The sequence below is a fragment of the Sphaerodactylus townsendi genome, linkage group LG06 (genome assembly GCF_021028975.2).
Source record: "Sphaerodactylus townsendi isolate TG3544 linkage group LG06, MPM_Stown_v2.3, whole genome shotgun sequence".
Classification (NCBI taxonomy): Eukaryota; Metazoa; Chordata; class Lepidosauria; order Squamata; family Sphaerodactylidae; genus Sphaerodactylus; species Sphaerodactylus townsendi.
In genome coordinates, this window is record NC_059430.1 from 122,053,182 (window position 1) to 122,125,046 (window position 71,865).

At 44.0% G+C, this 71,865-nt stretch overlaps 2 protein-coding genes and 1 long non-coding RNA gene across 3 annotated transcripts in view; all 3 read right to left on the minus strand.

Annotated features, from left to right (window-relative positions):
* Positions 1 to 14,529: 14,529 nt before the first annotated feature.
* On the minus strand, positions 14,530 to 33,713 carry LOC125435889 (phospholipase A2 inhibitor gamma subunit B-like). The gene is made up of 6 exons (XM_048502353.1): positions 33,569 to 33,713; positions 28,671 to 28,754; positions 23,362 to 23,478; positions 20,427 to 20,579; positions 18,933 to 19,073; positions 14,530 to 15,325 (listed from the first exon to the last, which is right to left on the minus strand). Exons 2-6 carry the CDS (start codon positions 28,717 to 28,719, stop codon positions 15,183 to 15,185), a joined length of 603 nt encoding a protein of 200 aa, XP_048358310.1. The 5' UTR covers positions 28,720 to 28,754; positions 33,569 to 33,713; the 3' UTR covers positions 14,530 to 15,182.
* Positions 33,714 to 44,425: 10,712 nt separating this feature from the next.
* LOC125435888 (phospholipase A2 inhibitor and Ly6/PLAUR domain-containing protein-like) lies at positions 44,426 to 53,746 on the minus strand. Its single transcript, XM_048502352.1, has 6 exons — positions 53,650 to 53,746; positions 53,056 to 53,191; positions 52,167 to 52,283; positions 51,076 to 51,225; positions 49,213 to 49,350; positions 44,426 to 44,663 (listed from the first exon to the last, which is right to left on the minus strand). Exons 2-6 carry the CDS (start codon positions 53,102 to 53,104, stop codon positions 44,473 to 44,475), a joined length of 645 nt encoding a protein of 214 aa, XP_048358309.1. The 5' UTR covers positions 53,105 to 53,191; positions 53,650 to 53,746; the 3' UTR covers positions 44,426 to 44,472.
* Positions 53,747 to 71,538: 17,792 nt separating this feature from the next.
* Positions 71,539 to 71,865, minus strand: part of LOC125435113 — a 14,143-nt gene continuing 13,816 nt past the window's right edge. Inside the window, exon 3 of the long non-coding RNA XR_007244855.1 lies at positions 71,539 to 71,568. This is a non-coding gene — a long non-coding RNA (uncharacterized LOC125435113). The remainder of the gene's footprint in view (positions 71,569 to 71,865) is intronic.

Here is a 71,865-nt window from a genome sequence, read left to right on the forward strand (position 1 = left end):
AATCAAAAGGGGAAGAAACTTTTCCAGCCAGTCCAATGGGGACTGAATGTTCTCCAGAAGGTGTGGAATGTTGAAAGCAGATAACAACTGAAGGGCGCATTTGGTGGGCTGAGAAACCAGCTCTGTTGCTATGTGTGACACCTGCTGGTGAAGGGGGACTCTTAAGGGGGAAAGCAAAAGAATTGGCCAAGGTCAGCTAACACCCGTAAGCCTTCTTGACTCATCATGAGTCTTCATCTCTGAGTCCTCACCTTTGTTCTCTCATGTGGGCTTTTCAATTTTGGCAGCCCAAAAGTCAACATGGTCTTGCATGAGGTATGGAGCCTCCAGTGGGAGCCAAGTGATTGATCTGAGAAATGGAACCAATGGGTTGTTGATGGATTTGGGAGCTGGAGACCTGTGCAAAAATCACTTAAAGTGGGTGTGATGTTCATCCCCCTGTATTATAATACCTGGAATGCCACCTTTCTGCACTGTTCTGAGATGATGCATATTATGCTGCCGCCTTGCCTTTCTAAACATTTCCTACTTGTTTTTGCTGCCACCAAAAGCTCTCACTGAAGACGACTTAGTTGAACACAAAGAACAGGATGGTTTGGTTACATTTGGTAAAATGATAGACAGCACATGGGCATGGCTATAAAATAAGGAAATCCTTCACAATAAATGAAATGGTTATTTTTCATTTAAACAGAAATAGAATTTATTTGGAAGTAGGGTGTGCAATTCAGCAAAGCTAGGGGTTAACAGGATTTTTTTACATTCGGTTTAATAAACCTACGAATTTTCAGCAAATGTCACCAAACCAATTTCGGGAATATTTTCTGCATAATTTTATTGAAGTTGAAAATGCCTTGTGCTTGATAAGGGAAGAGCAGTATAAAAATCACACAATAAGTAAATGTAGGGAATCAGATTTTTTTTGTGTGTTTTTTGAGAATGTTCTGGTCTATTAAAACCAAACTTGAAAAATTAAAAATAACAGTTGTGCACATCCCTATCTAGAAGTAGAATAGCATAATGGTATCAGCGGCCCTTTCCGCACGGAGGCGGAAGGGCTTGGGTCGGCGTTACTGACGCCGACCCGATGACGCCGGGACCGTTTGCATGGACGGTCCCAGAAAGAACCGGGAAGACGGCGCCGCTGGGCGCCGTCGCCTGCTGGACTTACCTGCTCTCCGGCCGGCTGGTGCATCGCCGGGGCTTGGGGGCACGCCTCCCCTGCCCTGCGCACCTGCTGCAGCGTCGCAGAGCAGGGGGGCGTGTCCCCAGGCCCCGGCGACGCACTGGAGGGCCGGAGAGCAGGTAAGTGGAGGGAGGGAGTGGGGGAGTGCCTGGAAGCCGGCATTTCCAAGAAAGTGCGCTTCCCAGCGCACTCTGGAAACGCCGGCTTGGCGCTGGTTGGGCGGCGCGAGGGTGGCACGGCTGCGATGCAGCTGTGCCCCCTGTGCGGGCGGCCTGGGGACGGCGTTTTTGCCGTCCCCAGGCTGCCATATTCCGCCCATGCGGAAGGGGCCAGCATGTTTTATAAGCATAATGGTTTCAAGATAAGTACAATTCTTCTTTCTCTGAAGTTCTTTAAATAGCATGTTTAACTCACTTGACACTGTGGCCAATAGCTTCCACCCAAAGAACAGATCTTTCTTACAGCCCTTCCAAGCAGTAGGGTCGGCTGCAGTAGCATCATGACCCCTCTACCCCATAACTCCTAAAGAGGCTTTCCAGTGATGCAGGGAGGTTTCCAAAATAAAACAGCCTCCCTGTTGCTGAGAAGACTCAATGGGGCTGAAGAGGCTTACATGATCCAAAAGAACAGCGGCTGCACACTGGCGGTTTCACCCTTCTGGTGGTATAAGTGCCCCTAGAAGGCATTTCCACCAACATTTCCACCAACATTTCCACCAACACTGCTTCCCACAATTTATTCAACCCCCCTTCTCTGGATGGGACTCTCAGGTCCCTTCTGCACTGCAGAATAATGCTCTTTCAATCCACTTTTACTGTGCAGAATAACAAAATCCATATGCAAACAATTGTGAAAGTGGATTGAAAGCGTGTTATTCTGCACGTGCAGAAGAGGCCTTTCTTTCTTTCATCTCACATGCAAACAAACTCAGTTAACACTAACCTTTAGGCTGCAGTTACCATCCAATCCTAATGCAGTTCATTCACTCATCCAGCCCTTCCCTTTTTCTTGCCTTAGAGACCTGCATTTCAAACGACAGCGACATACATATAACATCCCACACTAAATCACAGAAGCAAAACACACCAAATATTTACATAACAAAACATCCTAGTGGAGAATTGAAACGTTCCTGTTGGGTGGGGACTCCTTTCCTACTTCAAAATCTTCTCTACAAACTGTTCCTTGGGACAGGGAGGCATTTACAACATCTTCAGGTCCACATTTACAACTGGACACAAACCTAGAAGGCACCTCTAATTAACATCAACTCAAACCCATAGGTTGACAAGGAGTGGTGGGTGCAGTGAGATCTGACAGAGATTCTTTTTGGCCCCTTCTGCACTTGCAAAATAATGCATTTTCAAACCACTTTCACAACTGTTTGCAAGTGGATTTTGCCATTCTGCACAGCTTCAAAGAGCACTGGAAGCAGTTTGAAAGTGCATTATTCTGCATGTGCGGAATGAGCCTTTGTTTCTAAGGCTGATTCCGCATGGGTCAAAAACAGCGGTGTGAAAACGGTGTGAAAACAGTATCAACCCTTTTACACCATTTTCACACTGCTGTTTTTGGCCCATGCGGAATCAGCCTAAGAGTTTCTCAGACAGCTCACACCTCTCATGGCTGCACTGAAAAGATGAATTGAAACTACTTTGCCCAGGTTATTTTGCCCACGTTATTTATTTAATTTGATTAAAAGTATTTATACCTCACCTTTCTATAGCCAACTGTGCTATTCACGGGGAATAGTTCACAAGAGAAACACACGCAGCTAGACAATGACCTCTATCTTTTACAGATACAAAGAATACATACCTCACAATTCAAATCCCTCCTCTTTACATACATACATACCCACTATAATCGTATTTCTCCAAGGTCCAGCCTTCATGAGGTAAGCTAAAATCAAAATGACTGGTCTGCCTTTCCGAACAAAGACAGCATGATGCCCCTCCCTTCGGAGTGAGCTACAGGGCGTGACTTTTCTCAAGACAGATCTCTGAAATCTTGAGAGATGAGCATATCAAGAGGGAGGCTTCTCCAGTGCAAAAACAATCATATACCTTATTCATTTAAATGGTTTAAAAATGATTATAATATCTATAATATGTGATTCTATCTATGCATACCTTTCATTTATCTCATCATCATTTCAGCGTTCATTAAAATATAGAAAAATACAATTTCGCTGTTCCTACAAGTTTTATGTCTACTTTGACTTCTGACCTCTGAACCATTTACCATGCCGTACCACACATTATTTAGTGATGAGCTTTTCCCAACATCTAACTGCTTAGCACTTGACTTAGAAAGAAAACCTTCCTGAATCTTTTGTTACACTGGTTATATAGATCCATTATATATATCTTAACATCAAATACAATTTTTAGGCATATTCATTCATTCAGTCAGTCAGTCAGTCAGTCAGTCAGTCAGTTAATTAATTGATTGATTGATTGATTGATTATTTAATTGATTGATTGATTGATTAATTAATTGGACTTCATGGACAGCCTCATCCCCGGAGGGCTCTAGGCAGTTCACAACACAGACAACATAACAACCAATAAATTACTTAAAATACCTCTAAAAACATTAAGATCAATATGCAGCATAACAACCCATCTTAGCAGCACCCAGTCTTAACGTTGGGAGGGACTGGCAGTGCCAACAGCAAACAATAGCAAACAATACGCCTGTCTGGCTCTAATACAGGATTAAAAACTCCATTTTAATGAAAATATTTAAAACATATGTATCCTTAAACATGCGAACCATACATGTGGTGGACAACAACTTTGAGTCTAGAACACAAACACACACATATGCACAAGAAGGGAGATCCCTAAACCAATTCACAGGCACCAAGTCTCTTTTGTGAGATCATCATATCCTGTGATGGGATCATCATATTCTTTAGAGTGTGCACAGTTCTGAGAAGAAATAATTGGCTGATGGTCAATTTGAGATGGAATTGGGAGTACTGACCTGGAATGAATCCAGTACTTTCGACTTGATAGTCTTCTTCAGCCACTCAAATCACTCTGGGCACAGTTTGTTCTATTACAATAATGAGAATATTAACGCACAGTCACGCAACCACCAGCAGATCCACATTATATACCAAGATCACAACATCACCAACAGTGATCCACGTTGTATCACAGAATGGCCAATAATCATTAAACATTACAACCTGAATTCAACACAAGATAATGTGCAATATACTCACAGCCCGATACAATTCCGGCTCATACACATTTCGCTCTGGCCTCAAGCTCAACACCATAGGTCTGCCCATTATCCTGCCAGTATGTGAAAAAGTAGAATATCCAAGACCTTTTCAGAAGGCCCAATAAACAAAACTCAATGGGTTATTGAAGAAGAAGAAGAAGAAGAAGAAGAAGAGGAGGAGGAGGAGGAGGAGGAGGAGGAGGAGGAGGAGGAGGAGGAGTTTGGATTTATATCCCCCCTTTCTCTCCTGCAGGAGACTCAGAGGGGCTTACAATCTCCTTGCTCTTCCCCCTTCACAACAAACACCTTGTGAGGTAGGTGAGGCTGAGAGAGCTCCGAGAAGCTGTGACTAGCCCAAGGTCACCCAGCTGGCATGTGTGGGAGTGCCCAGGCTAATCTGAATTCCCCAGATAAGCCTCCACAGCTCAGGCGGCAGAACTGGGAATCAAACTCGGTTCCTCCAGATTAGATACACGAGCTCTTAACCTCCTACGCCACTGCTGCTCCTTTTAAGGTCTATCTCGTTAAATCAGACTGAGGATTGTCTCCCTGCACTTTTGCATTGTGGCCCAGCTGTAGGCAATTTGAGTGTTGTTTATTGGACCTATGGTGTTGGATCTATGGTTCGCATGTTTAAGGATACATATGTTTTAAATATTTACATTGAAATGGAGTTTTTAATCCTGTATTTATCATCCCATAGATTTGGAGGGCTATAGGGCCTTCTGCTCCCCAGCAATTAAATGCAATGGGCCCGGCCGTCCTTCTGGTGGTCTCTGCATTTTAATTTCTGTCTCTCTGCCAGCAAAAATTCTATCAACCCCCTCCCACTTAATTCAAGCATTGCTGATTAATTGGGGCAAATCATCACTGATATTCATTAATACGTATATCCGCCCTGGTGCGAATAATAACGTTCGTGAGGACCCGTGGCAGAATTTATCCTCGTTTGTTGAGGAGCTAGAACTAAAATATCCTTCAACTGGAAATTACTATATTGGGGGATTTCAATGCGAGAGTGGAGTAATAATCTAACCTCATATTTGGAGCGTAAGAGGTTATGATGATAGCGATTATGTCTATTCACTATTACTTCCATCAGAGCGTCGATGCATTCTGAGGATACCCAGACCAATTACACTGCTAGGATACAGATCGAATTTGCTATCAAACATAACATGTTATGGCTCAATGGTCTAAAATGCTCTGGGCTGTTTCTAATGAATTTCACATTTGTTAGTAAACGAAGGGAACAGTGTTATAGATTATTTGTTTTTTATGTCACCAAAATTAAGAATTTCGGTCCAATCTTTTAAGATAGGGAGACCTTCTACTAGGAGATCACCTCTCACTGAACCTTGTTCTCCATCAGGAAGATTGGATGTTCCTGGGAGATGCATCCAAAGAGTATTTACCTACGCTTTTCTGGACATCCCCGTTTGTATACCACCAATGAGCTAATTAATTCTCGGCATCTAGGTAATCTCTGTAGTGCTTTTTATAAAGGCCAGATTAAGCCTTATGTGGCGGTCAGCAATTTTTTGAGCGTTAATCAAGCATATCACAGACTAATAAGTAAAGTCCGTTAAACTGAAACCTCCACACACACACACAGCACTAGAGGTGCCCCCTGGTTTGACAAAGGGTAGCATGAATTAAACAAAACTGACCGTGCATCTTACCAACAATTCAAGAGATTTAGAAATCCTGTGTGGCGCAATCAGCTAGTTCAATATAAAACTACTCTTCATTCTTTAATGAAAGAGAAACAGGTCCAGTATGCGCAGAATCAGTGGGATCGCTTATATCAAGCTGTAATCTCCAATGACTTAAGACAGTTTTGGGCCTTGACAAACAGACCTGACTCCAATAAAATGAGGGCGTTTTCTTCTATTCTCCCTGAGGTTTGGATAGATCATTTTGCGAAGCTGTTCCAAAAGGAAGAGACCAGTAACATTTATCATCCATCTCCATCATTAGACGACTCCAAATGGCCTCCTGTTACAACTCAGGAAATCATGGATCTAATAACTGAATTGAAACCCCGTAAAGCCTCTGGCCCAGATATAATTTCCCCAGAGATACTGAAGTCGCATATAGAGTGGTGGGCACCCCTTTTGGCCAATCTATTCACCCAAATCAATGACTCAGGCCTCATTCCTAAGCCTTGGCTATCTGCAGTCATTGTACCTATTTATAAAAAAGGTGACCCATCGGATCCTGCCAACTTCCGCCCAATTAGTTTGACATCAGTTATTGGGAAAATATATGCTAAGACACTTCTACCCAAACTACAGGCCTGGACAATTCATCAGAACATCATTGGCCCAGAGCAAATAGGCTTCACGAGGGGGAAATCCACGTTAGACCATGCTATGCTCCTTACGCATTTGGTTAATAAATACTCCAAAAGTCCAAGAAGCAAACTTTATGCTGCCTTCATTGATTTGAAGGCAGCTTTTGACACAGTCTCTAGAGAACGTCTTTGGAATAAATTGGCTATACAAGGAATAGACAATAAACTTCTTTTTCTAATCAGGCAACTTTATACCGACACAAACTGCAGAGTTAAGTGCTCACGTGAAGGTCTCATGACTGATTCTATTTCTACCTTTAAAGGTGTGAGGCAAGGCTGTGTGTTAGCACCAACCCTTTTCAATTTATTTTTGAGTGACCTTCCGTCAGCCTTATTGGAAATTAACAACCATGCCCCTAAATTAGGCTCAAGGCATATTCCAATACTTCTATATGCTGATGATACCATCCTTCTATCTCGCTCAAAAGTTGGACTTAGTCGACTGCTGAATAGATGTGGGCAGTACTGTACAGATAACGGACTAGTCATCAATTATCAAAAGACCAAGATTTTGATCTTTTCCAAACAATACAAAAAACATAACTGGGCGATTAATAAAGTGCCAGTGGAGCAGGTTAACCAATATAAATATCTTGGAATAACATTTTCTTATAACCTCTCCTGGTTACCCCATAAAAAAGCTGCTATTGCAGCTGCTACCATCAGTTATTCTGCCATTGCACGCTTCTTTTATGGAAAGGGCCACTCCCTTGTCCCTGCAGCACTAAAAATCTTTAACTCTAAGATAGAAGCGCAGTTACTTTATGGAGTACCTATCTGGCTCCAAGCAGTTGATGACTCCTTGAATACTGTCCAATCCAAATTTTTCCGTAAAATTATGGGCCTGCCAAATTGTGTACCGTATGCGGCCCTCTGTTTAGAACTGGGCCAAAATTCATTAGTTTATAGGGCTTGGTTGAGAGCCTTTAAATTTTGGCTTCGCCTGCATTTTTCGCATGATGAGCACTCGCTGATTCACCTACTTTTGGCTGATACTCAGGCTAATCCATGGTTCTCTCTGATCGAAAGAAAGATTGAATCACTTGGTATATCTCTCGACTCGCTTTTCCCACTATCTAGTTCAGAATCCTACAACTTGTTAAAACAAAAATTGTTGGAAAGCGAATGGATTAATTTATTTAAGGCTGCTATGAAAACTTGTTCACCCTTACATCTTTCAATACCCCTATATCAAAACAGGATGGCTCCCTATTTGTATTTTTTGACTAATCCAATACAGAGAAGAGCCCTCACACTTGCTCGCTTCAATGTTTTCCCCTCTGCTTTATTGCGTGGTAGATTTAACAACTTGGAAATGAGCAAAAGGGTATGCTCTTGTGGTGAACAACAAATTGAAACATTGGCACATCAACTGCTTTGCTGCCCTAAATCTGCTAATATCAGATCAAAATATTCCAATATTCTTTCTAGGATACCTAGTGAAATGGGAGAATCAGGTAGACTTCCTTTCCTTCTGGACAATTCTGACAATGAAACTTGTGAATTGGTAGCACAATTTTTACTGGAGGTGATGCACAATCAATAATTTATATTCTATCTTAAACCTTTGTATTTGTATACCTTTTATCTCAGGTTTTTTATTGTGTTATGATTATTGTTATGCCAAATAAAGGCTTATTATTATTATTATTATTATTATTATTATTATTATTCTGTCTGCTTCTTTTAAGTTTCGGGCATCTTGGTGGTGGTTGAGTAGATCATTTCAAGCCCTGACATGCTAGTCTAGGCTGCCCTTGACTCATCAGATCTCTGAAACTAAGCGGGGGGTAAGGTCTGATTAATTGCGGAGACCTGCAGTATATATTATTTTATTAAATTTATATCCCATCACCCTGACTGAAATGAGGGCTCAGTAAGGTGAACAAGCAATTAAAACAATCTTCACGAACATTAAAAAAACTGCATAAACAGCAAAATAACCTTAAAACTACTTGATTCCAGCCCCAAACTCATTGCTAGGGTATCTTTAATATTGTATTTACCATTAATATCTATCTAGATTAGCATTTTTAAAAGATAAAAAGCTATTTAATTACTATTCCATTTCATATAGTATTGCAGATATCGTGCAACCTTATCTCTCTAATATTTCTCAGATTTAAAGGCAATTTACATAAAACTCTCTCAGTCTTATCCTTCTAACCTAACAATTAAGTGCTTAAGACTGGTATCTGACAATCCCACTTTTAACATCTTGCATTCTAATCGGTTTTACTGACTTTATCTTAATTTCAGCTGTTTCACTAAAATGTTTTTTTAAAGTAAATAATGTTTTCTTATAGAATTCTTTGGCGCTGCAGGAAATTATTCCCTGTAGCTGTCCTACTAGTCCAAGCACTCTGAACCACTGTGACATACTTTGGTTCACAATTCTGATAGTTTCAGTAAAGAAGACTTGAATTTCTTTTACTACTTTGCATGACCAACCACATGAATATTAGGGTGTGTGTATGTGTGTGCGTGTGTGAAATGTTGTCAAGTCACTTCTCATAACAACCCTATGAATCAATCTCCTTCAGAATGTCCTACCGGTACAAAGAGCGGCTCAGAATCGCACAAACTGAAGAGGGGCAAGGACTGCTATACAGTCAGTCCATCTCCCGTTGAGTAGATCTCTTTTGGGATCCCTTCATTTTGCTATCTTGCAATACAAGGGAGGAATGGTTTTGTCGATGTGTCTAGAAGTTGCAGCTGAATCAGATAACATCTGTACAGCTGTTTCAGAGGAAGCTTTTCTTTGAATCAGCCAGAAAGAGCTCAAAAGGATGTTCAGATGGCATCACTCTTCCACATGAAAGAGCAATACTGATTTCTCAAAAATAGTAAAATTGATTAAAACCTGGCCTCTGTAATCTATATGATGCTTGTGAAGCGTTGAAATTATGAATGTTCAGTTATCTTGCTAGAACAGATTTCATCCATAAGGCAGCAAACTGTAGATTATTTGACACATTTAAATAGTTTTATCACTGTATGGGGCATGAACCAGAAGGTCATACACTGCATGCCGGCGTTATACTCAGAAGAACGGCAGCGGCTCGAAGGTGCCCTCCCTCCCCCCTTGTTACTGTCGACCTACCTTATTTCGCGACCGTTAGCGCATCGCGAACGCAAGGGACCATGCCCTGCGGCGGCGAATTAGTCGCGCCCAGGGCAGGGGGGGCATATCCCCAGGCCTCGGCGGCCAGCGGGCGAGCGCGGTGACGGTAGGTCGACCGAGGCGGCGGTGCTCTCGCGGCCGTCTTCCTGGTTGTTTCTGGGACCCGTTCTGCGAGCGGTCAGAGAACCAGATTGAAATTAGATTGTATGCCCGACCAGCTATCGTAAACATCTTGAGGAAGCGACCGTGGTGATTTATACATGGGATATTCTGGGAAGAATGAGCAGATGAGTGCGGAGTCCGGAAGTATCTAGGAAAATGTAGCCCAGTGCAAAATCCCCAGGTTTTAGCGCCACCCCCACCCGGTATGGGATGCCACCCTCACCATGGTGAAACTTTTTTGCACCAAAGATCTTGAAGTCAGTGTATGGACCTGGGGAGGAAAGGGGTGTGACTAAATGGCTGCTTAGGGACATTTAACCTATATGTCCCCCTGGACAGAGTTAGCCACGGCCTTCTTCCAAATACCAACCCTAATCTTCCTTAGTTTGTCTCCCCATCCAAAGTACTAACCAGGACTGAACCCTGCTTTAGCTTGCAATACCGGTATCCTGACAAGCTTGGGTTAGAGTGGGGTATTCGGGCTGCTGGTTATAGAGTCATCTCTACAGAGGTGGCACTGTTGCACATGTGAGTGTTGGTTGGTTCTCTGTGTCTTCTAGTGTTCTGAATTCTGGGAGGGTTGACTCACAAGGCTCATTCAGCACATGCAGAATAATGCACTTTCAAACTGCTTTCAGTGCTCTTTGAAGCGCAATGTGAACAAATCACTTACCAAACAGTTGTGAAAGTGGTTTGAAAACTCATTATTTTGTGTGTCGCGGAAGGGGCTAACTTTAACGGATAAGTGTTTTCAGATCTGTTCTGGAGACCATTTGGAAAACTTTTATTTAAAGGGGTCAAATGGCATTAGCATGGCCGGGTTTCCTAGGCAAGAGGCATTCAGGAGGTAGTTTGCCGCGGCCTGTCTCTGCATAACAACCCTGGACTTGTTGGTAGTCTCCCATCTAAGTCCTAAAGCCAGGTCAGCCACCAGGGTCCCATGAGATGGGCTAGGCTGGAGCGTATCAGATTAGAGCTCTTTCCTTTTCGAGGAGGAGCCACACAGACAATGAGAGCTGGTTCTTACAGTGGTTTGAGCCCTTCTGGATAATGAGACAGACCGCCTGCTCCGTGTCGACTCACCTGACCATTCTGGTCACCTTCAAGAACTCTGCTTTGGATGCCCTCCACCACCTGATCGACACCAGACCTGGAGCTATGCCCATGAGGCCACATCTGGCCGCCCGGATGACCCTGACTGGCCCTGCCGTGCTGGGGGCGGTACTGGCCATGAGAAGCCGGTTGCCTTGGCTGCCGGCTTCTGTGGGGCACCATCCTTCTGCTGGCGGGGGGGGGGCGCCCACCCGCCTGTCCCGGTTGGCGAAGGTGACCATCTGGTCACCTTACCTCTGATATTTGAGCAAAAATTCGATTGTAGAAACTGTGTTTACCATATAGTTTTGTCCATATACCACAGCACTTCTCCTATCCTCACCTGTGTGATGACATCACCTCCAGATGTGACTTCATCACACTGGAGAAGTTGAGCCCTAGACCTCATTTGAAGCCTGGTAAGCAAAACAACATAAGCAATTTGTCCCTTCTTTTGGGATAGGTAAAGGTACAAGAGTGCATATTTTCTTATTGATGACTTATTGTGATGTGAAGTTTCTGTGAACTATAGCTCACTTCATTAGATATAAGAACTGTGCTCTATATTTGTACACACATGAATATGTGTACAAATAAAAACTTACAAACTTAGACACGTGGTTTGAATCAGGGTCGAATGGCAGGTGAACAGGTACGAGTCTTTGTCTTAGGTCCCATGATGAATCTTGGTAGTCTTGAACTGTTTTTTTGAAACTACAATGGAGTGATTAAGAAGGATCTTGGGTCCCTATGGGGGAGGGGGGAATGGGGTGTGAATATCTGAGTTCAGCAAATATTCTGAGGGAGGTCAAACTAAGAAATACATGCCTTATACGTAAGTGACAACCTTCATGGATTACAACTGATTTCCAGTCTAAAGAGATGGATCTCCAGGAAGAAACAGCAGCTTTGGAGGGTGGAATCTATGGTATCACATCCCCCTGGAGCTCTCTTCCCTCCCCAAACTCTGCCTTGTCAGCCCCCCCCCCCCCCGCAATCTCCAGGAATTCCTTAGGCCAGAGTTGGCAACCTCCTCCCAGGTAGTTTTTAAAAGAAAAGTTGGGATTTGGTTTTAGTTTAAAATGCTAACCACGATCCCACTTTGATTGTCCGTAAGTCACCATACATTGCTATTGGGCAAGATCCACTGATGCTTAACAGTGATTCCAAAACACGACAGCCACATATTCTATTACAGCATGCAGTGTGTCTTCAATGTGGCTGTAGACTCAGGTGCCGTTGTTTTTGCCTGAATCGCACACAGTGGGAGTTGTGTGGTGACTGTGGTTTCCTCATAAACATAATTAGAACATTCTGAATCATATTGAATCATACCATTGGGCCATCAAGATCAGTATTATCTACTCATAGTGGAACCAGTTCTCCAGGTCTTTCACATCAGGTACTACCTGGTCATTTTAGATGGAGATACCTGGGGTTGAATCTGGGACATTTTCCCAATGAGCCGCACCCCTCCCCCCAATAACCCTTCTTTTTTCTGCATAGCCTTTCTTTGCATAGCAACCCCTGTCTTCCTTGGTGGTCTCCCATCCAGCTACTAACCAGCAGTTTCTGAGATCGGCTTAGTTTCTGAGATCTGATGAGCTCAGCCTAGCCAGGACTATTCAGGTTACCTGCATACTTACCTGGAAGGAAAAAACTATTATGCACTAAGCATCCCTTTGATAAAGAAGATTGCCTTTTTCTTTGTGTTTTAAGGTCCACATTTGTTCTTGAGTAAGAAAAACCGTTCTACTTTTGAGTTCTAAGTTCCTTGTGTACACCAAGTGTTGTCAAGTGACAGCTGACTTACAGCCCCTCCAGCAGGGCAAGTGAGAAGCAGAGGCAGTTTGCCATTGCCAGGGACGTAGGTAAGGGGGGGTTTCTCGGGTCAACCCCCCCATTCATGTCCGAAGCTCCGCCCCCCAGTTTGTGGGTTTTAAAAACATTTTAGTGTTTTAATTTGGCCTGCAGGGGGTGCATTGTTTAGGCTAGCAGCACCAAACTTTCAGGAATTGTTTGGGGGACTCTTCTGATGATAGTACCCAGGTTTGGTGAGGTTTGGTTCAGGGGGTCCAAAGTTATGGACTCCCAAAAGGGGTGCCCCCATCCTCCATTGTTTCCAATGGGAGCTAATAGAAGATGGGGGCTACACCTTTGTGGGTCCATAACTTTGTGGGTCCATAAAATCTATACCTACGTCCCTGGCCATTGCCCATGTTGGAGACCCAGCCTGGCATAGTGGTTGAGAGTGGTGGACTCTAATCTGGAAACTGGGTTTGATTTTCTACTCCTCCACATGAGTGGTGGGCTGTTATCTGGTGAACTGGATTTGTTCCCCCACTCCTCCACCTGCAAACTTCTGGATGACCTTCACTGCAAACCCTCTCAGCCCCGCCTGCCTCTCAAGGTGTCTTGTGAAGAGGGGAAAGGAAGATGATTGTAAGCCATTTTGAAATTCCTTAGGCATAAAAGCCAACTCTTCTTCTTCTCCTCTGCAGAATCTTCCTTGAAGTCTCCCTTCCAGGAAGCTACCGACCCTGCTTGACTTCCAAGATCCGACAAGATCAGGCTGTACTATGCTGCCTTCCCTCCCAGACTCCTTCTTAGCAAGATATATTCCCATTTTTCCTTAGTGTCAGGCACAATGATACTTGAAACAGGAACCTTGCATGATAGACCCTAAATCTGTGCTCTTTTTGCCCCCCACTTTGAAAAGAGATTTTCAGACAAGTATTGCATACAATTACAGGGGAATGTGTAATGCCTGCAAATCAGGTGATTCTAGACAGCCAATCAAATGCCAGGGAGCTCTGATCTGGGCAAGTTTTGCCTGAAACCCAACTTTGAGAATCTTTCAGAACCATCTCAATGTTTTTCTATTCTGTATGGCTTTAGTGATGCCGGAGGACTGCAGAAAATATGGAGTGGTGGTGTCAGGACTCCGTTTCCCAGAACCCCCTGGTTCTCACCGAGCCTACAACAGCGGGGGGGAAAGGGCCAATCGCAGCCACGAACCGCCCCTTCGAAATTCCCACATATACTGGGACTGAGGGCACGAACCCTCAGTTCCAGCACCCTGTAGCTAGGGTGACACAAATCAATAAAGTTGGTTTCTTTTTTTAAAGTCGACTTCGTCTGACTGTGTTCAGCCTTACAGGTGGCAGAAAAACACTGTATTTTGAATTTCCGGTATATGTTTAATGGAAAACTTGCTAATTTCTTAATCCACTGCAAACCCTGGCCTGGCTGAGGCAAGCTGGCTATTTCAGTTCTTAATACGCACACTCAAATTTCCATTAGGGCCATTCCTGGTGATATCAGAACTCCCTGTCATGTCTATTAAGATCAGTCAAATAGCACAAAAGAACATTTTTAATTTCCTTTTACTTTATTGAGCTTGGTTGTCGTTTTATTCAAAGAAAGCCTCTAGGAAGCAGAAATGGTTTTAGAGGGGTGAGCGAATAATCAATGCAGGCGCCCTACCATTCACAGCGCTTACAAGTTTACACCAGTGGATCAAGACCATTTTGACATGGATGCTGAGCTCTCCTCGTTTCTCAGGCTCATTCCGCACATGCAGAATAATGCACTTTCAAACTGCTTTCAGTGCTCTTTGCAGCTGTGCAGAATAGCAAAATCCACTTGCAAACAGTTGTGAAAGTGGTTTGAAAACGCATTATTTTGTGTGTGCGGAAGGGGTCTCAGCCTTGTCATTTTAACTTGAAGGTCTCCATTTCTATCTTGTGTCTCCCCCATGTGATTTGAACTCATGTATCTTCATTTCCTTTTTCCTCATGTCATGTTGTTTTTCATTGAACTTTTAAAATACATTTAAAATTAGTAGTGATCATTTCAGCAGTATAAGAAGAAGCGAATGCAACAGGAACACCCTCAGCAAGTGCAAGATGACTGGCAATACTAGGAAACAAAATGAAATGAAAGAGCATGCATTCCTAATGGATCCCTAACTTTCACCTGCAGAAGCATAGCAAAGCTTGGGAGATCGTGGATTAAGCTCCCGTTCAGGCTTTGATGGTGGCAGGTCTGCATTCAGCCTTTAAGACGGTAGCACTACCCCCAAAATAGTTGGTTTCTCCTCTTCTCACATCGTCACAAACAGACTTGCTGACGCAGCCCTTCTGGACAGAGGTGGCAAGGACCTTTCCTAGGTAAGGAAGACAAGAAGGGTGCTTAGCAGGGCCATGGTTTCCAGCAACAACCACTCTCCATCCAAGTCTTGTTGGGCTCCAGAACATTCTTTACCCCTTCTATCATTGAACAACCATTTCCGTTGTCACGGTTCACTAGGGTTGGCGGCCCTAACTGGCATCCTTGCAGGAGACCTAGAGGGGTGGGGACAAGTGATCTGGTGTTGTGATGACACATGATGTCATTTCCATTGTGAAACCAGAAGTGATATCATTGTCTCATGGGAATGGTCTAGGGTAGACCATAGAGTTTTGAGTGAATGCTATAGCATTCTGCCAACACAATGAAGCCACTTCTGGTTTTGTGATGGAAGGGAAGTTATACATCAGTACATCTCTGACCTGACCCCAATTTTCTCCCCGCCATCTTGCTGAGTGGTGGCAAGAAAAGAAGGTCCAGGATGAGACTTGACCTTCCTACAGTTCACATTTATCAGCTGTCTTTTTGAAGGATCAGCGCAGCCACCTATGTAGGCAAAGATTACATCTGAGGTCATTAAGGAAATGTGTCCTGATAAAAATGATCCCATGATTCCTCCAACTGGTGGAAAGGGGCTATGGTTTCTCTTCCACCCATGAACAGACTCCCAGAGAATGGCTCAGGAGCTCTCCCACTCAGCATGTTGCATCAGTGAAGGTCCCTGCTGTTGAAGTTATCTGCCTAGTGGTGGGATCCAAAAAATTTAGTAACAGGTTCCCATGGTAGTGGGATTCAAACAGTGGCGTAGTGCCAATGGGGCTGGGTGGGGCACGACGGGGGCGTGGCCGGGCATTTCAGGGGCGGGGCATTCCTGGGCGGGGCTGTGGCAAGGGGACTTGAGCTGCTGCTACCGGGTCCTTAGGCAAGGGAAAGCTTACTGCACAGCATGAGGCGCAGGCTGCCACGCACGCAGGTGCACCTCCTGCCAGACTGCTTCAAGTTCTGCACGCTACTGCTGAGAGGAGGGGTGTAACTAAGGCAAAAATCACATGGCAAAATCACCAATTAGTAACCCCCTCTTGGCACACACAAATAATTAGTAACCTACTCTCAGGAACCTGTGAGAACCTGCTGGATCCCACCTCTGTATGTGCCTCCATAGAATCTGACCTTAGTAAAACAATTAAATTAGCTGGGTGCACATTGGAAACTCAGATAGGAATTTTAAGTGAATGTGCTGAGTAGGAAAAGGAATGGCTGTAGGGAGAGATGGAAACAGGAGATCGGGCATCTAGAGGACTCACACTGGGAAAGTATGTGAAACTCTGCTCCCCTCTCCTGTATTTCATGCTGTCCTCAGAAAATACTTTACACTGGCCATTTCCACATAGATCCCCGAAAATGTTTGCAAAACATTTTCAAAACATTTTGTACCCCCTCCCCCCCCTCTGGTTCTCCTGTACTCCCCCCGCCTCAAAATGATTCCTGGTCACCATTTTGTGACCGTTCCATTTTTTTTTTTTACAGATTTGTAGAACGGATGCTATGAAGCTTTAAATCCTCATTCTGCAATTTTCTAGGGGTCGAAACGCGAGAAGCATAAGAATAAACTAATTGCAGAGTGCTGTCCTCCTTGATTATAAGCACTATTGTACTTTTGAGAAACCTTGACCTGCCTTTAACAGCCTTGAAGTATAACGAGACCAGTTACTTATCTAGAATCTGGCTAGCTGTTATCTTTGTGTTATGATTATACTGCTGTGCCGTTCCAAACTGTATACAAAAAGTTTTTTCCATTACTCCAGTGGGAGAGATGTAATAATTTTTTCCAAAACGTCTTGTTATTGTGTTGTAAAATTATTTTGGTTACTTATAATTAAATTGCTCTGCGCAGTTTAATATACACAGCGCGCCCAGACCTATTTGCCTCTGAATGGTATCAACTTCTCAAATCAAAAATTTACTCAATAGGTTTATTACTGGAAGATCTCTGTACGCTAACACCCAGATAAATTTTCCAAACCTTGAAAAGTAAACTTCTAGAGCAGGAATATCATATCTTGTTGGTGCAAGCAAATAAATCATGCTCACCCCTCTCTGTCGGAATAATACCGGAACAGGGGCACATAGCCAAATATCTTGAATTATTAACTGAACCCCAACAGAGATGGATTATCACAAGGGCCAGATCCAATACCTTCCCATCGGCCATTACAAAGGGTCGCAACTTATCCATCCCTCTCCAGGATCGGGTTTGTCCACACTGTAAAAATCAAGTGGAGACTCTTGCTCACATTATTCTTGACTGTCCGAGATATGTGGGCATTAGGAATTTCTCTCCCAGGCTGGCCCTAGACAAATCTGAAAGTGACTCTGACTGTTCTGTTGTGGAGCTTCTGTTAAACAACACAGATGTCATCCTCCTGGAAAAACTAGCTAAAGTTCTTTTACAAGTGACAGAACTTTCTAAGTAATGTATACTGCTATATAGCCTTCCTGTCTGCGCTTTGAATGTACTCTTGATTTGTATTCCAAAAATGTCTGGCAATGCTCTAGAACCTATTTTTAAATGCCAAATAAAGGTTGTTGTTGTTTGTTGTTTATAATTAAATTGCTACTCCAGTGGGAGACTAAATTTTTGAAGTAATTATTGTAGCCTGGTTGGTACAAGTTTTCTTCTTTTCTCTTTGAAACTACATAGACACAATCCCCCAAAATAAAAAAAATGGATGAAAATGCAGCATGAAATGACTGGCATGAGCTCAGGAAATGTCACCGATAAGGGAGTCTAGGGACTGCAGAGCAGCATGGGAAACTTTTTAAAGAGATCTGCACTGCAAGCGAAAATGGTTCCACAAAAGAGTCACTAAAATGAAAATGATTTTAGAAAAGAATCACTAGGGAACTGGATGCGAATAATATGTTTTGAGGCTGGAAATAAAACGTTTTGGCCTAAAAACTATGCAGAATTTTTCATAAATTTTTTCAGAAATTTTTCAGAAATTTTTATTTCCTACCTCATAACAGAGGTGGGATCCAGCAGGTTTTCACCAGTTCCCAAGAGTGCGTTACTAATTATTTGTGTGTGCCGAGAGGGGGTCCGCTTTTCCATCTCCACGCCCTCGCCTCCCCAAGAGGCATACTGCCTTTGAACGTGAAGGTTCCATATAGCAATTGCGACTAATAATGTAACTCCCTGAACTGGGTTAATCCCTTTTAGGTACTGCAATTCAGTGATTCTCAGCCTTTCGTACCTTTTATCTCACCAGTCTCTATCAAAGAACCTGTGTGTTTCACCATTGCTGTGTTCAGATTTGTGAGTTGGGGCATTTTCTATAATGTGATGATGATTTAGAAATGACCTGGTGCCAAAAAAATTTGGGGGGGTCGTGGTGGGGTGGCTGCCCATGGGGGGGGGCATCCAACTCAGGTTTTGCCCAGGGCTCAGGTTTGCCTAGGTATGCCTCTGCCCCCTTTGCTGAGGGGGGGGGTGCTGGCGAGGGAACCTGTTACTAAAATTTTTGGATCCCACCACTGCCTCAAAATGTTTTATTTTGGTTAAGTGGAAAAGGGCCACTAAGCTTCCTTCCCCTTTTCCAACTCATATGGAAGGTAATGGGACATAATTATGAGTTCAGAATTACCACCATAAGTGACTCTCACTGCCAAATCAAGACAGTAGTCCTCAGGTCCATGACAGTCCACCGTCTCATCAGGGCAAACAGATGTCAATGAATAGCAGGCTGGGCACCTCTTTCCGTTGGGCTCAGTGATGGCTGGAGGCACTGGAACCAAAATAGAAAAACACTCACGTGGCATCAGAGGAAGAAGCCCATGCAGACTTCAAAGAGTACAGTGTCAACCTTCATCTAAGGCACACAAAGGGAAAACTTCACTCAGGTTTTGCCCAGGGCTCAGGTTTGCCTAGGTATGCCTCTGCCCCCTTTGCTGAGGGCGGGCTGGCGAGGGAACCTGTTACTAAAATTTTTGGATCCCACCACTGGATATGACATGTCGGGAACCCTTAACTTTTAGACACAGACTAGAAGTCTCATTGCTATCCTTTAGAAGAAATCTCAGCAGCTTTGACAGTGGACACATCAAATTTCAGCTTCCTGGCTTGCATGCTTCTTCACTCACCCTCTTGAGGAGACACTTTTGAGTCTGACAGCTTGGGAGAAAACATTCAACTGTTTCCTGTTCAGATTACCTTCTAACATTTTGCTGATCAAGAAAAGAACCCAAACCTGATTTTAGGGTTCCATTTTCCTGGAGATGGGCCCAACAAATTTCAATTCCCACCTTAGGATGATTTCAAACTTCCCATCTCTGTTGCATCAGCTTGAAAATCCCCATGTCAACTTTGTTTGCAAACAGAGTGATGGATTGGTACCGCTGTGCCATTTTTTAATCTCTTGATGCATATTTATTAAACACAACGTAGGTCATTTTGGATAGGATGTGTGTGTACACAGCACAAAAAACAAACATCAGAAACAATAAAAATGGGCAAATTGGGGGAACATATCCCAACAAAAATCCCTGAAAATAACAGAAAATGAAAAAAGTGCCTTTGCATGTTTTAATAGTCCTCTGAATGAGTGAGTTGGGAAGGCAAAAACATTTAAAAACTCCATTAAAAAACTCATCAAAGAAAAAAAGCTTAGGCAATGAAATTTGACAGACAGAAAACAAGCAAAGATTTGAGTCCAAACATGTCACTGAAAATGCAATGGGAGGATAAAATGGGGGTGAATGGTAGTGTGATCAGACGTCCTGCTTTTGGCGGGACAGTCCCGCTTTTAATCAATTTGTCCCGCGTCCTGTGGGGTTTTTTAAATGTCCCGATTTTTGGAAGGCTACTGCACTGCCTTCTGGGGCACTCCCCTTTTCCCACCCTGTGACAGGGCGGGAAACAGGGGAGCGCCCCAGAAGGCAGTGCGGCAGCCTCCCGCGCTGCCGCGCTGCCTTCTGGGGCACTCCCAGTTCCCGCCCTGTCACAGGGAGCGCCCCGGAAGGCAGTGCGCACCTGTGGCCACGTAGCCATGCGTCCCGCCTTAAAAAGGTGAAAATCTGGTCATTTTAGTGAATGGTAAATAGGATGGAAGGGCGAAGTCACAGAGGTGAAGCACCCTTACCTTGAGCAGTTGATGTTTGGCAGGCATCCCCCACACAACAAGTGGTGCTCGTACGGATCGTTTTCCCTGATCCAAAATTCATATATGCGGGAGTCAGTCTACAGATATCTGAGGATGCACAGCCCTTAACTACTGCCCGCATGGGAACTCCAACTAGAAAGGAAAGGAATGAAATTGAAATAAAGTAAAAAGTGGAAATATAAATATTTTAATAAATAAAGTAAGCACCCATGGCTCAAGAGAGTAGTAAGATAAGATACAGATCCAACCATGATCTATATATTCTGCAGGAAATACAAAAAAAAGTATTCATTTGGGGTTTTCCTCAGCCCACTTTTCCATCTTTGGACTGATGCCATCATCAAATCATGCCCTACCCTCCCTGTCCCAACCTGAAAACAAGTAATTTCCATTTTTATTTTTTATTTTTTTAAAATTGCCTTTATGTCGTGTTGTAATGATAGTATAAGCAGGTTCTCTGAATTCCCAGCTTTCATTCTTGGGCAGCGTTGCCCAGATGGTAGTGGGCTGAATGTCCATAGGGAATAGCGGAGGGCCATGGTGGCACATTTGCCCCCCCCCACTGCCATGTAAGGGGCAGCCCCACCAGCACAGGGAGCAAACGTGCCAGCAGTTGGCTGCCCCTCAGCTCTGCAGCAATGAAACCTAGACATTTTATTTGTTTGTTTGTTTGTTTGATTTCTTGCCAGTCTGAACTGGAAGGGCTTTTCAGGCATTTTTAAAAAGCTCTCTAAACTACTGTTATAATCATAACCATTTTTAAAAAGATTCTCAAAGGTATGAGCGTTACAGGGGAAGGTAGATTGCTGGATTATCTTGGGTTTGTTGGAGAGACCAGCCGCTGAGTGTGCCCCCCCCCCACTGTTCCATATGGGTCTTGTTCCATGTGAGCCCTAATATCTTCGGGTTTTATCATCTCCCCTCTCTCCTCTTTTTCTGGGAGAGATTTAGTTATGGTAAGCACTGACTTTTGTGGGATGCCTAGGTTAGGAAGTATTCGCTGTTTTTCATTGATATTTATGATAATTATATTTTAATGATTTTATGTACACTGTTTGTGTTGTTCACCGCCCAGAGCCCTTTGGGGATGGAGCGGTATATCAAGTCGAATAAATAAATAAATAAATAAATAAATAAATAAATAAATAAATAAATGAATGAATGAATGAATGAATGAATGAATGAATGAATGAATGAATGAATGAATGAATGAATGAATAAAAATAAACCGCCCTCCCCCAAGGGGCTCAGGGCGGTGAACAACAATGATAAAAGAACTTAAAAAACATACCATAAAAACTGATTTGCAATAATAAGAATAAAAAACGAAACCATATCTCATCAGATGGCGTCATCCTCCCCCCTCCCTACCTTTATGCCCACGGGAGGCCAGATGAAACAGCAGTGATGTTTTTAACCAGGCTGGCCAAATGCCTGGCGGAACAGGTCCGTTTTACAGGCCCTGCAGAAATTCTGCAGGCCCCGCAGGGCCCTGATCTCTCTTGGAAGCCTGTTCCACCAGGTAGGGGCTCATTATGTAACTGCACTGCACTGAAGTCTGGATCAGATGCCAGAGATGTAGGGGGCATTCCTGGGGGTGGAGCTGATGTTAATTGGCTTCCACTGGCATTCTAGTCTGGCATTCTGCCCTGGGAGCCTGTAGACTTATGCCCCATTTTTGTGCAGTGTATGTTTTGGCTTTGGGGCTTTCCAGGAGGCAGGACAGTTTGCTTTTTTCCCTCCCTGCTATGCTGCCGGAAGTCCTGCAGTGTTGCCTCCAATCATCTTCCCCAGAGATCTGGGCTGCACTGTTAAAAAGGAAGCCTCTATCTCCTTCCCTCAAAGATAGATAGATATTTTAGATAGATATTTATTACGGCCTTTTGGCCAGCCAATAGTTTAAAATCAGAGTACATGTGAATACATAGCACTCCACTTATACAAAAATATAATATAAATTAAAATCCATTATAAAATCTATTAATAAATAACATTAGCTTCAGGCATTATTACAGTCCTCATCACACAGTGCAGCTCTTTGTCTTAATAAGGAACTACGCTTGTTGTGTACCAATATACAAAATTTAGCTACCTTCTGTGAAATGGCAGAAACACGATCTTCTAATAATATTCTTACAGAATTTGTATCTGAGTTATCTATGAATGGATATACATGACGCGTTAACACTGGTTGGATCAACAGCTTCCTTTCACCTTCATGTAACTTGCAATGCAGTAAGATATGTGACATTGAGTCTACTTCCCCTGAGCCGCACACACAGGTTCTCCTGTGCCTTGGAATATTTTGGAATCGTCCCATCAGATTAGCTGACGGGAAGGCATCGAAGAGATGTAAAGGAAAAGGGGAAAGAATCATTTAAACATTTTTTTAAAAAAACTCTGTGTGCGTGCGTGCGTGCGTGCGTGCGTACGTATGTACGTACGTGCTGGGACACCACTGTTAATATCCTGATGGTTCACAGCATGTATGGAAGAAAGTAAACTGACTCCACAACCATGAAGGGGAAAAAAGGGAGGACAAATATGTGGAACCACTATGCCCCGACCAATTCTAAGGATTGGGGATCGAATGCAAAGAAAATCAGAAGTAAATCCAAATGTGGAAAATGTCTTATGCTATGCAGAAGAGCCTCATGAATTTGACTACATGCCGGCTTAGTGGTTCTTCTTTTGCCTCCATTTACAACCCACTAGCCCAACACAGTCGAAGACATTGGAATGCCCTGAAAATCTGGATCCTGCCCACCCACCCACCAGAATGAAACACTGAATTTGGCAATTTGCTGTCATTTAATGGTACCTTCCACCAAGACTGTCAGCTAAGGTGGGCTATAAGTGTATAAGGCTGACTATAAGTACATGTTCAGAATTATCGGTGGTTCTTCTCACCTACCAAGGGTTTGTTCAGTCATGCTGATGATGCAGGTATCTTTCCCTGCTTCACAGGGCATCGTAGGGCCACTGCAGCTATTGCCGAAACCAGAGCAAATTTCACACTCCAAAGAACAACCTGGAGAAGGGAATAAGATATAAGTTGCACCATTTTTTTCTGGAAACAGGCTTTTCCTTGAGGGCAGTATTGTTGTCAAGTTACGGTTGATTTGCCCTGCCCTCGATGGCCCAAGCTGAGCCCATCTTGGCTGCTAAGATTTGGGGGAGAGGCCACCAAGGAACAACATGGCTGTTACATAGAGGCAGACAACGGTGAATCACCTCTGAGCATCTGTTACCTGGGAAACACTATGACCCTGTGGGCACTTTTGGAATTCTGACACAGAGTGATGGACAAAGTCACAAAATGGCTGCCATAAGAGGAAGAGTCAGTCACAAAATGGCTGCCACCAGAAGCGGAAACAGACATGTCACACAGTGAAGACCTTTGTGCTGCGGTGGCCAAAGCAACAGATCCATCAAAGCTCCAATAGCCAATCAGAAGCTTTGCTGGGCAAAAGTCGCACCTGGCTCCTCCCCCTTTTAAAAAAACACTTGTCACTGAGCCATTGGCTAATTTTGCATGGGCCAAAAACAGTGGTGTGAAAACAGTGTGAAACCATTTTAAATCCTTTTACACCGTTTTCACACCGTTTTCACACTGCTGTTTTTGGCCCATGCGGAATCAGCCTTTGAGTCTGTTTATTGCAGTTATATACCAGTACAAAAACATTCAATCAGGAAGTTTCAAGAAAGTCATCAAGAGATAAATTTAGAAACAATTTCCCTCCGCAAAACATATAGTTTAACTAGGAAAAAAACCCAAGATTTTGAAGTGCGCCTTTGCCTCCTTTAGCCTTAAATACTTTGTGTGCTTTATATACAGGGGCACTTTATAAACTATTTAAAAGAGATCATATTAGAGCTACATATCTGACCACTACACTAACAAGAAACCTAAGAATAGCTTATACTTCTATTAGATTTCAATCTATGCCTTCAGCAGTGCTTAGTGGCAGATACACAGGAGTACCATTTTCTCAGCGCTTTTGTATCTGTGGAAAACAAGAGCCTGAGGATCTCTTCCATTACATACTCTCCTGTCCTTTATATTCTGAAATAAGGAAAAGGTTTTTGGAGCCAATACTACCTAGGACAGCTTTTTTGTCCGATGATGAGAAACTGATTTTCTTATTATCTGATATTGATTCCTATGTTTCTTATAAGATGGCTCTCTTTGCCCCTGGAGGCTAGGAAACTACGAGCAAAGTATTTAAAGCGCTGTTTGAACTAATGTTGTAAAGTACTGGAGATTAATTTAGACTAGCTGAAGAAGCTGCAAAAACATCTGACGTATTGATGATGCATTTTAATTTAGAGATTGCGAACACTAATAATTTATATTTTAATGTAAAACTAAATTATTGTTTTAATTTAAATTATTGTTTTAACTAAGTTACTGTTTTAACTGCATGCATTTCTGTATTGTTATAGCCAATGGCTCAAACAATAAAGACTTGACTTGACTACAGAGGCACTTAACTTGGCCAACTGCCTTGAAGTAATAGAAAACTCTTTTCAGGCACTATAAAAGATGTTGGCAAGGGTCACGGTACTCACCGGTAGTAACCTGGGAACTCCTGCCCTATGAGATCACATAGAAGTCAATAGGGGCTAGGTGGCATTTTCCACCACCATAATCTATTTAATTACAGCTAAAGGAAAGAGAGCTCTGGGACCTTTCTGAGATGTGTAGGAAGAGGTATACAGATTTTTTCCTGGAAACCTCATAAACACATTACTGAAGTATCAGGAGCATGGATGATTTTCCAGGGTGACCACGAATCACTTCTAGGGTTCAAATACAATTACAACCATGATAACCTTGGTCACAATTAAGTTGTAGTCAAAAAGACCTCAATAGCAAGTTTAATGTAACATAACAATTGCCTCACTGGGTGTTGTGTTGGAAGATCCAAGGGACATGACACTGGGCTTCAATTATCAAACCTAACATACAGAAACACAATTTGCGGCTAATTGTAGCTTTTGAAAACTGTTGGTATTTGCAAGTGTCTGACACAATTCAGACATGAAGGGGTTAACTGTGTGCATGCTAATTAGCTACTGAGGTCAGAGTTTTATGGCTAGTTTAGATTAAGCTATTGGTCAGCTAGCCCTGGCATCGACTATGTGAGACTAGTCATGTAGGCAGACGTTATAAAGTACGTTTCTTTGTTTGAGCATTGCTACATATTGCTTTGCTAGATAGGCACCATGTGGGACCACGTGGTGCAGAGCTATGTAACCAAGTTAGTGCTAGAATAGAAAGGTGTTCTTTATTTTCTTCCATGTAAACCCTCCCAAATAGATAGTAAACATATGTATAAAACTAGCAACTGTCTATTGGTCTCTCTTCTGCTACTCTGGTAAATATATTAAGTTAAACAGTCCCACAAAACCCCACACAGGGTTAGGAGGCAGGGAACTTAACAATATGGCCAATTTTGGCATTACCCCATATGTCCTTACTCAGCCTCTGTGTTCAGCAGAGGCCAATCTGCTGGTGGTTCTCAGCCCCTCAATGATACAGCTGGCCTCCACTCGGGCCAGGGCCTTTACGGCCCTGGCCCCTGCCTCATTGAACATTCTTCCTCCAAGCTGTCCTGGCCCTGTGGGATCTTGGCGAGTTCTGCATTGCCTCCAAGACGGAGTTGTTCCACCGGGCTTTTGGAGTGTCCAGCTGCTGATAAGTGCCCCCTTTATTCTCCTGTGCTCGGGGTCCCTTTACCATTTAAGGGGACCACTTTTCCTTCCCCCCCCTCTTTGGGAGGGTTTTTAATAAGGGTTTTATTGCTGACACTGTTTTATTATATCAACCGCTATGTTTTAATTTAATGGGTTTTTTAGCTGTATATGTTGTAAAGTTAATTTGTGCACCGCCCAGAGCCCTCCGGGGGTAGGGCAGTATACAAAACCCAGTAATAAATAAATAAATTTTTTATCATCTGCGGCCTTTTCCATCTTGGGCCTTTCCTCAGAGGGACTTTTAGATTGCCGGATGCGATGTTTTCTGCGCTGTTTTAAATGGGTTTAATGTGAAATTTAGAGCCCTAATTTTATTATATTGTATGAATTTATTGAATGCGCTCTTCTTGTTATTTCTGATTAGACAAACAAACAAACAAACAAACAAACAAACAAACAAACAAAAATATAAATATAAATATAAATATAAATATAAATATAAATATAAATAAATAACCCACTGGCGCTCTGGCATGCTGTGGTACTGAAAGTGTGTTGAACCAAGAAATCTTGTCCTGACACATTTCCTCTCTGCAGTGCACCAAGAGAGGAGACATGTTGGGGCAAGATTTCTTGTCCCGATGTACTTCCTCTTGCCCCACCTGTGCATCTGGTTGTTTGGGGAGAAAGTGAAAGCACTTCTGGTGTGACTTTTCACACCAGTGCAGGGCAAGGGCGGGGAACAGCTGGCGGGTGGTAATTGGCCTAAGTGTATGCAATTTCTTAGCTTCCCTGCAATGTACTTTTTACAACTGAGATGAAACCTCTGGCAGTTTTATAGTACAAATTACAGAGCACTTACAATTGAGATGATACTCGCCTAGCAATTTAAAGGTACTCACTTGGAAATGAGCGAAAGGGTATGCTCTTGTGGTGAACAACAAATTGAAACATTGGCACATCAACTGCTTTGCTGCCCTAAATCTGCTAATATCCGATCAAAATATTCCAATATTCTTTCTAGGATACCTAGTGAAATGGGAGAACCAGGTAGACTTCCTTTCCTTCTGGACAATTCTGACAATGAAACTTGTGAATTGGTAGCACAATTTTTACTGGGAGGTGATGCACAATCAATAATTTATATTCTATCTTAAACCTTTGTATTTGTGTACCTTGTATCTCAGGTTTTTTATTGTGTTATGATTATTGTTATGCCAAATAAAGGCTTATTATTATTATTTTTATTTAAAGGTACAAACTGCAGTGCAATTCTTATCAGACTTTAACACTGCCTGGTAACATGTTTTTCAAACAGCAATAATAGGGGGGTCAGCTCTAGATTGGGAATATCTAGAAAACTTGGGCAGTGCCAGGGGAAACTGGAGTTTGGGGAGGGTATGATGCTATGGAGTCCACCTTCTCAAGAATTCTGTGTCCTCCAAGGGAACTGACCTCTGACCTCTGAAGAACAGTTGAAATTCTGGGAGAACTTCTGCCCCAATCTGGGGGTTGGTACACACCAAAGTGAAAATGAAGAAAACATGTACCCAACAGGCTACAATAATGACTTCAAAAATTAGTTCTCCCACTGGAGTAGCAATTTACTTATAAGTAACCAAAATAATTTTATAATTTTACAAACAGTAACGAAATGTTTTGGAAAAAATTGTTTTGCAATTAGTTTGTTCTTAGGGAGGACATTTCGAGAGGCATAAGAACAAACTAATTGCAGAGCGTTGCCCTCCCTGATTATACATTGAAAATACATTGTAGATTGTACATTGAAAAGCCATGGCACCTTGGGTTATTTTAAAATGCATATGTATAGGCTCATTGTTATTTATTTACTTATTTTAATATTAGGAAAATTTAATTGTCCTGTTGTTTTAATTAGTAATCTCCAGAGCCTGAGGAGTGGATATATCCTTTTAGCAAATAGAACTAAATCGGGAAGTGCCAGATATTTCCTGGTGTTGGATCTTAAATAAAGTCAAATGGTATCTGTTTTACAAATTTGTTTTTGAATTGAATGGCTAAACCCTTTTAATCCATTTTATATTTCTACTAATGAACTATCAAGTTGGAAAGCAAAATCCATAAATGTAACATATGATTTTAAATTTAATAATTTAATAATAGTGTATAACCACTGTCTCATACCTAATGCCAATAAAGGTTATTGTGATTGTGTGAAAAGCCCTGACCTGCCTTTCCGTGAAGTTTAACGAGGCCAGTTAATTATCTGGATTCTGGCTAGCTGTTATAATTGTATTTAGATTATATTGCCGTGCCGTTCGACTTGTGTGTATATATATATTGCTCCAATGGGAGAATGTAAACAATTTTTTCCAAAACATTTTGGTACTGTTTGTAAAATTATAAAATTATTTTGGTTACTTATAAGTAAATTGCTACTCCAGTGGGAGAACTAATTTTTGAAGTCATTATTGTAGCCTGTTGGGTACAAGTTTTCTTCATTTTCACCAATCTGGGGGTTAGCAACCTTCTGCACTTCCTTACCTATAGTGGCAAGACCGAAACAGATGAAAAGTCCCAAGATGGCCTTCATGGTGATAATCAATGAGAAGTGAAATCAAACAGGATCTGAAACGGGAGATAGCAATAGGTGAGCAGAGACGATGGAGAAAGGACAGATTTCTCGGTACACAAATATGAAACCTTTTTTTAAAAAAGTATATATTATTTATTTTACTTATTTTATCACATTTCTATAACACCCTTCCTGGTTTGGGCTCAGGGTGGTTTGTAAAAGGTTTAACGAGTTGTATAGTTAGAACTAAGTACTGGCATTAGAAGTCTACTGCCACCTGCTGGGGAGGCCTAGGATTTACCTGCATTTATCTTTTTTTTTGTAGTTCCTAGCTTTTTGCTATTGCTTTTGCAAATTTGTTTCTGTGCATCAACTGTACAGATACACACAGCAGGGCTCAACCCATTTATATCTGAGACACTTACAATGCTGATTTCTTGGCATAGAAACAATGCATCTATTGAATAGTGGTGGTGGTGGGGGATCTCATTAGAAGGAAACAGGATGTGTTAAAAAAAATAAATTGCAAGTTTTGTTTACACAAGGATGAGACGAAACCAGAATGGAGACTTGGGAGCTGAAGTGAGAGATTCAAAATCACACTTACCAGGCATATGGATTGGGGAAGATGGGGTTAACGCATGCCCCCCTTCCATTTTCCTGATAAAAACACCCCTTCCCACCAGCAGCCTTAAGCTGCACCCAGGAAAAAAAAAGGCTCCACCGGTTTGCCCATCTTCTTAACGTGTTGAGAACTTAATATGTTGGGGAGAGGATACTTTTGATCTAAGGCCCCTTCCGCACATGCAAAATAATGCGTTTTCAAACCACCTTCACAACTGTTTGCAAGGGGATTTTGCTATTCCGCACAGCTTCAAAGAGCACTGAAAGCAGTTTGAAAGTGCATTATTCTGCATGTGCGGAATGAGCCTAAGAAACAATGGGGGAAGGAGCTAAGCCCCAATTTCTCCTACAACTACTTTTCAGAACACAACAGAACTTCCATTCATAGACCTCCAGTGCCACATGCTATTTGGCCCTTAGAGCAGTGGAAAAATAGGCATTGCAAAATGTCCTTCAGAGAAGCAGAGATCTTGGGAGGACATAAAGGTTGCAGAAGAAACCCCAGTCATGGGAAGCCAGAGTGTTACAATTCCGTAACAGTAAATACAGGATGTGGTTTTATTCACAGCAAAGGTAATCTCAGCAATCAGCTGACAAAGAATGGGGTGTTGTTGTTTTTTTAAAAAGCTTGGCAGCGTATTTGCAATGCACACAATGCTATCTGTTTGCTGCAATTTACGTCCATTTTATTCACCAAGCATAAGAGATAGGACAGGGGTTCTTAGTGAACACTACTATTTTTAAACTTATCATCTCAGTATAGGCTAGACCCCAGTGGTGGGATCCAAAAATTTTAGTAACAGGTTCCCATGGTGGTGGGATTCAAACTGTGGCGTAGTGCCAATGGGGATGGGCGGGGCACGACGGGGGCGTGGTCAGATGTTCCAGGGGGGCATTCCTGGGCGGGGCTGTGGCAAGGACGCAGCCGCTGCGCGCCGGTGCACCTCCTGCTAGACTGCTTCAAGTTCTGCACGCTACTGCTGAGAGGAGGGGCGTAACTAAGGCAAAAATCACGTGGCAAAATCACCAATTAGTAACCCCCTCTCGGCACACACAAATAGTTAGTAACCTACTCTCGGGAACCTGTGAGAACCTGCTGGATCCCACCTCTGCTAGATTCCCCCCCCACCCTTGTCGCAAAAATCTCCAAATGCTTTCAACTGATGACACACTCTGATTGAGCAGCAAGTGAACAACAAAGTAAACAGACAAATAGAGCACAAATAGAATAAAATTATAAATAAATAATAGGCTCCATGAGTCCTAAAATCACTACAACCCCAATAAATACAACATTACATACAACTTCCCGGCGTCCGACATTAAAATTTCAATAAAAACCCTCCCGAGAGATGGGGGGAGAACGGTGGGTTGCATAGATGATAAAAGTCCCAAGATGTAGGCAGGACAACCAAGAGGGTTACCATGTAAATGCTCTGTTCCTAATCCAACTACTGCACACCCTGGCTCTCATGAAGTGCTGAAGGTGACAAGTCTCTGTGTGGAACAGTGTAGGACAGGGGTCTGCAACCTGCGGCTCTCCAGATGTTCATGGACTACAAATCCCATCAGCCTCTGCCAGCATGGCCGGCAGAGGCTGATGGGATTTGTAGTCCATGAACATCTGGAGAGCCGCAGGTTGCAGACCCCTGGTGTAGGATGTGTGTGCCTCATTCTGGAAAGAGTGATAGGGTCTAAAGTAGGGGTGTCAACCAGGCGGCCCAGGAGGCAAATCTGGCCCCTTGAGAAAGTTTATCAAGCCTGTGAGCCAGCTGAGACCCCTCTCCCTCGCTCCCAATCTGGACTGATTGGGAGTGTGGGGAGCAGATTGGGAATGGGGGGGGGGGTTTGCCTCATCTGACTTGCAGACCTGATAAACCTTCTCAAGCTGAAGTGGTCACCTCCCAGTTCAAATCTGGGCTGGAAAGCTGGGGACTCACCTGCTGAGGTAAGCCCGCTCCCCCCACCCAGGGTCCAGCCAACCAAGTCACATTTATGTTATATTCGGCCCTCCTAACAATTGAGTTCAACACGCCAATCTAAAGAGGAGATGGTCACTCAAACACAACAAGAACACTGCTTGGCAGTAGGGGCTTTGGCAGCATCTATATTATTAGATGCCCTGAGCTGGATGGCCTGGGCTAGCTTGACCCTATTGGATCTCAAGCTAAGCAGGATCAGCCCTGGTTAGTATTTCAATGGGAGACCAGAGGGTTGCCACACAGCGGCAAGCAATTGCAAACCACCTGTGTTAATCTCTTGTCTGGAAAACCCTTTGAGGTCATCGTGAGTCATCTGTGACTTCCACTACGACAATATTACTAGGGAAAGCTCAAAAACAGGCTCTGTGATGTAGCCTGAAGATTCTACAGCTATTTCCACATTCTATCCATTTGTGGGCCAAGATTCACTCTCTACTGTGTTCAACCTTTCCTGAATTGTGTTCTGGGAGAATTTGTAAAATCAGTTCCAGAACAGAAGCATGTGCAGTATGCATATTCTGCTTGAATGTCAGCTGCCGACACACACACACACACACACACACACACACACTATAGTGCATTGATATAACTCTAAAAAGACAACCTTGCCTTGAATATGCATAAGACTGCAACAATTTTGGGGGGTGGGGAGGGGGGTTTCAGAGATGTAGGGTTTTATCAGTGCACGCAGAAGACGGCACCAGAAGAATATCAGTGTAGACAGATGTATGACCACACACATTTCTTTTTACAGGGCTTATGTGCATGGAAAACCTTGGGGTGTAAAAACATAAACCTCTGACCTTGATGGTCCTGGCTAGTCTGGTCTTGTCAGAGCTCAGAAGCTAAGCAGGGTCAACCAGGGTTAGTACTTGGATGGGAGACCATAGTTGCTAAGCAGAGACAGGAAATGGCAAACCATATCTGTTAGTCTCTTGCCTTGAAAACCCTACTGGGTAGTCATAAGTCACCTGTGACTTGACAACATTTGTACAAACACACAACAACTTAAAGGAACGGAAAGGTAGGAAGACCACACATACACAGTCTGCTGCCCAAACCACAATGGGGGTGGAGTGGGGAATTCCCTAATACACCAGCTGTATTTCAGAAAAAAACAAGTAATTTGGAACTCCAGATTCCATAGAGAAATTTAGAGAATTTCAGAAACTTTCCTAACTTCAGTGGATGACAATAGACTTACCAGGAAACTGTTGTCAAGAGCTGTCAAATCACCTCTGCTGCCATTGAAAGGTTTTTCTTTACTAAAGGTGGCAGATTTATTCCGGCTGCTCTAAGGGTATTTAATGCCAAGGTGTCCCAACAACTTCTCTATGGGGTTTCCCTATGGATCGAAGCCTGGCATATATCCTTGGAGTGAATACAATCTAAATTTTTATATAAGCTTTTTGGGGTCCCCCATTGCGTACCCTACGCCGCCCTCTGCCTCGAGGCAGGATTACACCTCTTGGAAACAAAAGCATGGTGGGCCACCTTTAAATTTTGGATTCGGTTATGTTTCCTTAACAACCCTAACAGTCTCATTTATTGCACCCTCCACGAACTTCAATCTTCTACCTGGTGGGCTCATATCAAATCAAAGATTTCCTCCCTGGTTCTTTCTTGGGACCAGCTCCTTATGCTTTCTCCTAGCGAGATACAATGTTGTATCAAGGTACGGCTATTCGATCAGGAACACCAACATCTAGTTAGTAAAGCAAGGAGCTTGTTCTCTCCCCTCCATTTAACATCATGCCACACAGAATGCAAGAGACAGCTGCATGCTTAAACATCTTGTGTCTGACCCTAAGCTGAGGTGGCTATTGACCAAGAAGGCGAGAACCAACACATTTCCACTAACCTTTTCCCCAGAGAGATTCACGGTACCTTCACAGCAAAAGCGTACCTGTGAATACTGTCAAACCTCTGAGGAGTCATTGGAGCACATTTTATTAGTTTGTCCAAAATTTAACTTGATTTTTTAGACCAAACCTGTTTTTAGGGGATCCCTTACTGGTCCATCCAAGCCTTTTTATCTTAAATTGAACTATCTTCTGAATACAGAGAATCCCAAGCAACTGGACATAGTGGCCAAATTCTTGCTCACTATTACGAAATGATTTCCTGGTCTCCTCTTTCGCTCTGATGTATGCATTTTTGAAACAGGAGTACCTGTTTTATCTTGTAAAACTGTATTTGGATTACTTAGTTCTGCTATGTTTTAATGCCTAATAAAGGTCTTTGAACTTGACTTGACTTACCAGGAATCCTCAAGCACTGCTACGTTGGTATGTGGAGAACCCGGCTGCTTGGACAGATTTGCTGGAATGTTCTGAACTGCTCAGCCCCTGTTCCTCCTTTATAGAGAAGAAACACGATCACATATTTGTCAACCACCTTCCCACAGCACAGATTTGCACACCGGCTTGTGTTTGCTTCCCTTTTGTGGTAGGTGCTGTTGGAAGATCTGGGTGCCAATATAAACAACTTTTCAACAGTTGGTCTCAGTCTCCACAAAAGGTAAAGGTGAAAGCACTGGGTCATTATTGATTCCGGATTCATGAGTCACATCACAATGTTAAGGATTTTTTTGTTTTGTTTTAAAATTATATTCGTCTTTATCTTTTGTAACAAGATCTTTATATATTGGCCAAGTATTGCAGAGAATCTGAAGGGATCAACAGACTGTGAGCTTGGTTGTACGTACAGCTGAAACGTGTCATTTTCCCTTTTCAGACCACATTTATAATCTTTGTATCATTGATTGATTGGGGGGGGGGGGTGGTTAGTATTGCTCAAGGAAAGCTCTCGTGAAGAATCCTGATTTTTCTAAAGCCACTTCCTGCAGCTGATCGTGCTATACAAATTGTCCTCACCGAGAAAGTACGCCATGCAACATATTTGTTCTCTATTGCTTAAGGAACTCTTGGCAACACCTTCCTTCCTCCTTTCTAAAATTGCCCAAGGGCAAGTACTTTGAATGGGGGAAGGCCCCTAAATACAACAGCCTCCCTCCCTAACCAATTGCTGAATTTACATGGCTACAAACCAAGGTCGGTGGCTTATAGAACAGCAGAGGCCTTTGATTGGTCCTTCAGAATCATCTGATTGTGGTCTGCAGATTTAATAGCTGACCAGCACCTGTATAGCAAGTAATTATCTGCAATTACCTTTTGGAAGCAAGGTGACAAAGTGACAAAGCAGGTAAACAATGAAATACTATTATCCAAGGCTCCCAGTTCAAATTTCATGACGCTCGACACTTGGAAAGTTATGAATGAATTCTTTATTACAGTCAAGGACCAAAATTTGCTACTAAAAGAATACAACTTAGTATATATAACATCAGAAATACATTACCCTAGACCATGTTTACAATCAATGACATTATAAAATTATAAAAATAATATTCATTAAATTAGCTGGCTATTATGAGTTTGACTGTCCCATTGGGATCCCTTCTTCTCTGGCAGAGCAGCTAAATCACTTTTTTGCCCGCTTTGAAACAGGTCTATCAGAAGGAGATGACACACAGCCACTAGGTGATTGCAGCTCACACCTCACTGTGGAGGAACATGAGGTGAGGCAAGTTTTGAGGGCTGTGAATCCAAGGAAGGCTACTGGACCGGATGGTATTCCCGGTCGGGTGTTAAAGGAATGCGCTAACCAACTGGCTGGTGTTTTTACTGGGATCTTTAATCGATCTTTATCCCAGTCCACCATTCCATCGTGTTTGAAAGCTTCCACTATAGTTACACTACCCAAGAGCTTTCCTGCTGACACTCTTCAGGATTATAGACCAGTTGCACTCCACCCCATCATCATGAAGTGTTTTGAAAAAACTGGTCCATAGGCATATTAGTTCTTGCCTTCCAGATACATTTGATAAACAGCAGTTCGCATATCAGGACTAATAGATCTGGGAGGATGCCATTGCCATCAGCCTCCACACACAGCTTTGGCGCATCTGGAACAGCAGGGGGGAATTATGTGCGAATGCTCTTTAGGACTTTAGTTCTGCATTTAATACAATCTAGCCACAAAGACTGGTGACAAAACTTGTGGATCTTGGACTCTCACATTCAATCTGTTTGTGGATTAGGGACTTCTTGTCTGGGCGTTCCCAGAGGGTTAGACTGGGAAATCGGGTTTCCTCAGTTCTTACTCTAAATATGGGAACGCCACAGGGCTGTGTGTTAGAGCCCTTTACTGTTCACCCTTTTATACATATGATTGTACTCCTGTCTATCATAGTAACACCATTATCAAATTTGCTGATGACACAACGATTGGTGGGGCTCATCTCTGGAGGGATGAGTCTGCCTATCGGAATGAAGTGGACAGACTGCTCTCATGGTTGCAGGAAAATAACCTGGTTCTTAACACTAACAAGACAAAGGAGCTCATGAGTGGACTATAGAAGGAATAGCTCAGAAATTCAGCCCTTGACTATAAAATGGAGATCAAAATTAGGCCCGGGTGGCTAGTTTAAATTTCTGGTTATGATTAAAGAGGATTTGACCTGGGAGTACAGACTGCCATGATTGGTTAAGAAAGCCCAGCAAAGACTGTACTATCTGGAGACTTTAAGGAAGCAGCAACTGGATGGAAAACTCCTGGTGTCCCTTTTACCGCTGTGCTATAGAGAGTGTCCTAACCTACTGCATCTGTGTATGGTTCTCCAGTTGCACAGTGGCGAATAGGAAGGCGCTCCAAAGGGTGATCACCACTGCACAAAGGATTATCGGCTGCCCTCTCCCCTCCTTGGAAGAAATCTACTGCAATGCCGAAGCCTAAATAAAGCCCAAAATATTCTAAAGGGACCAGTCTCATCCAGCACACTCTCTTTTTAAACTGCTACCATCTGGCAGGCGATACAGGGAGCCCTCAGAACTAGGGACAAAGAGGCTTAGAGACAGCTTCTACTCTAGAGCTGTGGCTATGCTAAACTCACCACTTCATATTGATGTATTTGGGGCTGTGTAGGGATGGGTGGAGGATGATGATGTATGAGTCTGAAATTGTGTGCATCGAGGAATGCTGCTGTAAATTTCGTTGTGCGTGCACAATGACAATAAATGCTTATGCTTATGCTTATGCTTATGTCTTAGTTTCAGTCCAGTTTTTTTACATTTTGCTATAGTAAATGGTAGATTTTCCATTACCAAAATACACAACATTTTACAGTGCCACAAGAAAGCAAGTCCCTGCCCCACAGAGCTTACAATTGAAACTGTGAGACTTGGAAAATGACAAAGAGAAGGAAGAGCAGATGCTAAGAAGAAGAAGAGTTTGGATTTATATCCCCCCATTTCTCTCCTGCAGGAGACTCAAAGGGGCTTACAATCTCCTTGCCCTTCCCCCTGCACAACAAACACGCTGTGAGGTGGGTGGGGCTCAGAGAGCTCCAAAGAGCTGTGACTAGCCCAAGGTCACCCAGCTGCCGTGTGTTGGAATGTACAGGCTAATCTGAATTCCCCAGAAAAGCCTCCACAGCTCAGGCGGCAGAACAGGGAATCAAACCCGGTTCCTCCAGATTAGAGTGCACCTGCTCTTAACCACTACGCCACTGCTGCTGGGGAGGAATATGTGTTCTTTCCACTGACATGTCCATGGTTTTAGCTCCTGTAGGCGAGGGAAACGAAAGGATTGTGTGAAAGTTTTCAGGTTTCTCCTGAGCCGCGTGGTTTAGGAAAACATAGGCCTTTCCCACACAGGCAGGAAATGAAATGTGTCCTCCATGGAATTCTGCAGCATTTGTCCCCCTTTGCTTACGAAACCATTTCCAAGAAGCTTTTTCTGTATCTTTTTTAAAACCCCTTTTACAGTTCTTTAGACTGAAAAGTTTCCAAGTTGTCTTTCCACTCAGTACAGTCATATTTACAATGTTTTATTGCTGGCATTTGCAATGGTCTGTTGCAACCAGTCACGAAAGCATCAACTTTCTGTTTGTGTATAAACAGGATGTTGAGGTCACATTCTAATGAGGCGGCCTATTGATTGGCAATTGGCCAGCTTGATAGCCATTGCTTACACGTTTGTAAGCATGTAAGCCTGCCGTTATAAAGTTCAATTGCATTCTTTGTTCTCATATTCTCTCAGTTCCTGCCATGTGCTAAGGCAGGAATATGTAACAGTACAGTATAGTATTTGGGTTTTTTTCCCATGTTACCCTACTCTTTTAGCTGGTAAACCTTTATACTGAGCAACTGACTTGTATCTGGGTCTTTCTTGGTGTCTGCTAAACTCTCCTAACAATGTATATCCACCAACGTTTATGTTTCCCACTGCCATTTTTTACACCCTTATGCCATCACCCAACTTTTCTAATTTCAATCCTTTCCCCTTCTTCCATCATTTCTGTGGGGATTTTTGTTGTTGTTGTTTGGTTGAATATGTGAAGTGTCAATTATATGGACCTACAGAGAGCCAAAGCAAAGAATCGATGAAACCTTGTTTTTATGAATAACATGCTCACACTCACATACCCCCAAGGACATAGGTAAGGGGGGGGGGGTTCTCGGGTTAAACCCCCCCATTGCATGTCCGAAGCTCCGCCCCCTGTTTGTGGATTTTTTTGTAATTTTTATTTTCAGTTTTCAGCCGCAGTTTTTAAGCTAGCAGCACCAACATTTCAGGGATCTTTTGGGAGACTCTCCTGATGATTTTACCCATGTTTGGTGAAGTTTGGTTCAGGGGGTCCAAAGTTATGGATTCCCAAAAGGGGTGCCCCCATTCCCCATTGTTTCCAATGGGAGCTAATAGAAGATGGGAGCTACACCTTTGAGGGTCCATAACTTTGACCCCCATGAACCAAACTTCTCTTTCTAATTATTATCAGAAGAGCCCCCTACTGATACCAGCCAGGTTTTGTGAAGTTTGGCCCAGGGGGTTCAAAGCTATGGACTCCCAAATTGGTTGTCCCCATCCCCCATTGTTTCCAATGGGAGCTAATAGAAGATGGGGCTACACATTTGAGGATCCATAACTTTGGACCCCGTGAACCAAACTTCACCAAATTGGTATCATTAGGAAGAAAGACTCCTAAAGATACCTGACATTTAGTGCTAACTTATACGATTGCACCCTGACAGCAGGCATACACATTTCCCCAGATTCTCCTTTTGGCATGGATTTAAAGGGAGAATCTGAGGTCCCCAGTTTAAACATTGAAAGTGATGCTGTTTCAGGGTGGGGGATAATCCACCCCAAAACAGCATCACTTTCAATGTTGTTTTCACTGGGGACCCCAGACTCTCCCTTTAAGGTGGATTTAAAAGGAGAATTTGGGCTCTCTAGTTTAAACACCATTGAAAGTGATGCTGTTTGGAGTGGATTCCAGCATCACAGTGGCTGCCCATGGGGGGGGGGGGTGCGCAAAAAAGATTTTGCACCGGGCTCCATTTCCCCTAGCTACGCCTCTGGCCAGAAAGAAGGGCAGAAGGGGCTGCCGGCTGGGAGCCCAGTTGGTGGGCGGCAGAGGAGGGCGGGGCAGGGGAGTTTGCCATCCCCGGGAGCAGCAGTGGCATAGGAGGTTAAGAGCTTGTGTATCTAATCTGGAGAAACCGGGTTTGATTCTCCGTTCTGCCACCTGAGCTGTGGAGGCTTATCTGGGGAATTCAGGTTAGCCTGTGCACTCCCACACATGCCAGCTGGGTGACCTTGGGCTGGTCACAGCTTCTCAGAGCTCTCTCAGCCCCACCTACCTCACAGGGTGTTTGCTGTGATGGGGGAAGGGCAAGGAGATTGTAAGCCCCTTTGAGTCTCCTACAGGAGAGAAAGGGGGGATATAAATCCAAACTCCTCCTCCTCCTCCTCCTCCTCCTCCTCCTCCTCCTCCTCTTCTTCTTCTTTAAAAGCACTGAGGCTGGGGGTGGGGCTTGGGAGGCATGGTCACACCCTAGGGGCGGGTTGGGGCATGGCCCCGCTCCCGAACCCTCCATAAAAATCTATACCTACGCCCCTGCATATCCCCCACACATCTTTTTTTAACATGACCACACCCACATACCCCCACACACATCTTTTTTTAAAAAAAACCAACCCCTCATGGTGGCCATGAAAAGTTTGGAGAAGGTGAGTGTGAACAAGCATTGTAATAAAGGCTTTTTAAAAAATGTTCTTGAAATGTTTAAAGCAACTTGGGTGGAAAAGGCCATCCCCACATGCACCCCATCTGAAAAAAAGATGATGAAGAAACAACTCTGTTGCCAGGTCTACCAGCTCTTCTCAATTTCATAAGCTGAGGCGAATTCCGCATGGGCCAAAAACAGCGGTGTGAAAATGGTGTCAACCCTTTTACACCGTTTTAAACCATTTTACACCGTTTTCACACTGCTGTTTTTGGCCCATGCAGAATCCACCTTGGGGTTATCCCAGAGGTGGGATCCAGCAGGTTCTCACAGGTTCCCGAGAGTAAGTTACTAATTATGTGTGTGTGCCGAGAGGGGTTACTAATTGGTGATTTTGCCACGTGATTTTTGCCTTAGTTATGCCCCTCCTCTCAGCAGTAACGCGCAGAACTTGAAGCAGTCTAGCAGGAGGTGCACCAGCGTGCGTGGCAGCCTGCGCCTGCGTGCATTCGTTTCCCGCCCAAGGACTGGCGCAACGGCTGCGTCCTTGCCACAGCCCCGCCCAGGTATGCCCCACCCCCAGAATGCCTGGCCACGCCCCCGTCGTGCCCCGCACAGCCCCATTGGTGCTACGCCACAGTTTGAATCCCACCACCATGGGAACCTGTTACTAAAAATTTTGGTTCCCACCACTGGGTTATCGGATATCCTTGGCAGAGCAGTTCCATTTGACTGACCTCTTCTGGACATGCAGGAATCAAGAGTGCTACCACTGGCCCACACCACTGATCAAAGAAATCCATCCACTCGTTTCATTTATATCTTATCTTTCTGTAGCATGTGAAGGAGGGGAATGTAATAAAAGGAACAGGGCAGTAGTCTATTGTACTGTACATGCTACGCACTTCTCTTATTGCTTGGTTTTCTAAGGGATGTAATCCAGTTTTGCTACTGTTTACAACATACCATATCTTCAAACAGTTTTATGGCACTGTTTTCTAAAGACCGAGACTCAGCCTTATTGCAGGATGACTGTATATCTTCTAAGGTTGTGCAAAAGAGGGAAGAAGGGGAGAAACAGCTTGCTCTGACAGGAGTTTAGAGAACCGCATTCCTCCTGGCTCCAAAAAGAATCTTGCCTAGGAATGGAGCATCACCCAGAGGGGGGAAGAAAACGCCAGCAGGAGAAAAACACGGAGGACTAAAACTCCCAGAACCACTTTCTTCTCACTCGCATCTGTTCTGCCAGAATTTAGCTGCTTTGGTTTGGTTTTGTCTTGGTTTCCCTTTATGTTTTCCCTTCTCAGTTGATCATCCGGGAAATTGTTGAAGGAATGAGAAACTTATGTGCTGATGCAAATGTTATTTGACGGGGGGTTAAATTGTATTATGTATCTTAATAGATGGTTATACCTTTATATTGTCAGCTGCCCTGTGCCTGCCCTGGTTGGGAAAGGGCAGGATATGAATCTAATTAAATTAAATTAAATTAAAATAGACCAGAAGACAGCCTCCCAACTCTCCCAGCTAATCTGATGGAGGAGACAGGCCAGCAAAGCAGGCAGTCCTCAAAGCCAAGGAAAAAGGCTGATGTGGAGAGAGGGATTAGCAAAGAGGGAGAAAAGAAGGGAAAGGCAAGAGGGGAGAAATAGGGTTGGCAAGTCCCTCTGGGCCACTGGCAGGGGATGGGGTGGGATAGGGCTGCCTGATCCATGTTGGAAAATTCCTGGAGATTTGGGGATGGAGGACAGGGACCTCAGCTGGGTACAGTACTATACAGTCCACTTTCCAAACATCTATTTTCTCCAAGAGAACTGATCTCTTTGGCTGGGAGATGAGTTCTAATTTCAGGAGATTCCCAGCTCCCACCTGGAAGCTGGAATGCAAGAGAAGGATGAAGAGGGAAGAAAAACAGAACAGAGAGGTGGCATCTTCCCTGACAGAGCTCTAAGCATTTAAAGGGAAGAAAAACTCAGAGCTCTCTCAGAAACAGATGACACAGAGACAGACAGGAAGAAGAGAAGAAGAAGAGTTTGGATTTATATTTCCCCTTTCTCTCCTGTATGAGACTCAAAGGGGCTTACAATCTCCTTGCCCTTCCCCCCTCACAACAAACATCCTGTGAGGTAGGTGGGGCTGAGAGAGCTCTGAGAAGTTGTGACTAGCCCAAGGTCACCCAGCTGGCGTGTGTGGGAGTGCACAGGCTAATCTGAATTCCCCAGATAAGCCTCCACAGCTCAGGTGGCAGAGCTGGGAATCAAACCCGGTTCCTCCAGATTAGAAATGGTAAACTTCTGAAACTTCTGAAAATAGAGGGTCATGATAATATCAAAAGATGGCATGATTATTTATGGCCTGAAAAAAACAAATGCTTTAAAAACTTTAGAAGTCATTTAATTAGGAATTATCTGAGGAAAGTGTTAATAAAAATGAAAGACAGATTTCATAACAGTACTCCAATGTAGCTATCAATAATGGAAACATTGCACATTAGAAAAATAATAAAGAAACTGGTTGAGACATAGAGAGATTACTGGAAGAACAGGAAGGGAAGTTAGGGTTAGGGTCACTGATGTGTGTGCCCACATTCCTTGGGGGGGATGGAAAGGCACCCCTCCCACATATCTAGGCTGGCTGGTCATGATCCTTTACCTGGGAGTAAGCTTGGTTGGTGGCAATGGGTGTCGCTTCTGAGGAAACCCTGTGAGGGGCGCGACACAGCCATTCAAAGTATGTCATGGTTGCTGTACCGAGCTTACTCCTGAGTAATGCGTGCCTGGTTTTCTTAACTGTAACTGCAGTATTCAGAGAATCTAGGGTGCCTGGCCCCTCCCTCCCGTCCCTTGCATGTCGCCCCTCCCTCTCTTCCCTCCCTCACTTCTCTTCCCTTGCATGCCACCCCTCCTCCTCCCTCCCTTCCCTTTTCCTCCGCTAGGGTGGGTGGGTCATATCAAGATGCTGGGCCCCCTGCCTCCCCTCCCTTGCATGCCACCCCTCACTCTCTTCCCTTTCTCACTTCTCTTCCCTTGCATGCCTCCCCATCCATCCCTTTCCTCTCCCTCCCTCTCTTCCCTTGCATGCCACCCCTCCCTCCCTCTGTCTCCCTTCCCTCCCCCTCGTGTGTATGTGTGTGTATGTGTTTCACTTCCACTCGAGTTACTGCCTATGTACTGTTTACACTGCTCCTATCTGGCCATCTGAGTGAACATTCTAAGCTGCACAAACATTCTAAGGGTGACAGTTACACACAGGCAGCTGCATGTCCTTCACCATGGAGCGCCAGGAAACAGGTGTTTTACCTGGGCCAGGTATGAAATTTCAGGTATGTGAACATTTAAAAACACTCTCACCTGGCTGACTATAGCAGCTGGGAATTTTCAGAGGAATTGGCCCAGCAGTTACTGAGTTATACTATCATCAACAAAAACACTGTTAGCTTTTTATATAGATAGATAATTCATTCTGCAAACAAAGAGCAGCACAGGATTGGTAAAAGTCCTGTTTTATCAGAATGAGTGATCCGGGTAACTTTCTCACTGATGGTCCTATTGAACTGGTTTTGTGGCTTGTGTTAATCTGGCTTTTAAGCTTCAAGCGGCAAGATTGTCTCAGAATAATTTGTGTACATGATCAATTAACAGTTTTATGTATCTGTGCCCATAGGGATAGTACCAGTGGTGGGATTCAAAAAATTTAGTAACAGGTTCCCATGGTGGTGGGATTCAAACTTTGGCATAGCGCCAATGGGGCTGGGCGGGGCACAATGGGGGCGTGGCCGGGCATTCCGGGGGTGGGGCATTCCTGGGCAGCAGCTGCGCCGGTCCTTGGGCGGGAAACGAATGCACGCAGGCGCAGACTGCCACGCATGCCGGTGCACCTCCTGATAGACTGCTTCAAGTTCTGCGCACTACTGCTGAGAGGAGGGGCGTAACTAAGGCAAAAATCACGTGGCAAAATCACCAATTAGTAACCCCCTCTCGGCACACACAAATAATTAGTAACCTACTCTCAGGAACCTGTGAGAACCTGCTGGATCCCACCTCTGGATAGTACCAGTAATTAAGAATATCAGTGTCAAGAAAAGCAGGATTGAGATAAGCCAAATTTTAATGCATTCTTTAACACTGCCTTTGTACAACATCTCTGCAGTAAAATTAAATAATGCTTTTTCAGTGATAGATAAAGTGATGTGAAGCATTGCTTGCCTAATTTGTTTCATGTCTAGAATTGACTAGAATTCTAGAATTTCCACTATTAGGTGGCACAGATTCTAGAGTCCCAGCTCTGGAGGGGCAAGCTTCAACATCTTATCTGTTGGAAACACTTCTCCCTAGGGAGAGGATGAGTGGGTTGATGCACAGCATGTTTCTACTCCTACTCTTGCTTAGGCCTTTCATCGTAAATATCCCGACAAGCTGCAGGGGGGAGGGGGTGAATGGCCTTTGGGGACACAGTCTTGCTACGTTCCTGGAAAATGTTGACACTTAGTAACTGATATTGGTGTGCTTTGCTTAACAATTGTGTTACGATTTCAGTACCTGGGAATGTTGATATCTCATCTCCTGACCTTGGGGATAGTTGTATGCAGAAGCTTCAATTTTGCCTGGAGGCAGCGAGAATGGGGGGGGGGAGGGGAGAGAGAGTTCCGTTCAGCTTTAAATTTTCTGCTAAGCTCTTCGGTTACCATTCCTGGCAACAGCCAGTTGTGTGGCCATCACAATTTCTGTCTGTCACTAACGGTCGAATCTGAATTATTGCAGGAGCGTGGAGGCACACCTTATGCAAATATTTGAAAAACTTTCATCCATCCTCTGATGAACTCATGTAGCGCCTCATTTGATGAGAGAATCCTGATCTATTTATTAGCTGATTTTAACTCAATTGTTTCCAATAGAGTAGCAAAATTTCTTGCCTTAGGTATAAGATCAAGAGACCAACAGTGTGAAGCTAATTTTGAAGTTTTATATTTATCTTTTATGCCAATCAGGTTACGATACAAAGCAGGGAATGAATCCCTCTCAAGAACCAAAGGACAGGATGTAGAGAAGATGCTGTAGGATTCCCTGTCGTGAGATACTGATAGAAGAGGGACACTAAAAGAAGTCCTTCGCTGCCAGGAGCCCAAGGAGAACCAGAAGGATGTGTCCAGATGCTGAAGACCCATTGCTGGCTGTACGACAATGACCTTTTGTAAATCTCCCTAAGGCAGTAGTACCAGCTTTTAATCCAGAACAGATCAGCTCAGAAACACAGCCCTTCATGGTGGTTTTCATAGCAACGGTACCTGAAAATGAAAATCGCACATGAGGTCCCCATTCCTGGCAACTACCACCCAAAGATCTTCCATCTGTCCATTCAACGGATCTACCAGTCTTGATCCTCCTTGATCTGAGATTGCAAATGCCTTAGCAGACCAGGTGCTCGGGAGCAGCAGCAGCAGAAGAAGGTCATTTCTGCTATTGAGCTCCCAAAGGCCACTGCGAGTAGCAGAGTGCTGGACTAGATGGACTCTGGTCTGATCCAGCAGGTTCTTTCTTATGTTCTTATCAATTCAACAAATAACTTAAAAAAGGGGGGGGGAACCTCTCAGAGAGGCCATGAATTGTTTCAAGGGGATGACTGAGGACAACCATAATAAAGGGGGAGGATTGAAAATGTTTTACAAATATTTTAAGTGATTTGTGTGGAAAGAGTCTCAGCCTTCCATCCTTCCAAGGTTGAAAAAAATGAGTATCCAGCTTGCCGAGGGTAAAGTGCAGGCGATGGGGGAAGGCAATGTTCAACCACCCCATAAAAAATGTCTTCCTAGTAAAAGATGTGATGTGATGTCATCCCATGTTAGTAATGACCAGTGCTTTACCTTTTAACAAACCTAAGAACAAGATGACAGCCAGTGCAGTATAATGGTTAGGCTGTTCAACTAGGATCTGGAAGAACCAGTTTCGGAGCCCCACTCTGTGATGGAAACTTGCTGGATGACCAGTCACATATTCTCAGCCCAACCTACCTCCCAGGGTCGATGTGTGAATAAAATGGAGGAATTGAGAAAGACATGTTACTTTGGGCACCCACTGCAGAGAAAGGCAGGGCTTCAAATAAAAGAAATAAATTATTCTACTGCTGCCTAAAGTCTTGGGGAACCAGGATGTGTTGGGACCTTTATTTTTGTGGTAAAATGCTGCCTGCTGAATCTTTTTACATACCGTGTTTCCCCGAAAATAAGACAGTGTCTTATATTAATTTTTGCTCCCAAAGATGCATTATGTCTTATTTTCAGGGGATGTCTTATTTTTCTGTGTTCTGTTCGACGGGCATGCTTCCAAACAAAAACTTTGCTATGTCTTACTTTCGGGGGGATGCCTTATATTTCGCACTTCAGCAAAACCTCTACTACGTCTTATTTTCAGGGGACGTCTTATATTCGGGGAAACAGGGTAGGTTGACCAAACAGGGAACCTCTCTACATCTTTGTTAAACACCATTATAAATGTAATTGATAAAAAGGTGCAACGGAATCAGGTCGTTATCAGTCGTAGGCAAATTGTTTGCTAAGCATCCTGCCCACAGAGTTACTAACTGGATAGAAGCAAATAACGTACTTGGGCCTGAGCAGATGAGATTTAAGCAAGGAGCATTCACCATGCATCATTGTTTAGTCCTAACTTTTTAAAGTGAGAAACATACTAAACATCTCAGGGGCAAACTATTTGTGGCCTTTTTTAATCTTAAGGTGGCTTTCGGCTCTATTGATTGTGACCTTCTATGGAAAAAAATCTTAAGATCTAGGAATTGATCAAAGGTTGTTATATTTACTTGTAAAATTACATACTGCCAACACCTGTCAAATCAAATATTCCCCAAATGGCAATTTAACAACCAAAATTCCAAGTTCTAAAGGAGTCAAACAGGGATGCATTTTGGCCCCTCACTTATTCAACCTGTTTCTCTATGATCTTTCAAGATAACTAAGTTCAGAGGACGACCATCCTCCAAGATTTGGTACATGCTCCACCCCACTCTTACTCTGTGCAGATGATCTGGTGATCCTTTCTAGAACAAGAAAGGGCCTTCATTGTTATATTGATGCTTTCCACCAATTCTGTATAAAGAAGCATTTTATCATAAACAGTGACAAAACTAAAATAATGTTTTTTCTCAAGGCCTGGCACAAATATTCCTGGAGGCTCAATGGGACTCTATGTGAACAGGTGAAGCAACTTGAATACCCAGGAATAACCTTCAACGTTAACAGCAGCTGGGTTCCTCACTGTGTTAAAACTATCAAAACCTCCAAAGGACCCCACATTTTTCTGAATCAATTTTACGATCACGAAGGTAATCAATACCTCCCAGCTACGCTTAAAATTTATCTGGCTAAGATGGTTCCTAAGATACTTTATGGTATACTGATGTGGATTAAGGCCTTCAGTTCTAAAATGGAAAACTTGCAATCTCCACTTTTTCGACAGCTGCTACCCTGTTTCCCCGAATATAAGACATCCTCTGAAAATAAGCCGTAGTAGAGGTTTTGCTGAAGTACGAAATATAAGGCATCCCCCGAAAGTAAGACATAGCAAAGTTTTTGTTTGGAAGCATGCCTGATGAACAGAACACAGAAAAATAAAACATCCCCTGAAAATAAGGCATAGCACATCTTTGGGAGCAAAAATTAATATAAGACACTGTCTTATTTTCGGGGAAACACGGTAGGTGTAGCCAATAGTGTAACGAATACCGTAATCTGCTCTGAACTGGGCCAACAGAAATTACAGACTAAAGTTTGTGTTTCTACAGTCCGATATTGGTTAAGGTCTCACTTTCGTTTCCAAGCTCCAAGCCTCACATTCTACATGCAAAGTGACACATTCATCGCCAGTTGGAACAAATTTGTTCTAAAGAAACTTCTTCAGTTAGGTTTGGGCATAAATTTTCTAGTTGGTCAAGAAGAAAAGTCTACCTTTAGGCTAATTGCTGAAAGATTAGAAGAGACAATTTTTTACAAGAACTATGCAAAAAAAAGGAACTTGTGCACTCCACTTTTTTGGTCTTTCCTACCCAAATAAGAGACCAATGTCTTACTTAGCTTCTTTGGACTCTCCATCTATCTGTTAGGCATTATTCATGCTGGCACGTTTCAATGTCTTGCCATCAAATGTCACTTATGGAAGATATAAACAGATTCCGTTCCAGCAGAAACTTTCTTTGGTTGTGACTAGGCTTGGAGATACCCCTCAAAGGGATAGCCCCCATCTCCTGTTAGGTCCCATGGGAAACAATGGGGGATGGGGTACCCCCTTTGTGGATCCATACATTTGGCTCCCCCTGAATCAAACTTCACCAAACTTGGGTGGTATCATCAGAACAGTCTCTGAGTGATCCCCTGAAATGTTGGTGTCAGTAGCTTTAAAAATGTGCCCCCTGCAGTCCAAAATGTGAAAAACACCCCAAAATACCAAAAAAAAAGTCAGCTGGACCTGAAATTTTCGGGTATATCCAAATAAGTTATTTGTCATGTTTGGGCATACAGATAATTTTATGCCCGAATAAATCCAAATCTGAATTTTACTGAATGTCTAGGGTATTGATCAAGTCTAGGGATAAAGATCTTATCCACAACAGATTTGGTAACTAATTATTTTTTTAGCAGAAATGGCAGTCAAATGTGATAAAGTCTACCACTCTTCAACTATTGATCCTGCAAGCTGATTTTCAAATGTTTTTAATGTACTTGTTGTGGTGCTATTTTTTTTATTTTTTATGTGTTTACCATATTTCTTTGGTAAAATGCCAATAAGGCACTCCGATATCTGATGTTGCCTGCTAGGAAGAAGCAAGCCCTTGATCCTTTATGATGGGGTAGGCAGAAGGTCACTTTATTTATTTCCTTCATTTGTACCTCCATCTTTCTCAATGTGTTGGGAGTGACCAACAAATAAAAGCAGCCTCAGAACATGCAAAAAGTCTCCATGGTAGTGTAACAGTGGGGAGACATACACAATACTAGGATCGTTACAATGGAACTTGGTGTGACCCTAACTACAATATAGAGTGGCAGTAGATTCCAGACAAACAAGGAAGTACTGCTGTGTAACTGCTGACCTGTGAAACTCACTGCCATCAGCTGTGGGGAAGGCCATTGGCTTGGATGGATTTAATAGGGGGTTGCACTGATTTATGGAAAATGTATCCATGATGGCTGCATGGGACTTCTCGATTCTAATTGTCAGATAGTGGGGGGTTGTCAAAAGGTGAAAAGTGGTGTCAGCCAGTAGTAGAAGAAGAAGAGTTTGGATTTATATCACCCCTTTCTCTCCTGTAGGAGACTCAAAGGGGCTTACAATCTCCTTGCCCTTCCCCCCTCACAACAAGCACCCTGTGAGGTAGGTGGGGCTGAGAGAGCTCAGAGAAGCTGTGACTAGCCCAAGGTCACCCAGCTGGCGTGTGTGGGAGTGTACAGGCTAATCTGAATTCCCCAGATAAGCCTCCACAGCTCAGGCGGCACAGCTGGGAATCAAACCCGGTTCCTCCAGATTAGATACACGAGCTCTTAACCTCCTATGCCACTGCTGCTTGTTAACTTCTCTGTGGCATCTAGCTGGTCACTCTGGGAAATTGGACCACTGGTCTGATCTGTCAGAGCTACTCTAAGGATGTTAGCTCTGTCACTGAGCTATTATCTTCCACATTTACTATGTTATGGTTTGATGTCATTTTCTCACTGCTCCCAGAGCCAGTTTGCTTCGCTTTGCTTGCACAGTCACTGGGGATAATATTAAGGGGAATAGATAATATTAAGGGGGAAAATATCCAAGGCACACAAAATTCAGAATTACCACCATCCACATGTGTCACGGCATCAATGCAGTAGTCCTCGGAACCTGTACAATACTCCACCTCTGTAACACATGAACTTCCGAGAGAATAGCAGGCTGGGCATTGCTTCCCGTTAACTGTGGTGTTTATTGGTGGCACTGAAAAAGGAGAAGGCATCAGATAGCTTAATGGGACAAAGTGTAGCAGGGTGACTAAAAACTGAGTTCTGAACCAGAAAGCTCCACGCAGGGTGGTGTTATCCAGTGGGCAAAGGGGCCAGTTGCCTGTGGCCCATCAAAAGCCACCCCAACAAAGGCTGCTAGACATCAGTCCCATCAATGAATCACTGCTCAAGCATTAACCATGACGAAATATTTTTGAATAAACATAGACATGAATCAATCAAAGCTTTCAATCTGAACTGCATCCTAATCTCCTACGGTGAAACCTCTGGATTTTGGTCAAGCCAGCAGCAAATGACTACAAGGCAAGAGTTTGTGACTCTGTGCCATTATGGAGATGCCTAGAATTGACTTCCACTGGCAGAGGTTAGCCACAATACATGCTCTCCATCCACAGAATGGTCATCATTAGGCTTGGAGATTCCGGTGAAACAGATACCAGATTTGGCTTAAATTTGGGCTAATTCGGGCATATTCGGGTCAAAATTAGCCTGAATTTGTCCTGTCCGAATATGAACGAATCCGAATGCAAGGTATTCAGGCTTTTTTGGGGGGATTTTTGGTCTTTTTTCACATCACTAAACTCAGGCGGTATCATCAAGACAGTATTCGAATGAGACTCTGAAATTTTGGTGCCACTAGCTTTAAAAATGCGCCCCCTGCAGACACAAACGTGAAAAATACCAAAAAAAATCAGACAGACTTGAAATTTTTGAGTCTACCCGAATATTCGGGTATATGAATATGTTACTTGTCTTATTCAGGCATACAGATAATTTTATGCCCAAATAAATCCAAATCCGAATTTTACAGAATTTCTAGGGTAATTGACCAAGCCCAATCATCATAGTTGGACCCCATCACTCATGGGCATAAAGAGGCAAGATCTTCCTCGCTCTTCTTTCTCCCAGGAGCCATTTCCAATCCTGGGACTTGAGTGTACTAGTAGCTACACCAGTTGGGTGGTTGCTTTAGGAAGGGGAAGAAATTGCTTATTTCCTCTCTACAAACTGAGATCCACTCAAGCAACAGGCAAGAAGGACCTATTCCCTTCCTTCTCCCAGCAGCAGCCACCCAACTGGTGCAGCTATTAATACACGCAAGTCCCTTAAACATGAGAATAAACCTTCCAGGGATCAGAAATAGGGTTGGGATGAAGGTAGTGGTGTCGCACCAAAAGGGGGGGCAACGCCCCAGATGGAGCCATGGCGGAGGTGTGGCCAGGCCATGGAGGGGGCATGGAAGGGGTGTTCCAGGGCATTCCAGGGGTGTTTTGGGGCGGGCTGGGGCAAGCGGTGCTGCAGCAGGAGCACAGGGCACGCAAGTGTCCCGGGCACAGTTTCCCCTCGCTCTGCCCCTGGATGAAGGGGACGGGAGGAAAAATCACTCTGCTTTTTATGATTGCTATTTTATTTATATTGTAACCTAGCTTGAGTTCCATAAAGTGGAAAGGTGGCTAATAAATGTTTTCAATAAGTAAAATAACTAAATAAAATCCCAAATTGCCGGTGCCTTGCATTGGCAGTTATGCGGATCAAAGTCAATGTTTAAGTTGCTGCTGCTACTGCTGCTTTTCAAGTTACTTCATTTGTAGGGTTTCCTATTTCACATCTCAGTCAGCTTTTGGGCCAAACTATGAGTCTCTTGGATACTTTTTTCCCCCTGGAGAGATGGTATATGAGAATCCAAACTTATACCTACATTGAGGAGATGCCAGTGCACAGGCGAACTCAGAGCAACAGACAACACTTCCCCGCACTTTTGCTTGCCCAAAACTTCCATATAATGGTCCATTTTTGCAACTGTTAGAAGAAGCACATCCCTTCACTGTAACTGCAACTTTTACGAAACCTGGAAACCAAAAGAAAGAAGAATGATCTAGTGATGATGGGATTCCTGCTTCCTTTTGCATGCAAAGCACAAGAGGACAGAGTTTGCCTCTCCTGAGCTTGTCCCATCTAGCCATTCAGAAAACCTCTCTTGACTTAGAAGAGCCGTGCGGTGCAGAGGGGTAAGCTGCAGTGCTGCAGGAAAAGATCCACTCATGACGTGAGTTCAATCCCGACAGAAGTGAATTTCAGGTAGCTGGCTCAAGGTTGGCTCAGCCTTCCAGTCTTCTGAGATCAGTTTTAAAAGTACCCTTCCTGCTGGGGATAAAGGGCAGATGACTGGAAAAAGCAAGGCAAACCACTCTGCAAACATGGGCCCTTTTTGCACAGCGGAGGCAGCGCTTCTGCACCGGCATAATTTATGCCGGTGGAGGTGCGGGGACTGCTCACACAAGAGCCGCCACTCGGTCACCCTCCCCCACTCACCTGCCTTTCCAGTGTCGCTCAGGGGGGCTGCAGGGACTGCCCACACTGCCCTCCGACCCTTGGAGGTTGGAGGACAGCAGGGGCAGGTCCCTGCAGTCCTCCCGAGCAACGCTGGAGAGGCAGGTGAGTGGGAGCGACGGGGAAAGGGGCGGCTTCCCTGCGGTTTGCACCGCACCATGGGGAAGACGCAATTTTTTAAAAACCTTGCTCAATGAGCGAGGTTTTCAGGGACGGCTTCACGGTGCCTGGGGAAAGGCAGGACGGTGCTGCTGCGATGCAGCAACGCTGGCCATGCAAACGCTCTCTCAGGGACAGCGTTTTTGCCGTCCCTGGGACACTTCATTTGGCCCATGCAGAAAGGGCCGTAGTCTGCTTAGTAAATGTCATAACATGAAGTCACCCTATGGGTCAGTACCCGTGTGCTTGCATAGAGGACTACATTTGCTTTTTAATTAACTTATGATTCCTTTATCTTACCCGTTGAAGTTTCCATCAAAGCTATAGCACAGGTATCATAGCCAGCCGGACAAATCATCTGGCTGCCAGAACAGCCTTGGCCGACATCAATGCAAGTTTCACATTTCAAAGAAGTACCTGGAGGGTGGGAGAAAGGGCAGGTGGCGCAGCTGCATAAGAAGAGGAAGAATTTTCTCAACCTTAAGGTGTCTCAAAGGGTCTTACAAATTCATTCCTTTCATCTCCCCACAACAGAGACCTGTGAGGTCTATGAGACTATTTTGTGCATGTATCGCTATTGTTAACTGCTTTGTACAAAAGGTTTGGCCCCTGAAAATTGCGTGAGTCCCTGCCCTTTTGCTTGCTGGAGCTTTATTTATTTGAATAAAGCCCTTTTTAACTTTCCTTTGGATAGGCATCCTTCAGTTGGTTGTAAGCACACTAGGAAACAGCTCAGTTTGACTATCAGTCATTTGGATCTGACTCTGCACCATTAATACATTATGTTACATCTATCCAGGAAGATACTCATGACCTCTAATAAACATGTAATAACAAACAAACAAACAAACAAATACAAAACCTTTAATGGCATATAAAGAGTGGTAAAATACAGATTATGTTAAAACCAATTGACTAAAATTTACACAAAGGTTTCACTCTTGATCCAAGTGCCTTTGAACATGTAATAACTTTATTCAGGATAAATGAACGAACACAATGTCTAAAAGAGTCCTTTTCAGCAATTCATCTAGCCTGCCTGTTTCGAGACATGAGTAAAACTTGGGCTGGAAAGTGTCCAGGTTCCAACCCCCTGCAACTAATATAGTACATGAAATGAATTGCTGAACATTGACCCCGGTGGAACAATTCCCAACCGGCAATGAAAGAAAATCACTTTACTCCTTACCTGAAGTTAAAAGTACAGAGAAGAAGACGACTTCCAAGAAACCCTCCATGGCTGTTAGAAGAACAACTGTGCTTGAGCTAGTTCCAAACGTTCTTTTGAATAAGCAACTTCTTGGCCCAGGAGCAATCTGCAATAGCTGTTCCAGGGAGAAAGCACAACATAGATGTCGCAGAACAAGAGGGTAGAAAAAGGAGGGGAAAAAAAGGTTTTATTTTGTGTCTTGAATGTGGATATTCTCCCCCAGAGCGACAACCAAGTACTGCAACAACAATCTGAAAAAAAAAAATATTTTTGAGGGTCCTAATTTATTCCAATAACGACAGGCGATTAAGCCTGTCCTTACTTGTGTATGTGGTTTCAAGCTTATGTCAAAAAGTTTGCATTTTGAAGAATGTTACTTGATGGTTTGCATTTGAAGAATTTGTATCACTCTAAAGCTTATTGGCTGAAACGCATTTGAATTATTAATTATTTTTTACAATCTGTATTGTATTAAAGTTTTGTTAGCCTATCCTACATAACCTATTAGTATTCATCATGGTTTAGGCTTTTGGTTCAACCTTCTTGTAGCATCCCCCAACCTCTAGTACTCACTCAGGTGTTGGTTCTCAAAGTCCGCTCAACTGAGACAAATTGGTCCGAAACAGCAGCTTTTTATTTACCAGAGGAGCATCTCCTCCAACCATCAGCGTTAGCTAGAAGGCAAAAACTGGGAACTAAACTCAAGAGCCCCACCCAATCTGGCCAAACTAAGTCACACAGATAATAGGGGAAGAGCAGACTATTCCATTACACAGATAGACACAGTAAATAAATATGCCACACTTTTTTGGTTACCTCACTGAACAAGAGACCAGAGGAGTATCTGTCTTTGGCACAGAGCGTGTTATTACTCAATTAATTAATTATTACTAGAAATAAATCTTCATTGGTGGATTTTAGTACGCATTATCTTTTTCCAAATTAGTGCCTGCTGGTATTGAGACACACATGTTGCGATCTTAAATTATTATCTTCTCCCTCGCTCGCCATCATGGTGTTTAATATGGTGTTTCTGGGTTTGGAGACTGCAGTTTTGCGTTTGGATGCGTTTGAGGGCTTTGGTGTAGTTCTGCACCTTGGGTGAAGCTCCGGTGGTGGGATTCAAATAATTTAACAACTGGTTGTTTACAAGCACCATTTTAACAAACGGTTCTGCCAAAAGTGGTGCGAATCTGCTGAATCCCACCGCTGGTTAGCTCTGCAAAGCATCAGGTTAGAAATGCACTAACTAAACTGATGTTTCTTTCTTGGGGCAGTAGCAACATCAGAAAACAGTGAGATTTACCATTCATATCGAGTGCCCTCTCCCAAATAAACGAGACAACCAAAGGAACTTCAGTAAAACTAGTTTTACAGGCAGCACTGCTGCTTTATTTATCCAAACTGTGCAACACAGCCTTTAATGGAAAATTTCATTTGTACGGCCTCACCCCAGTGCCAAATTTATTTCCAAATTTATTGCCAGTGTCAGATTCTGTGATTTTTAAACTGTGACAATTTATTAAACCATTAAAAAGCACTTTCTCTTCTGAATTCCTTTCTTGTGTGTTGTTCCTGTCTTCCTGTACTCTGCCAGGATTACTTCTCTCTCCCTTGGTCATAACAGAGGATCACAGAGAGCTTCCCAGCTTGGGCCCTCATCCTCCAAATAAGCCTCTCATTTATCTTGCTGACATGAAGAATTATCTGCCTCCATGCCTAGTTTCATACCCCAAGGAACTGCATTGTAAGCTTATTGTTGCAGCCACATGGGCATAACAAGCATAAAAGCAAAAACAAATACATAAGCATAATACAAATCAGCTACATTCGAATAAAATACAAAATGCTAACAATGGTTGCATTCAGAACAGATCCTAAAACTACAGTTGAATCAAGTATCTATCAAGGTTAGGAAGTACAATATTGTTTCTTTTCTGATTTTAAAAGATGATAAGACAAAATAGCCACCTGACAACTATCATAAAGGAAAAAAAATCTGCCAGCAAAAACTCAATGTTCTGTTATAAACACAGGTTCAAGACCCTTTAAAAGAACTTTGAGCAAATTTAGTGGAAGCAGCAAAGTTTTATTCGAATATGTTTTTGCAAGCGATGGGTGTCTGTATGGCACAGCGGAAAGGGCGCCCCTGCACCGGCAGGAATTCTGCCGGTGGAGGGGTGGGGGCCGTTCGCACAGCAGCGTGCAAGCGGCCCCTGGTGAGGCCGGCGCAAGAGAGGCGGCTCCGCATGGAGCCGCCTCTTCCCCGTCCCTCTCCCACTCACCTCGTCGCCTTCGTCGCCCTGCTGGCCTCCTAAGACCCACCCACGCTGCCCTCCGACCTCCAGGGGTCGGAGGACAGCGAGGGAGGATCTTAGGAGGCCAGCAGGGCGACGAAGTCGACGAGGTGAGTGGGAGAGGGATGGGGAAAACAACGCATTCCCGGCGGTGCCATTTGCACCGCGCCGCCGGGAATGCGCTGTTTTCCAAAAACCTCCCTCCAGGAGGGAGGTTTTTGGAGGGGCCTGACGCTGCCCTGGGGGAGGGGGAGGGGAGCCAGGTCGGCGCTGCTGCATTTTCGCAGCGCCACCTGTGCGAATGGCTCCCTGGGGACGGCGTTTTTGCCATCCCCAGGGCGCCGTTTATGGCCCGTGCAGAAAGGGCCTATAATAGGCAGGAGCGCCGACAGCAACAAGCAGCATGTCACTTGAAGTTCCGCCCTTTATTACATCTCCCATTACTTTAATTCTATAGCCTCCAGACTATTATTTGCTTTTATCTTTATTGGGTTATAGCTTTCATGTAATACTAGGTACTTTTCACCAAAGGTCCAGGTTCCTTGGCAGGTTAACTTGTACTTGTCAACACCCATGTGACCTACTTTTTCGACCTACAAGCCTTACTTCACCATAACCATATTCCTGTTTTATGTCTTGCGGTTTAGTTGACTTCACTGGTGACCTTCAATCACAGGTACATGACTCCTTAAATTCTTGATTTGTGTACAGATAAGCTGCTGTGAGGTTTCCAACTGAAGCTCCATGCCCAGCCAGCATGAATTCATAAACTTTGACAATGCTCAGCCCAGCATTCAGCTTTGCACCTTATAATAAAACAGTGTCTGTAAGTATTGTCGAAGATCCTCTGAAGATGCCAACCACAGATACAGGCGAAACGTCAGGAGAGAATGCTGCTAGAACACGGCCATGCAGCCCGGAAACCACACAGCCCCCCAGTGTCTGTAAGCTTTGATTATAAGCTTATAATACCTGAAAAAGCAATATTTTCTTTATTGATTACAATTCCATGTCTTTACCTGCAAAGCTGATGATATGTGACCCAACTGCCTTTTTCTTATGCCTTAATAAAAGGGGCAACATAAGACATAATGTTTGCTGTCTTCTGCTCGACTGCAGCTCTGCAGAAACTGAGCAATGGGTGAAAAATTGCCTCCACAATTTCTACTAGGCTCTGCAGTGAAGTTTATAGAGATCAGAGGAGGCAGTCCAGAATGTCACCTAGAAGGGACTTTAGATCTCCCCGAATCTTGCCTCCCAAGGCAGATTTCCCAAAATTTCCCAGCATTTGTTGGGACAGTACTGGGAACTCTGCTTCTCTCCTCACGTTTTGAACAGACAACCAAGGTTTGGTCCATACTATTCTGCTTCCAGGCCGTTCCATTCCGTAGGAAGGATGACTGACAACTCCGGAATGTGATGCCTCAATGCCTATAATAAGCATCCCACCCAGAGGTGGGATCCAGCAGGTTCTCACCAGTTCCCGAGAGTGGGTCACTAATTATTTGTGGGTGCCGAGACGGGGTTACTAATCGGGTCTGCTTTTCCATTAGAAATTCCATTAGGTCCAAAAATCATAAAGTCCTGTTGTTTCCTATGAGGCTGGTTAGCGAAGGTAGAAAACGGGATAATTCCCCCTGTTGGGCTGTTTTAAAAACATGTTTTAGAAATATGGTCAAGTTCCTGGTTTAAGGAAAGTCTCCTTCTTTTGATTTCTAGAAACAAAATTAAGTATTTGAAAGTATTAAGTATTTGACAGGCAGTCAAGTAGAGGAGAAGTAGTTGTTTCTGTTGGCAGTAGACGATAGGCCTTGCTATAATGAGTTTAAATTATGGACAGAAAGATACCAGCTGGAAATTAGGAACTTTTTTTTACAGTAAGAGTTTTTTTACAGTAACAGAGAAATTATTAATGCCCCGCCCCCGGAATGCCCAGCCACGCTCCAGTCGTGTCCCGCCCAGCCCCATTGGTGCTACGCCACTGTTTGAATCCCACCACCATGGGAACCTGTTACTAAATTTTTTGGATCCCACCACTGATCCCATCCTATTCAAGCCAACCTCGTTACAACCAAACAAGTCCAGGGACCACACCTAGCCATGCTTTCCCTTTTGAAGCAACACAATGTAGGCGAAAAGAGGTCTTTTAGTGGTGGTCATGGAAGGCCCCCCAAATTCCTTCTTGCTCCCAAAATGATCAGCTAATTCAGTTTCTCCTGGAGAAAGTGGGAAACAGCATGGAGGAGACAGAGGCTGCTTCTGCATGGCCAGCTGAGCAGGGGTGCATCAGCATAGTTTATGCCAATATACACCCCCCCCCGGGCCTTTTGCATGAACAGTCCCACTAGCTGTGCAGCCGGCGGTGCAGCCTTTGCACTGGCTGTGCTGTTCCTGAATGGCTCCTACCTCCTTCCTCCTTCCATTACCATGTGGCGGCCAGGGGACATGCCCCTGTTTCCAGAGCGATGCCCCCTGGCCTCCACAAAGTGGCGGAAGGCGGCGGGAGGTAGGAGGCATCTGGGAGGGCCACGGGAAATACTCAGCACCAGATGAAAGCCTGCGTTTTCCAAAAACCTCGCTCCCCGAGTGAGGCTTTAAAACACCGTGTTTGGGGGGCGAGAGTGATGCCACATCGATTTGGCAGCGGCACCTGTGCAAAGGCTCCCCCCCAAAACAGTGTTCTACCAGGCCGAAAATGTTGATTTTGGCCTGCGCAGAAATGACCAGAGAGATGCTTTCATGCACTTCACTTGGCCATCTGGAGCAGAGGTGGGATCCAGCAGGTTCTCACAGACTTTCCAGGGTCCCCCAAATCAGTACAAACGGCAGAGCTTCCAACGGCCCTAGTTCCACCTGTGAGTGCATCTCTTGGCATTTAAGAGTGGTCTTAGAATGTGGGTGAGGTTTAAGGCACATTCTGCTTTCTTAAACATAAAGAGACATGTTCAAATCTCAAGCGGAAAAAGCCATTTCCTCACACAAGAGCTGCTAGAGTTTCGATTCTGTTTTTTTGTGGGGGGGAGATGACTGGAGTTTTTGTCTTGATATCAGTCTACATGGGTTGGTTTTTCACACCGTGCCGTGGAAATAATTACATGAATTCTCCTCTTTAGTGATTCTTTTGTGAAAATGCTTTCACTTTAATGATTCTTTTGTGGAAGTGTTTTCACTTGCTGTGCGGATGTCGTTAAAATATTTCTCACACCGCTCTGCAGTCCCTGGTCTTCCTCCTCAGCACTATTTTCTGAGTTCACTCCATTGGCTCGTCTATTTTTGTCATTTTTAGAATTTGGGGGTGGGATCAGAGGTGGGATCCAGAAGGTTCTCACAGGTCCCCAAAAGTAGGTTACTAATTTTTTGTGTGTGCTGAGAGGGGGTTACTAATTGGTGATTTTGCCACGTGATTTTTGCCTTAGTTACGCCCCTCCTCTCAGCAGTAGCACACAGAACTTGAAGCAGTCTAGCAGGAGGTCACCGGCGTGTGTGGCAGCCTGCGCCTGCGTGCATTCGTTTCCCGCCCAAGGACCGGCGCAGCGGCTTCGTCCTTGTCATAGTCCCGCCCAGGAATGCCCCGCCCCTGGAATGCCCCGCCCCGCCCCCAGAATGCCCCGCCCCGCCCCATTGGCACTATGCCACAGTTTGAATCCCACCACCATGGGAACCTGTTACTAAAATTTTTGGATCCCACTACTGGGTGGGATCGAATATTTGAAGCCTCATGTACACAACCTATGAGAATCAGCACAAGGCTTTGAAGTAACATAGCATCAAATTCACAGAGAACTAAACAAAAAACTCTAGAAGAATCACAAAATAGCAGCCAGGAATCTTTTTGAGGAGATGAGTGCGGACAAATAGGGAAATAGAAAATGTTTTCCAAATGTTTTCAGGGATCTGTGTGGAATGGCCATAGAATTGATAGTAAAGCATGGAATAAAATCATAAAAGTTCCAAAGTAATGAAATGAGGGGAATTCCAAGGAAACCATAAAAATATTTACAATTTGCTATTTAAAAAATAGAAATTAGCACATAACCTTTTCCTTTGCCTTTTTGCTTGTAGTTGTCAACACTTTGCTTGTACCCTCTGGAATGAAGGCACTGGAAGGGCTAACCAAAAGGTTAGCCTTTTGTAACATGCACAGTAGCCTAACTGCTAAGATCAGTGGAAAACATTCTACTTGAGCTCTTTGGAAAAGAGAAATAGATAAAGATACAGAGTAACCATGCTACATCTTACCCCTTGTGACATACAAAGACAAGTCCATCACCTTTTGTCCTTTTCCACCTTTTGAACCCTGTTGGCAAGGCAAAGATCTCAACAATGATCTATCAAGACGTCTAGAACTCTCAAGAGGTAGAGGGGATGAGAAGTGAGCGAATTGAAAAAGGCAGTTTATTTCTAGGGGGATAGGGCTTAATTGTTGCCTAGACAAGTTAGAGATTGCACTCCATTTCAGAGCCTCTTCAAAAAGAAGAAGACTGGATCAGTGTGCTAACTTAGACTGAGTCACACTATTGGCATTCTCCCTTAAGTGTAGAGAATGCTACACAATATGCTGTAGTCCATAAAAGTACAATTGAGGGGAAGATGTCGGGAAAGTAAAGAAACTGGAGGGGGAAATTCCCTTCATTTTCATTGAAAAGCAACGGCCAGTTACTGGCACTCTCTTTGCTTTGACACAAATTATTTATTGCTGTAAGAAACTGTAATCTTGACTCACAGCCATTGCAAATGGTTGACAGTTGTTTAAAGTGTTGAACATCTAGAATGTATTTCCCTTCCCAGAAAAATAAACTTGCAGAGTTTACATTTTAATTTCCCGTGTTCCTCCTAGTTTTATAGAACTGCAGACAAGATCTGGAGGGAGAAAAGCCTTACCAAGGAAGGGCAGGAAAGCCTCTGTACATGCCTCACAAGTTGTCTGTTGTGAGGAGAGGAAGTTGTCTGTTGTGAGGAGAGGAATGCCGTGGTGAATTACCTCAGGGGTGGTTTTAGTTGAAGAGATGAAAAGTTTGGATTTATAGCCTGCCTTTCGCTCCTGTGAGGAGTCTCTACGCGACTTATGAACTCTACCCCTTCCTCTCCTCACAACAGACAACTTGTGAGGCATGTGGGGCTGAGAGAGTTCTGAGAAGACTGTGACTAGCTCAAGGTCACCCAGCAGACTTCAGGTGTAGGGCCGGGAAACAAATCCAGTTCACCAGATAAAAGTCTGCCAGTCATGTGGAGGGGTAGGGAATCAAACCCACTTCTCCAGATCAGAGTGTGCCATGATTAATGTCTACACCCTGCTGACTCTTGCTTTAAATAGGGCCCAGGGCTGGCAGGCTAGTATATAAACTTCTTAGTGGCTTTTGTGGCAACTGGGCTAGTGAATGTGGTTGATGGAGAAGTGTAGAGTTTGTTTTTCCTCAGTAAACACAAGTTATTATATTCATGCTACCATAAATATGACAGGAGTTGTGTTTTCTCCACCAAAATCACAAGCAAATGATTCCTTGCTCGTGCCAGATCCCCTTGGGCCCTCTGTACATCTTCAGACTTGCATTTGTCTGCCATATCTATCTATCTATCTATCTATCTATCTATCTATCTATCTATCTATCTATCTATCTATCTATCTATCTATCTATCTATCTATCTATCTATCTATCTATCTATCTATCTATCTATCTATCTATCTATCTATCTATCTATCTATCTATCTATCTCTATCTCTATCTATCTCTATCTCTATCTATCTATCTATCTATCTATGTATCTATGTATCTATCTCTATATCTATCTCTATCTCTATCTCTATCTATCTATCTATCTATCTATCTATCTATCTATCTATCTATCTATCTATCTATCTATCTATCTATCTATCTATCTATCTATCTATATCTATCTATCTATCTATCTATCTATCTATCTATCTATCTATCTATCTATCTATCTATCTATCTATCTATCTATCTATCTATCTATCTATCTATATCTATCTATCTCTATCTCTATCTCTATCTCTATCTCTATCTCTATCTCTCTATCTCTCTATCTCTCTATCTAGACAGATAGATAGATAGATAGAGAGATAGAGAGATAGAGAGATAGAGAGATAGATATAGATATAGATATAGATATAGATATAGATATAGATATAGATAGATAGATAGATAGATAGATAGATAGATAGATAGATAGATAGATAGATAGATAGATAGATAGATAGATAGATAGCGATAGAGATAGAGATATAGATATAGATATATAGATATAGATATATAGATATATAGATATAGATATAGATATAGATATAGATATAGATATAGATAGATAGATAGATAGATAGATAGATAGATAGATAGATAGATAGATAGATAGATAGATAGATAGATAGATAGATAGATAGATAGATAGATAGATAGATAGATAGATAGATAGATATCAGTGCATTTTTCTGCTGACAGGTAATCTCCCAAACTACTGGACCGATTGCTTTAAAATTTTCACACAACGCTTATGCATTCGCAAGAGATGCTTAGGTTTCCATACTGTTTCCACACCTCCTGTTGTGTACATGTCACAACTGTGCCAGTTATTGTGTACATGCCACACCTGTGACAGTTGGAACCACAGTTCTGTTCCGCAACAGTGCCATCTGCTGGCCGTCAAAGCAACACCCTCTGATACAAGGGAAACAACCATGCCTTCCTTGAAAACCACTGCCATCTGGAGTGAAAGGGATGGGGTGGAGCCATCTTTGAACATGGGCTCCACCCACTCCTAACGGGAGGAAGGGGAAGGTGCGGAGTGAGGGTCTGGGGGTTTGCTGGACCAAACTCTCTGAAATTTGAACATAGCTCATGCCTCCCAGCGTGTTTTACGCTAGATAATTTGCCTGCAAGGGAAGGGAGTGAAAGGGACAGGACCAGCCACCTGCACATGGCCCACCCACCCTAGCAGAGGAAGGGGAATGTTAGGGAGGGACCGGCTGGGTTGCCATGCAAGGGAATGGGAGAGAGGGAGGGGAGCGAGGGGCCCCTTGCCCCTCCCCTCCCTTGCAAGCATTGTGCAATGACCCATGTTCGAAACATTCGCTTCCCCTTTTCTTTCTTTTCCACTTCACCAGACTCAGCCACAGCAATGCGTGGCCGGGCCCGCTATTTTAATATAAATACAAAGTAGGCTTCCAACTGTTGTAATCTCTTCTCACTGTTTCATGTGTCCCTTGTTTATCCACAGATGCTAAGTTCACATAACACAGAAAATCTGGTAAATGTTGCTGGAGAAAGTGATTCACCGGTGGTGCTCCTCTCATCTGGATCCTTAAAGCATGCTGCAAAATCCTCATCTTGATTCTCACTTTTTCCAATACAATTAAATCTGAGTTATGGAAAATCAAATAAACTACATTTGGCGAGTTACAAACAATAGTGTCAGTTCTCTTGAAAAGTCCTCCAGAATCTTTTACACTCATGCAGCACAATTCCTGCACTTAAAGTGCCCTATTGAATTCAACATTTGTTCTGCATTTGCCTGACATCTCCAAAGCAACTGTATGGAATCTCTGGAATACAGAGTTCAACTTCCAAGCCATCTTCAGTTGATATCCTACTAGAAAGCAGGCAGGCACATTCAGAGCACATGGGGAAGACACCCAATTGGGAGGAGCAGTGAACACCCAGGAAGATATAGAATTCAGTGAGATGTGAACACACTGGAAAAGTGGGCAGATATGAACAAGATGCAGTTCATCAAGATGTAGTTCAGCAGAGTTCTACATCTGGGTCACAATCACAATCACAATCACAGTAGACCTTTATTGGCATAAGGTATACAAGCGTGAATATAGACCGTTATTAAATTTAAAAGAGTCGTACATTCCGTCTATGAGTAATTTTACATTCTAAAATCACACTTCCTTTATAAAAATATAATATAGATTAAAAAATTTTGACCATTCCATTGTACACGGAATTGTGAACAGATATAGTACAACTACACTTAAAAGGCAGGATTAAGATATTTCTAGCCGTTCATTATTCACAGCCTATTTACTAAAAAGGTATAACCTTCCCCAAGATCTATAAATGGTATATATTCATTAAATTTCCATTAAAATGCAATAAATAACAATGAGCTCCTTGTATACACCTTCTATAATAACCCAGGAGTACCAGAGGTATAGAGTATTTCACATTTAAATATAATTTTAATACTTGCGTATTTTACATACCTCTTGAGGACATGACTTGCAGCAAGTAATTGGCTATTCTTCCAAGTGTAAAAGGATCATTACTGTTTAGCAATTTTGGGATTGATATTTTGGAAGGCACATTTCCCATTATCGGTAGTAATAAAGCTTCCCTCTGTGGGTTATATTTTGGGCAATAACATAAAATGTGGTCCAATGTTTCCACCATGGTGGGACAGAAGGGGCATACTCTATGTAGTAGAGGGCTTTTCTCAATCCGGCCTTGCAAAAGTGCAGGGGAAAAAACATTACATCTGGCTCAAGTCAGTACCCAGCGCTGTATCTGGGTCACAAAAGTGAGAAGAATGCATGCAGGATGGCTTCCCCAAAGGAGTTACCTCTGAATAACAGTGTGTGTGTGTGTACAAGATCTTGGGGTACAGGTGGAGTGCACACTGAATAAGAACAGTCAGTGTGATGCAGAGGCAAAAAGGACTGATGTGATCTTGAGTTGGATCAACAGGGGCATAACATCGAAATCGCAACATGTCACAGGCCGATTTTACATGGCGAAATTGCTCCTCGGTTGGCACGGGGAATGCCCTGATGCAATCAGGAGTTCTGCCCTGCCCCCAGTGTTGCAGCGTGTCTGCCACATTTTTGACCCCAGCACCACCCTGCGGCATTGGCTTTGCTCTGTGAATTTCCAGAACTGCAAAGATTGAGGCTCTTTTGAAATGCCCCTGTGTTGCTCTGATGGCTTCCGCTGCCGTGCAGAACTCCTCGGTAGCAGAACCGGGGTCATTTTCCCCAACTCGCCACTCTGGCCCACCCCACCAATGGACAGGTGCTGAGAATCGGCATCCCCCCCCCCTTGCAGTGGGAAAAAACAACCTTAGTTTTTAGAAAGGAGGGAGAAACCTTGGACAGAAAAGCGGCGTGTGCAGGCACCGCAAACAGGAGGGCGGCGGTTTTCTCTCACACACAAGGATTTTAGATTTAGATTTTAGATAGAGTGTGGGACGGCGGTTCCATTGCACACGCAAGGATTTTAGACCGGGGGGGGGGGGAGGGCGCCAATCTTCAGCACCTGTTTTCTATTCAGAGTCATTTAAAACTAGAATAGTGAAACGTGAGTGAGAGGAACAGGGGGAATTCAGCCAATCAAAACACGGGAACACAGAGGTTGTCTGTGCATGCGTGGAAGACACTGTGAAGAGCTCACAATGCAAACGGAGAAGCACTGGGCTCGTGAAGAAACATTTGGGGCATAACGCACTGGCCCTGCTGTGAATCCCACGAAGAGCTGGGGAGCAGTGCAGAGTCAACAGCAGGGCAAAAAGCGCTGCAGCAGGCATGTGTAAGACTTTAGTCCCAAAATCACGAAGCTGTAGTTTTCAAACTGCAGACTTTATTCGGTAACCAAAGCATAACGAAGCATCGACGATTCTGCAGGACAAAGCATGGGCTACATCTTAAATCCCTGATGCCTTCGACCCCCTGCCGGGCCCAAGGCGCCGCGACTTCAGCATCGTAACAAAGAGAAGAACACAAAAGACAGGAACCACTTCACACCTGGGAGGATGGTAGCCCAGTTAGACCTATGGCTAACTGACCAGAGGGAAGGGGGGAGACGGGCTGGCACCAGAGCAGAGGTGGGATCCAGCAGGTTCTCACAGGTTCCCGAGAGTAGCTTACTAATTATTTGTGTGTGCCGAGAGGGGTTACTAATTGGTGATTTTGCCACGTGATTTTTGCCTTAGTTACGCCCCTCCTCTCAGCAGTAGCGTGCAGAACTTGAAGCAGTCTAGCAGGAGGTGCACCGGCGTGCGTGGCAGCCTGCGCCTGCGTGCATTCATTTCCCGCCCAAGGACAGGCGCAACGGCTGTGGTTTCCCGCCCAGGAATGCCCTGCCCCTGGAATGCCCGGCCACGCCCCTGTCGTGCCCCGCCCAGCCCCTTTGGCGCTACGCCACAGTTTGAATCCCACCACCATGGGAACCTGTTATTAAAATTTTTGGATCCCAGAGTAATAGCTGGTATTAGTGGCCATCCTGACAGCATGCTCCCGGATCTACCACTGGGCATTTTGACTGAAAAATCAATACCAATGCCAATAAAGGCTTGTGTTGTTGTGTTGTTGTTGTGACTGAAAAATCAGCCATAGTCCTGTTCGACACCTCATTGGTCAGGGTGCACCTGGAATACTGTGCGCAGCTCTGGAGGCCTCACTTCAAAAAGGATGTGAACAGAATGGAGCATGTGACGAGGACAGTGACAAAGGTGATCAGGGGCTGGGAGACGAAGCCCTGCAAGGAAAGGCTGAGAGACTTGGACATGTTCAGTCTGGAGAAGGGAAGGTTGAGGGGAGACACAATTCTTCTCTTTGGGTATTTAAAAGGCTGTGACTTAGAGGAGGGCAGGGAGCTGTTCCGTTGCTCTCGATTCTATTGTTTCATTTCAGTGGTGTGTATACAGTGAACAACCATCTATTTATCTTCAGATCCTCTGAAGATGCCAGCCACAGATGCAGGCGAAACGTCAGGAAAGAATGCTGCTAGAACACGGCCATACAGCCCGGAAACCACACAGCACCCCTATTTATCTTCAATATATTTATTTATCTTCAAATTTATATACCGCCCCTTCCCCTAAGGGCTCTGTTGAACCACAGTAATATACAGTGTATATACCAGTAATATACAGTGTATAATGCCAAGGGACTGATCCCACAGACATATATTGCAAAAAGGTGAGTAGAAATTACACGACACCAACCTTTCCAAAAAACACCACCACGTTCAATTCTCAGAACAGGAAAAAAGGGGAATTCCTGTAAAACTTCTGTAAAAGAAACAAGGCTGTAGTAATTAGCTTCAGAGCTTAGATGTGGAGTAGGGTCAACCTCGGGTTAGTATTTGGACGGGAAACTGCTGCAAAAAACCAGGGTGACCATGCAGAGGAAGACGCTAGAAACCCACATTTCTTATCTCTTGCCCTGAAAACCCCATAGTCCTATGACTGCCATAAGTAGGTTGCAACTTGACAGTATGATGCTATTATTGACGTATGTCTGCACCGTTTGTTGTATACTCTGTACTGTCTGCTGTACTGTCTGAAGAAGTGCACTGTTCTTAATTGTGCAGTTTGGTTTCACAGCATTTGTTTGCATGGATTATACTGTACTTGTCTCCATTGCCCAACTGTGTGATCTGCCTTAAGTCTCGGGGAGAAAGGCAGACTATAACTGAAGTAAGTGAATAAATGAATTTAAATGTCCAGGTCAAAACAGCCAGGGTGACAAAAAAAGGAGAAAATTAAACACTATAGCTACAGAAATGGTCTTAGCCATAATGTAGAAGAAGAAGAAGAGTTTGGATTTATATCCCCCCTTTCTCTCCTGTAGGAGACTCAAAGGGGCTTACAATCTCCTTGCCCTTCCCCCCTCACAACAAATACCCTGTGAGGTAGGTGGGGCTGAGAGAGCTCCGAAAAGCTGTGACTAGCCCAAGGTCACCCAGCTGGCATGTGTGGGAGTGTACAGGCTTATCTGAATTCCCCGGATAAGCATCCACAGCTCAAGCAGCAGAGCTGGGAATCAAACCCGGTTCCTCCAGATCAGAGTGCACCTGCTCTTAGCCACTACGCCACTGCTGCTCCCTAGATTTTATTTGTTAAAATAAGTTGTCCAATTATTAGCTCGCTATACCCTTGTACCATCCTGTACTGAATACCTAAATATTTTTATGAATATAAGACATGCTGTGATAACTTATCAAATTATAATATCTGCCCATTGCAAGGACGACACAAAGATGTACATTTGTTGATAGAAGGCACATAGGATTTACATTATTTACTTATTGTATTAAGATGTTATGAACTCAGTCATCTATATGTAAATAATAATTAGTGACGAGAAATTGAAATACTTTGCATAAAGACCGAAGGAAAGAATCTATCTCGTTGAAGCATGGAAGGAGAAGACTTTGATGAAACTCGAAATTCTAAACATCAGTTTTTGTATAACAAGATGAACTTTTTTTAAAAAAAATGTTCATGCTCTTTTTATTTTTCCCCTAAACTTTATTCTCCAATACCTCTTTTTTTCTTTCTTTTCTATTTTTTGTTTTTATGTTTTAATATTCTATATATTGTTTTATTATTGGATTATATCCCTGTACAATAGGAAATGCTATTGTTATTTTCATTGCTTTTGGTATAAATTTAATAAAATTTAACATTGTAAGATTAAAAAAAAAAAACACACACACAGCCAGGGTGACAACTACCTTTTTAACCACAAAGAGGTCCTGTGGTTCAACAGTGGAACCGACACTTTACGTGGAAGGAGGACTCTGTTTAAAGCATCTATTTTGAAAGACAGGGGAAGTGCCTTTGCCTGAAATCTTGGAGAGTTGCTGTCAGTCAGAATACGAAATACTGGGTTACGTTGACAAGTGGTCTGACGCAGTATAAAACAGCTTCAGAATGCCTATAGCCTCTTCATTGATTTGCCCTAAATTGTGATCCTTCTTACCCACTTACTGTGGACACTGAACCTGATGAGAAATGGAGGCCACCCCTTTGGGGACCCATAACAGTGGACCAGGGGCGGAGCGAGGGGGAACTGTGCCTGGGGCATGCCTGTGTCCTCTGCCCCGGCCATCCCCCTGCTCTGCAATGCCCCTGCCATGCCCCCACACTAGCTCGCCCCGGGGCATCATGCTCTACCCTGCCCCCTTGGCACTATGCTACTGCACTGGATCCCTTAAACCAAACATCACTATACTTGGGTGCTCTTATCAGGAGAGTCTTCTAAAGCCACGCGGCAAGTTTGGGTGTCTCTACCTTGAAAACTGTGCCCCCTACAGATGGAAAACAGCAAACCTCCTAAAATTCCCCCCTAGGCTCTAACAGAGCCAATGGAGCTTTTCTGCCAGACCTACAATTGAGGGCTGCAACAATGTCCAATTTAGAAGAAGAGTTTGGATTTATATCCCCCCTTTCTCTCCTGTAGGAGACTCAAAGGGGCTTACAATCTCCTTGCCCTTCCCCCCTCACAACAAGCACCCTGTGAGGTGGGTGGGGCTGAGAGAGCTCAGAGAAGCTGTGACTAGCCCAAGGTGACCCAGCTGGCATGTGTTGGAGTGCACAGGCTAATCTGAATTCCCCAGATAAGCCTCCACAGCTCAGGCGGCAGAGCTGGGAATCAAACCCGGTTCCTCCAGATTAGATACGCGAGCTCTTAACCTCCTATGCTACTGCTGCTCTTAACCTCCTATGCCACTTAGCTGGCCTACCTTTCCTCTTCCCTGTTTTTCGCTTCCTTTCCCCTTTCCTGTGTATTATTTTCCTTTCCCCATCCTTTCCTTTCCCTTCCCTACTTTTACCAGGGCAATCCACTCATATTTTTTTAGCCCCAGTGATGTGCCAGGAGCTGTACTTAACAGAATGTACAAATGGACTGGTGCATACAACTGGCAAATAAAGGCATTTGTTCAGGGCACCAGAGTTGGGAAGGGTACCAAAATAGTTAGAGGGCAGAAGGCAGCCTCACAAATCCAGAGGGCAGGGCAGAAAGGGAACCAAAGCAGCATTTCACCTATGTATGTCTACCATGCCTACTCAAAAGTAACTCCCACAGTGTTCCTAAGTGAGCATAAATAAAATTGCAGCCCTTGGAATGAGATGATTGACAGTCCATTATGTTTGAGTGGGGGGGGGCACCAACGGCATCATTCGCCAAGGGTCCCCAGATCCATTGACCAGGTTTTGCATCCAAGGGACCCCATCCTTGCCCCAGAAAATCCATAAATTTATTTATTTATTTGTTTGTTTGATTTATAGGCCGCCTCACCCCCGAAGGGCTTGAGGCAGCTCACAATATAGCTGTTCTCAATGACAGCTAGGGTTGGTAAATGGGAAAAAAATTCGGCCCCGGTTCAGATTCGGGTCCAGTTCGGATGTATGGGGTCGGATCCCCCCATATCTGAGCCTGCCAGGCTCGGATACACCCGAATTTCCGAGATTCTCGGGTTCGTTTTTATTTTTTTGCTGTTTTTCCCTGTTTTGGCCTGCAGGGGGCGCATTTTTTAAGATATTGGCATGAAAATTTCAGGGTATCTTCAGAATACTGTTCTGATTATGCACCCCAAGTTTGGTGCAGTTTGGGTCAGGGGGGCCCAAGTTATGGACCCTCAAAGATAGGCCCACATATTCCATTGTTGTCAATGGAAGCCAATGGAATATAGGGGCTATCTTTGAGGATCCATAACATGGGCCCTCTGAACTAAACTGTACCAAACTTAGTGCATGATCAGAACAGTATTCTGAAGATACCCTACAATTTTCATGTTGATAGCCTTTTAGGTCAATGCGCCCCCTACAGGCACCCCAGGATTTTTGCCTAAGATTCTGTGGTTTGCATTGAATTTTTCAATTGCTTTCAATGGGGAATTCCTGGGGTGCCTGCAGAGGGCGCATTTTTAAAGGTATCATCACCAAACTTTCAGGGTGTCTCCCAGACGCTATTCTGATCATACACCCCATGTTTGGTGCAGTTTGGTTCAGGGGGGCCCAAGTTATGGACCCACAAACAGGTGGTCCATTATCACCCAATGTCGAGGAGGGGGATGAAAAACGCAAACCATTTTTTTTAAAGCCTTCGACAATACATTTTTTTAAAGCTAGAGACACCAAAATTTCAGGGTATCATCTGGAGACTTTCATGATCATACCCCCCCTAGGTTTGGTGCAGTTTGGTTGAGGGGCCAAAGGATCCTTGAGGAACCTTGCTTTTTAAACAGATTTTTGTGCTACTGTGTGATGTTTGTGTGATTTTGGGGTGACCAAGAAAAAATCATTAGGATCGGTGCGGATCCATTCTTTTTGATCATGTTTTTGGGGCACTGTTGGGCCATGAAGCATGGGATGTGTGCCTCCTTTGTGCAGACATGTGTTTAAGAACTTGTACCATGATGTGGTGAGTGATTTTTGGGTGACTAAGTGAAAAAAAACCATGTGGATCCCTTTTGAGGATCCATGCTTTTTAACCATGTTTTGGGGCACTGTTGGGCCATGAAGCATGGGATGTGTGACTGCTTTGTTCAGGACATGTGTCTAAGGACTTGTGCCATGTTGGTGGTGGTGATTTTGGTGACCAAGTTGAAAACCATGCGGATCCTCCTTTGAGGGATCCATGGCACTTTTAACCATGTTTTTATGCACTGTGGTAAGAAACTCCCAGGCAGGTTGGAATTCACACAAATTCTATTAAAAGTTTTTAGTTAGTTGTTCAGTTAAAGTGAAGGATTGATTTTTCAGTTAAAGTAAGCTATTGTTTTGCCACATTTCTAACATTGGGGATGTGTGGATTCTCTGCTTTGTTTCTTTTTTCCCCCAGCACTTTTTTTTCTTCCAGCCTTACTGTGCTGTCCTGCCTCTCCACTGGAGTGGAGAAGCCTGTGAACAGTGGGCTTTTCCCACCCCCTTCCATCCCCCCCATGCCGCTGCTTAACTCTCAGCCTACGCGGCATCCTTTAGGCGGCTGGGCCCAGGGCGTGCTTCCCACACGACACCCCAGCTCTGTCGCTGGAGTCAGTCAAAAGGCTGCCGCCTCGAAGAGCGCCTGGGATGCCGCTGGCCACTGAGGGGCACGATTTTAGCGGACAGCGGTGGGCGACCGGCGCTTTGCACGCCCCTGCCGTGGGAGGGGAAAGAGGAACCCCGTGACTACTCTCCTCAAGTGGCAGCTGGGCTTACGGGTAAGTGGGGGAGGCCCAGCTGCAGCGGCAGAGGCGGCCAAGGTGGGCCACCCCCCCGCCGTGGGATGGAGAGGAGGAACCCCGCCAGCTACTCTCCCCAAGTAGCTGAGCCACGGATAGGAGTGGGGGAAAGGCCCAGTTGCAGTGGCGGTGGCGGCTGGGCGCTGCGGCCGCCTACTGCCGGGGAGGAGGAGGAACCCCGCCACTCCCCGGGCAGCACGGGGCTTACGGCAAGTGGGGAAAGGCTCCATGGGCAGCTGGGCGGTAACTGCGCTTGGGTGGGCCGCCTCTGCCGTTGAGGAGGGAGGGAACCCCGCCACTCTCCCTCAAGCAGCGCCGGGCTTCACGGGTAAGGGGGGAGAAGGCTCACGGGTAGCCCGGCGTGGGCGGCCGACTGTAGCTTCGTGGCAGCCGCCGCCGGGAGGGAGGGAGGAACCCCTCGCCACTCTGCTCAGCGCTGGGCCACGGGGCTGGCAATGGGGGGGGAAGGGCCCAGCTGGCAGCGAGGGGCCATCGCTGCCAGGCCGCCCCGCCGTGGGGAG

What these genes read in the sequence shown, in the direction of transcription:
- LOC125435889 (XM_048502353.1), bottom strand. Translation starts at nt 28,719, where the DNA reads ATGAAGGCCATCTTGGGACTTTTCATCTGTTTCGGTCTTGCCACTATA. An exon ending in CATGACTGAACAAACCCTTG is followed by an intron (nt 20,580 to 23,361) that starts GTAGGTGAGAAG and finishes TTTCCTTTCTAG; the next exon opens with TTGGAGTTCCCATGCGGGCA. An exon ending in CCAAACATCAACTGCTCAAG is followed by an intron (nt 19,074 to 20,426) that starts GTAAGGGTGCTT and finishes TTTTGGTTCCAG; the next exon opens with TGCCTCCAGCCATCACTGAG.
- LOC125435888 (XM_048502352.1), bottom strand. Translation starts at nt 53,104, where the DNA reads ATGGAGGGTTTCTTGGAAGTCGTCTTCTTCTCTGTACTTTTAACTTCA. An exon ending in CTCTGTACTTTTAACTTCAG is followed by an intron (nt 52,284 to 53,055) that starts GTAAGGAGTAAA and finishes CCCACCCTCCAG; the next exon opens with GTACTTCTTTGAAATGTGAA. An exon ending in CGTGACACATGTGGATGGTG is followed by an intron (nt 44,664 to 49,212) that starts GTAATTCTGAAT and finishes TTTCATTTTCAG; the next exon opens with GTACCGTTGCTATGAAAACC.